The sequence below is a fragment of the Musca vetustissima genome, unplaced genomic scaffold (assembly GCF_032173495.1).
Source record: "Musca vetustissima isolate MV318-11 ecotype Yass unplaced genomic scaffold, APGP_CSIRO_Mvet_v1 utg26118, whole genome shotgun sequence".
Classification (NCBI taxonomy): Eukaryota; Metazoa; Arthropoda; class Insecta; order Diptera; family Muscidae; genus Musca; species Musca vetustissima.
This window is the reverse complement of record NW_026889684.1, coordinates 44,093-116,181: the sequence shown is the minus strand read 5'-3', so window position 1 is coordinate 116,181 and position 72,089 is coordinate 44,093. Positions and strand designations below refer to the sequence as shown.

The following is a 72,089-nucleotide window of genomic DNA, read 5'->3' as shown; positions in this document are numbered from 1 at the left end:
GTATTCGTCGGAGACGTCATTAAGTTTTTGATTATAACGATTTAAATCACGAAAGAGCTCGCAATATTTACGTTAGAGCTTTGAAATTTGACATATATTTTGCTAACACTCGGTCCACAATTGGGATAGTCTCCCATTATAAATACGGATACAGCTTTCCACCGTCTTATCTATAATTTCATAGTTTGGACTCCCATTGGTAGAAAATATTCCTTACAAAAATGATCAACAATCTGAGAGTCTGAGTCTGTGGTATAGTACCGTTCAATTTTATGTTTTTTTTTTTAATTGAACGTTGACGATTTGAAATTTTTTCCAATTTAAAAATGGTTTAACTCAGATTTTATTAGCATATGTCCGCTACTGAAAACTACATATTCCAGAAGAGCTAATCAACTAACACACCAATATCGACCATGTTACCGCCACTGGTGATCATTAAGCCAAGTCGCCCACTTATTAATATTAATGGTCTGTATTCACCTGTATAAGAAATATCGATAACATGCATCGATTATTGATAATTATCATATACTCCTTTTTATACATTGTTCTTCTTGTACTAAAAAATGAAGTTAGAAGTAAGGAGTTTAATGCGTAAGAAAATCATCTTTCTTTTGCAATAGTTGGTCAAACAGTTAACACACTGATTAAATTAGATGGTTTGAAACCAAAAAGTATGTATAAAATATAACTTTATATATTATAATCCCTAACGTTATGAATTTATTTAGGAATTAAAACATATGGTTGCGCCACACAGTGGAAATAAAGAAATACATGCATTTCAATAAAACTAACCCGTGTTGCTGATTCATTCAAATCATCTGGGCCATCTATCGTGAACAAATTTTTAATTCTTTTTGTTAACAAAAAAGGCACTACATTTTCAAGAGTGGACTCGGGATTGGAGAAACCGTCTGTTATCCCCTCAACCAATCGGATATAACCTCGACCTTGGTCACACGTAAGTATTATAATGGATTCTAACACACATCAGGTCGAACAACATAACCTCAATGTCACCAACGACGCCTTGCCACAAATATGTGATCTCTGCCACGAGAGTATCAACGATAGAGTCGTAAGTTGCAGTAGCTGTAAAATGCCGTACCATGAATCATGCAGTCGAGTTTCATATCCCGACGAAAAATTCACGTGTTCTGCATGTACTCAAAATGCTACCAAATATCGTCGGTCTGCAGGCAGCACACAGTCGTCGTGGGACTCAAAAGACACTATAAGCAGCAAACGTGCGCTTGAGTTAAAACGTTTACACGAAGAGAGAGAACTCGCTAAAAAACGCGATCAAGATTATCTGTCTAAGAAGTATCAAATCCTGCAGGAAATGATGGACAATGGAGAATCACCCTCGTCAGCGTTAAAAGGGCAGGTAACTCATGATGTAACGGCAACTCAAGAAAGACCTACAATGGACACTGAAGTCGAACAAATGAATAACCCAACCGCAAAAAGCCCTTCGTCATGTGCTCCAATAATGTCATATACAGCACCTCTTATGACAACAACACAATCTTCATTACTTCCAAACAATTTTTACGATACGAACACATTTAATGCTACTCGTTTTGTAGAACCGATTTTTAACCTTCATTCTACAAGTTACCAAAACCCGAATCATAGGTCGACCAGCAGTAGAACCCACCAACAATCGTTCATAAACTCTGCACCAACCGATAACTCTCAAACGGCGAACTTCACAGAGCAAATTTCAAGAACACAGCGAAAGCTCACAGCAGATCAGCTACACTCTCGTCAAACTGTACCTAAGGAGTTACCTCTTTTCTCGGGCTCTCCAGATGAATGGCCTCTCTTTAGTTCCACCTATGACTGGTCTACACAAGTCTGCGGATTGACCGATGCAGAGAACCTAATAAGATTGCAGCGAGCTCTTCGAGGCGAGGCATTGGAGTCTGTGAAGCGGATACTCATCCACCCCTCGTGTGTGCCACATGCAATTTCCATATTGAGGGTTTTATATGGCCAGCCAGAGAAAATATTATTTTCTCTAAAAAATAAAATCAAAGCACTTCCACCAGTTAACCCAAACAAAATGGACACAATCACAAACTTCGCAGTTCAAATAAAGGGTTTACAATCCACAATAGAAGCTTGCGGTTTGGTCGACGAGTTGAATAATTCATCTCTACTTCAGGAGTTAGTTGCTAAGCTTCCATCTTATTTTCAGATTAATTGGGGCTCCCATAAATTAACGTTGCAACAAAACGGAAAGAACGCGAATTTGCTTGAATTTTCAGCATGGATATTTGATATTGGATTATCAGCGAGTACCGTAAATATAGAGAGCTCAATTACTCCCTCCTCCTCTTCCTCCATTCGTAAACAAAAGAATTCATTTGTGCACACCCATGTGGAGACAAAACTAAAGAAATGTTTAATTTGTGAAGGAGATTGCGTCAACACAGTAAATTGTCAGAAATTCATAAATGCTGAGCGAAGAGAGAGGTGGGATATTGTAAAAAAACTACAGTTGTGTAAGCAGTGTTTAAAAAGACATTCTGGTGTTTGCTTCAACAAAAACAAATTTTGCAATTTTGATGGTTGTCAAATTAAACACCATTACCTACTGCATGGTGATAAAAGAAACAACAATAAACTACAGCACAACATTCAGAGTAAAGAGAACGACGAAAATGAAGAGATTAAGAGCGCCCACAATGTCAACTCGCATAACATAAACAAACCCAACATTCTCTTCAAAATTCTCCCAATAAAGATTTATGGAAACAACAACAAAAGCACCGAAACATATGCATTCTTAGACGATGGTTCATCGGTAAGTTTAATTGAAGAAGACATTTTAGAACAACTAGACCTAAAGGGAGAGTCAGATCAGCTGTGTATGACGTGGACTGCCAATCTAAAAAGAACAGAGAATAACTCACAACGATTAAGCATTAAAGTAAGTGGTGATAATAATAAACAACTGACATTGGACGTGCGCTCGGTGAAAGAACTAATGTTGCCAAAACAATCTATTAATTATGAATTGCTTTGCCGCGACTTTGCTTACTTAAGAGGCCTGCCCGTTATGAGTTATTTCGATGCGACACCGAAAATATTGATTGGTTTAAATAATGCAAGTGTAACAAATTCGCAAAGAATAAGAGAACGAGGTATTAAGGAGCCTATTGCCATGAAAACACCACTTGGATGGACAATTTTTGGACCATGTTGTAATGACAGTCTGATGGCCTATAATATGCATATCTGCGAATGTACAGAAAGGGATGACCAAATGCAACAATTAATAAAAATGTTTTATAATATAGAGAGTTTAGGCATCAGCTGTCACAACACGTTAGAAAGCAAAGAAGACGAACGTTCGATGGAGATTTTAAAGAATTTTACGAAACAGCGGGATGATGGGCACTATGAAACCGCCCTTTTATGGCGGTATGACAATATAAATATGCCAAACAACTATGAAATGGCGAAAAGAAGACTTATTTGTCTTGAAAATAAATTACAGAAAAATCGTGAGCTGTTTGAAACCTTTTCGGAAATTATAGCAAAATATGCTTGTAAAGGTTTCATCAGCAAGATCGACATATCAACTAAACATACCAATGTTTGGTATTTACCTATTTTCCCTGTGTTTAACAGAAACAAGCCTGCAAAATGCAGAATAGTCTGGGATGCGGCTGCCAAGTTCGAAGGCATTTCCTTGAATTCCATGCTAAATAAGGGTCCCGATTTGCTGTCATCATTACCAGCAATACTATTTAAATTCAGAGAAAAATCAGTTGCCATATGCGGAGATATAGAACAAATGTTCCACCAAATTTACATTCGCGAAGAAGACCGTCACGTGCAGCGATTTCTGTGGAGAAACTGTGAAGTGAATAGAGAACCAGATGTTTATATAATGAACGTCATGATATTTGGGGCTTCTTGTGCCCCATGCATCTCACAATATGTTAAGAATATCAATGCATTACAATTTGAGACTCAATTTCCACAAGCCGCTGCTGCCGTTAAAGACAATCACTATGTCGACGACTTCTTATATTCCACCGATTCTGTCGATAAAGCTGTAGAAATTGCGAAGCAAACTCAATACATTCAGAGCAAGGGAGGCTTTAATTTGCGTAACTGGTGCTCAAATAAAAGTGAAGTGGTTAACAAGCTGGATAATAAGGAGTTAAATTTGGAAAAACAATTAAATGTTGGAACGGATAACACAACGGAGAAGGTTCTTGGAGTTTTTTGGAAACCAGCCGATGATACAATTATTTTTAAAATCTCGCCTCATATTTGGAATAATGATTTAATACGAGAAGAAAAGCCAGTGACCAAGCGACTAGTTTTGAAGGTCCTTATGACAATATACGACCCACTAGGCCTCATCGGAAATTTTCTCATGTATTTAAAGATAATCCTTCAGGAAATTTGGAAAAGCGGGGTAGATTGGGATCAACCTATCCAAAATGAACAGTATGTCAAATGGAGAAAATGGCTTCAGTATCTGCCCGAATTGGAGCAAATAAGCATACCTAGATGTTATTTGCAAACATTTGCAGATTACGAAAATGCAGACCTGCAGTTACACACCTTCGTAGACGCTAGTGAGAACGGATATGCAGCAGTGGCTTACCTTAGAATATCACAGAGCAATAACACCATTTGCTCATTAATAGGGTCGAAGACGAGAGTAGCGCCACTACGAATGACTTCTATTCCACGTTTAGAATTGATGGCGGCTCTCATAGGCGCCAGATTTGCAAATAATATTATTAAACAACACTCCATTCCATTAAAAGAAAAACACTTCTGGTCAGATTCCAGAACAGTCCTCAGTTGGCTTACACATAACAGTAAGAAATACCATCAGTTCGTTGCTTTGCGGATAAGTGAAATATTAGAATCAACGGAAATAAATGAATGGCACTGGGTTCCTGGCAAGCAGAATGTTGCCGACGAAGCAACAAAGTGGGCTAGAAGACCAAATATTTCAAATGAAAGCCGATGGCTAAAAGGGCCACCATTTCTATTGGAACCTAAATGTAAGTGGCCAATTGATACTGCTACGCCAGAACCGTCAGAAGTAGAGGCACGCATTAGTTTCCACAACGATGAGGAAATATTAATTAGTGCCTGTCGTTTTTCGAAGTGGAATCGAATGTTACGATCCCTTGCGTACGTGGTGAAATTCAAGAACATTCTGAAGAAAAATTATAAGGTGAAAATGGAGCTAACATCACAGGAGTTATTTGAAGCAGAATGTCTATTGTTCAAAATTGCCCAGCAAGAATTTTATGCCAACGAAATACACGTGTTAAAATCTAATAAGAACTTAACAAAATCCAGTTCATTGTACAAACTCTCACCGATATTCGATGAAAATGGAATTTTACGTGTTGATGGCCGAATTGGCAACGCAAATATTCCACAATCCGGAAAAACCCCTATTATTCTTCCCAGAGGGAGCCGTATAACATTTTTGCTAATATCGCATATCCACTCAAAGCTACGCCATCAAAGTCAAGAGACTGTCGTAAATGAGTTGAGACAAATGTATTATATACCTCGAATGAGAGTTGTGGTAAAAGATGCAGTTAAACAATGCCAGGAGTGTAAGATTAAGAAATGTGTTCCAGTATGTCCCCAAATGGCGAAACTACCACCATCACGCTTATCAGCATTTTGTTCTCCATTTACTTACACCGGCGTCGATTACTTTGGCCCAGTAATGGTAACAGTAGGCAGACATACAGAGAAACGATACGGAGCTCTCTTTACTTGTTTAACATTAAGAGCAGTTCATATAGAGGTAGTTAACACTCTTAATACATCCTCGTGCATAATGGCTATTCGGAACTTTATTTCTCGGAGAGGAACGCCAAGAGAATTTTACAGTGACAATGGCACTAATTTTGTGAGTGCAGAGAGAGAATTTCGAGTGGCAGTTAACGAGATGGATAAAAATGAGTTTATTCGAAATTTTACCACTGCGACAACAATGTGGAAGTTTAATCCGCCCTCCTCTCCACACATGGGAGGTGCGTGGGAAAGGCTAGTAAGGTCCGTTAAAACAGTTCTCTATAATATAACCCCTAGTAGAGCACCAACTGAAGAATTGCTACGCAGTATGCTTGCCGAAGTCGAGAACATAATAAATTCGCGCCCTTTGGTTTATGTGCCAATTGATCACCAGAATGCCGAGGCGTTGACACCAAACCATCTTTTGCTAGGTTCTTCTAATGGTATGAAACCATTAGCATCATACAATGACAGTGGAGTGGCTCTCCGTAGTAATTGGTTATGTTCTCAGCAATATGCTGACGCATTTTGGCGGCGCTGGGTTAGAGAATATTTGCCCTGTTTAACATTGAGATCTAAATGGCACGAAAAGGCAAAACCGCTGAATATTGGTGACTTGGTTATTGTGGTTGACCCATCGAATCCGAGGAACGTATGGCCAAGGGGAAGAATTTTGGAGACATCTTTAGCAAAAGACGGTCAGGTGCGAAGCGCAAAAGTTCTTACATCTAGTGGTGTATTAGTGAGACCTGCTACAAGATTAGCTGTACTTGATGTGGCGGAGAAATAGAAGTATGTCTTCGAAGGCTTCTCGTCATACTGCGGGGGGGTGTTACCGCCACTGGTGATCATTAAGCCAAGTCGCCCACTTATTAATATTAATGGTCTGTATTCACCTGTATAAGAAATATCGATAACATGCATCGATTATTGATAATTATCATATACTCCTTTTTATACATTGTTCTTCTTGTACTAAAAAATGAAGTTAGAAGTAAGGAGTTTAATGCGTAAGAAAATCATCTTTCTTTTGCAATAGTTGGTCAAACAGTTAACACACTGATTAAATTAGATGGTTTGAAACCAAAAAGTATGTATAAAATATAACTTTATATATTATAATCCCTAACGTTATGAATTTATTTAGGAATTAAAACATATGGTTGCGCCACACAGTGGAAATAAAGAAATACATGCATTTCAATAAAACTAACCCGTGTTGCTGATTCATTCAAATCATCTGGGCCATCTATCGTGAACAGACCATTTTCCAAAACTACCGCCATATCTCAACAGTACACACCAATTCTTACCTCAACAGAAATCTAGCTCTATACTAAATTTGGTACCATTTATTACAATCTTTTAGTACCTTTTTCCGAAACTAAATTTGCCATATATGGCATAATTATTAAAATGATTAATGTTTACTACATGTTATATAGATTTTACCAAATTTAGTACCAATTAATATAAAATGTCCATATCAACCTACCTCAACAATCCAAAAGAAATCATATTTCCAAATATCTGGATTCCAGTTCCCCAAATCCAAATTATACCATCTAGTACACATACGTACGAAATTCCAAAGCTTCCTACATACCTAAATCCTACACCCCAACAGTCATTATTCTAAATTTAAGAATTCCAGCACTATCGGCTTACCTAAATCCGGTACCTAAATCCAGTACCGCTTAGTACACATAAGTACGAATTTCCAAAACTTTCTTCAAACCCCATATAAGCACCAACAGCGACACTCACTCCAAATTTTAGCATTCCAACTCTATCGGTTAGCCCACAATTCAAATTGTGTACCATTTAGTACACATAAGTAGGAATTTCCAAAACTACGTATATTATACAACCATAGAAGTCTTATTTCCCGATTTCAGGATTCCAGCACTATCGATTCACCTAAATGCAAATTGTACCAAATTTAGTACCATATTGTACTATTCGTGTACATGTGTACACACTTCCAAAGCCACATCCTTATATCGACCATACTTCCAAATCTTGATTCGCATTCCAAATTTCAAGTTTTTAGCCCTATCCGTTCTCATGCTATGAAATTGTACCTTTTGTACATTTTAGTACTGTTCGAATACTTATAGTTCGAGTTTCCCAAACATTTTAATATATCTATCCTACACTCCGTCGATCATCCTCATTCCAAATTTAAGAGTTCTAGTTCCACCGGTTGGCCAAATACAAATTGTACCATATTTAGTAATTTTTGGTACTTTTCGTGACGTTTTGGTACGAATTTCCAAAAACCTAGCCATATCTGACACTTTCGGACAAAGAGTGACCCACAACCCAAATTCCAAGATTTCGGTGGACTTTTCAAACATTTAACATCTAAGTCAAAATATTAACCCACTTTTTAATTAGATTTTGATCTAAATATTTTCTAAAACAAAAATTCTAAAAATTTAAATATAAATTTTCAAATAATGTAGAAATAAAAAAAAATCGATTTTTGGAATCTTAGAATATTAAAGCATTGAATTAAAAATAAAAAATATTATGTTTCCTCTTTTAGACCGCTTTACACTGGGCCGCCAAACATGGCAATGAAGATGTCATAAAACTTATAGCCGGTACATATAAGGCTGATGTCAATGCCAGAACGGTAAGTTATCAATATGAACAATCACAAAATTCCCAATAATATTTTTTCCTTTTCTTCAATTTATCTCAACTTTTTCGTATTTCGATTGGTTTTTTCGGCCGTGATAATATTTGCAACAATATCCACATAATAGAATGGGGTAAGTATCAATCCACTTTATTATTAATTTCACATAGACAGTAGACAACAGTCAATATATAACATTGTCATTTTGTTGTTATTGTAAAACGCTTTTAATATAACAATTGTCAAATTTACAAAATCACAATTTTATTCGCCTTTGGAAGTTTTCTATTTTCTTTCTCTCTCTCTCTCGTTATTGGTTGCCACCATATGTGGAGCTGAATAGAACGAACGAAACATATGGCGACGTAGTGTTTCTCGTGTATTCCTTGAATGGCATTTTATTATAAAGTACAAGAAAAATAAAAACAACAACAACAGTAGCAACAAGAACAACATCATTTGCAACAACTCTCTACATGTTAAAAATATTCTGTCGTTCAATCCTTTAGAGAAAATATAGAGTAACGAGGTTTGTATGGATATGCCGGAAAAATTTGTGGTGGGAAAATATTAGTAAATTTTAGATCTACGTTTTGATATAGCCCTCTGTATAGCGATACCGACCCATTTTCCGATGTAGCTGTAATTTTTCATTCCGGGTTCTTGAAAAATCACTTTGCTCAATACAGGTCCATGGGCGAAAATAAACCGAAAATTTTAAGGCTCTATGTCAAACGTCATACAAAGGTTCGGATATATTTTCGGCATTTTTAAGCCTTAGCCAACCGAAGTGTCTGTTATATATTTTGTTCCGGGTTTATGGAGGACGTAACCAATATTTACCATGTTTTGGAATTGCTCTCATATAAGGTCCTGTCTGATTTGCGATATTTGGAAGGTTTTAGACGGATTGTCCCGCCAAAGTATCTGTAATTTGGCCTTCGGAAGTCGCTGTAATATGCATTTGAGGGTGCGGACAAAAAATGGGGTTTCGCCTTATTGTCGCTATACTAAGGGTTTCCAACCGAATTCTCAACCGTAGTTTCTGTAATTTGGTCTTTCGAGTTCTTAGAGCGTAAAAATAACTTTTCTTGACATTTTCGATCTTGAGTTTGCGTTGGTTGGGGTCCTTGCTATTTTAGTCTTGCCATTTTCCTCCTGCATATTCTATTAATTGTTATCCTCCTGTGTTGATACCGAAGTTGGTTATTAGAATCTGAGGGGGCTTCGGATACCATAGATGGAGCAATTTGGTCTTTCGAGTTATTGCAAGGTAAAAATATGTTTGTTTGATATTTTCAATATAGATCAATTACATGCTACTTCTATTAGTAGCATAGGACTTCCATAAAATATCGACATTTTACTCGTTTATTCTTTTTGTCAGTTTCAAATCATTGGTTTTTTTCAACTAAGTATATGATTGGTCTGCTGTGGGCTGTCCTAGGTGATGGGCCTGCCATATATAGTTGCCCAGAAATAACGCCTCGTTGAGTTTTGTGCATTGGTAGGGATCCTTGCTAATATAGTGTTGGCATTTTCCTCCTGCACATCCTATTTTCTGTTATCCTCCCGTGTTTATGACTAGGTTGAGGGGGCTTCGGACACCATTGGGGCAATATGGTCTTTCAAGTTATTGTAAGGTAAAAATATTTTCAACATAGTTCAATCGATGCTTCAATTTCCTGCTACTACTCTTGGGAGCGTATGGCTTGCACAAATCATCATCATCATCTTATTCGTTTAGTCTTTGTGTCAATTTCAAATCATTGTTTTTTTTTCAACTAAGTATATAATTGGTCTGCCGTGAGCTGACCTAGATGATGATGCAACCATCTATCGTCGCCTAGAATCAACGCCTCTTTGAATTTTTGCATCCTTGATAATTTGGTGTTGCTGTTTTCCTTCTGCAATTCCTATTTTTGTTATCCTCCTGTGTTGGTGCGAGATTCGTTTTTAAAATCCTAAGGGACCTTCCGATACCATAGTTGAAGCAATGTGGTCTTTCGAGTTATTGTAAGGTAAAAATATATTTGATTGATATTTTCAATATAGCTCAATTTCTGCTATTCATCTTGGGAGCATAGTCATAGCCATCTTACCCGTTTAATTTTGTGTCAATTTCAAATGTGGTATCCTAGGTAATGGGGCTGTCATCTATCGTAGTCTAGAAGCAATGCGTTATTCAATTTTGTGCATTGGTTGGGGTCCTTGCTAATTTAGTGTTGCCATTTTCCTGCTGCAATTCCTATTTTTTGTTATTAGAATCTCAGGGGTCTTCGGATACAATAGACCATAATTATTGGTTGGTTTGTCTATTTGCTGCTACTCCTCTTGGGAGCATTAGTCTTTGTGTCAGATTCAAATCATTGTTTTTTTTCAATTAAGTATATATTGGTCTGCTGTGGTATGTCCTTTCCTAAGTGATTGTATTCTACTGTGCCGGATAGCGTTGACCATATTTGGAGCAATTTGGTATTTCGAGTTATTGTAAGATAAAAATATATTTGCTTGATATTTTTTCAATATAGGCCAATTTCCTGCCATTGGTTTAGTCTTTTTGTCAATTTCAAATCGTTTTTCCCCAACTAAGTATATGATTGGTATGCTGTTGGCTGTTCTAGTTGATAGGGCTGCCATCTATCGTTGTCTAGAAACATCGCCGCTTTGAGTTTGTGCAACGGTTAGGGTTAGGGTCTTTGCTAATTTTGTGTTGCCATTTTCCACCTGCAATTCCTATTTGTTATTATCATTCTACGTTGATATCCCCTGAGAATCTCAGAGGTTTTCGAAAGCATTTCCAAATGTTTAAAACCCACTTTGAAATAATTCTATCTTCATCCGCTGTGATTCAAACCCTTGACTCATTCGTTTTGTAGTTTGGCACATTATCCACTGCACTACTATATAATATACTTTTCTCAGTCCCGGTTATTACTTCCCTTATTTTTTCGGCATGTTCAAGTTCCCTGTCCATTATTTTATCCTGTGTGTCTGAAATTTGGTATTAAATTGTCTCAGAGTATATACAAACAATTATCAGACAATTTAGTCGTAGTAGTAGTCGTAGTATAAAGGTATAAATTTAAAGAATTTTTGAATTCTCTCTACATGGGAGGATATATAAAGTTCGGTCGAAGTTATCATAGCTTTTACTTATTTTACATATTTTTATTAATAAACGATTTTTTCGTTAACTTCCATGTCACTCAATTTTTCAAACCATCTCCCTTTATTTCTTGGTCTTGATCGGTAGTAAAATACAATTTCAAATTCAATAAAACCATAACGAATCACTTAAACAATTGTAAGCCAATACGTAGATGGAAGGGTTGGTGGATTAGCTGGGTGGAACGAATGCTGCTGCCATCATTTAAAGGGTTGGGCCGATGATGATGATGATGAAAATCAAAATGTTTTGCCATTTCAATTTCGTTGACAGACAGCGTGTGGAATTTTAAAATTTAAATTTTGTTGTTGGTTGTCGTATATGTTTGTTGCTGTTCTACCACTCACACATTCACATTTCTATTACTATATTGAAATTGGCAACACATTTGTTTTGTCGGCTGTGTTAGAACAACAAAATAAAATAAATGAAAATTAAAAGATTTGTCAATACTGTAGTAGTCAGAAAGCGAATTCGTTCTATGAATCAGTCACATCCATCTATCCCTCAGGAACAACTCAATGACAATTTAATTATTTTATTTTGTTATTTTTTCGTACAACATTTGAAGGTGTGCACATGATTGACACTTTTCTGGGCTAAAATTTGAAGCAATGTTAGGTATGGCTGTTGTTGTTTGATATTATATTTAAAGTTTGTTCTTGCAAAAAATACACAACTAATCCTTTATTTTCTTTTTTGATTATTTTTCTCCTAGGGTTATACGCCTCTACATATTGCCATGCAATTCGGAAGGGTTAATATATTTGCCTTGCTCTGCAACACCTACAGTAAGTAAACGATTATATTATTCAAATAAAATTATCTATAAGTACAGTGGAGCATATTCAAATAGGACATAGGAACCACACTTCTATGTGGTGCTAATATAAACCGTTCCGACTCCAAATCCAACATAAATATATTCGCGTAAAATATTGTTAATAAATGTTGGTTCCTGTTGTATTCAAGTTATTAATTTTGATTTATGATAAGAAAGAATTATTTCGTGCCCATCCCCGTTAGCGGGAGAGTGAGGGAGGTATACGTTATCAATCAACTGTCAATCAAATATTATTGTTATCAAAACAATTGAAGTATCCCATTAACAACAATCCAACGACATCTAATCGCTACCTAGTGTATTCGACTAAACTAAGGAATAATTGCCCAAATTTTTATTTGTTTTGAATGATAATGGGGGTTTATTAAATCAAATTCGTTGATAAAAATCTACAGCGGCACACCTTTGAACTGGTATCTCTCTTTATTTGAACAGTTGCTTATTGGTTGTAGAAAACTTGATTTCTAATTAACAATAGGTAGGAAAAAAACGAAAGTCTCGAGGTTCCACGCTATACCTGAACGTGGATCAATATTGTACCCCCCACTATTCAATATTAGGTATATTCAATCAGGTTGTTTATATGTGTGCAGTATCATGGTAAATTGCTACCAGGAGAAAACGAAACTACAAATTCTCACGATGAAAAATTGGACTGGGATCTTGCTATGGAAATCCCTAAAATACCAAAAAAATTGCGGTGCCTAGAAATTGTTGTACTATAACGAGAACACATATTGATAATTATTGGTAGAAAATTTTGAAACCTAGACAGAACTCAAAATAGTATCAAATCGGAACCAATTCGATTGAAAAACATACCCAATGTACCGAAAATCGATCAGTTCCGTAAATTACAAACTAAAAATTTAATCCGGTTGAAAAAACGTGCCCAAAATTGTTGAAATATCGAAAATCGGAGAATACCACCACATGGGTCCATATCTAAAAGTACAACGGTTATGGTATTATTTGATAGGAAGATTTTCCACATAATGAGAATCCAAAATATCAAATTACAGACAAGTCGGTTAAAGAAACGTTTCCCAAATCTTTAATATACAGAAAATAGGTGGATATCACGATATAAGAGCTATACTTAAAACTGGGTCAATATGCATAATTTTTGTTAGGAAGTTTATCCATCTAATGGCAACCCAAAATATCAAATTACATCCAATTCGGTTGAAACCCGTGTCGAAAGTCTCCAAAATAATGAAAGTCGCGGGGTTCCATTATATAGGGGCTATACCTAAAAGTGAATCAATATTCACCAAGTGATAACATAATATATCAAATTACAGACAAGTCGATTTAAAAACTTGTCCAAAATCTGTAATATCCCGAAAATAGGCGGGTACCGCGATATAGTGGTTAAACCTAAACGTAGATCGATATGCCTAATTTTTGTTAGGAAGTTTTTCCACCTAATGCGAAATCGAAAATATTAAGTGACATCCAATTCGGCTAAAAAACGTGTCGAAAATCCCCAAACTAACGAAAGTCATTGGCTATACCTAAAGGTGGATCTATTCTATTCATAATTTTTGCCAGGAAGATTTTTCACCTAATGAGAACACAATATATCGAATTACAGATAATTCGGTTGAAAAACATTCCCAAAATCTTTGAAATATCGAAAATCGAGATATACCGCTTTATGGGTATATATTTAAAATTACACCGATATTGCTAAGCGTTGGTAGGGAGATTTTCCACCTAATCCAAATAATCCAAATCCAAAATATCAAATTACAGCCAATTCGGTTGTAAAAAACGTGTCAAAAATCCGCAACATGTCGAAAAATTCTAAACATACCCGAAATCGGGGGCTAACGTTATTTGGGGCTATATAAGTGAACCGATATTATTAATTTTTTGTATGAAGGTTTCTATTCCGACGATAACCAAATATAGCAAATTACAGACAATTCGGTTTGAAAATATGCCATAAATTCTCAACTTACCGAAAGAAGCTGGTACAGCACCATGGGGTATATACCTAAAAATTGATCAGGTCATATATATTATATGTTGATCAACCAACCAGGTTTGCAAACGAAATCGGTGACCATTTGATTCGAGGTGTTTTTCCACGAATAACTTCCGAACGATTTGGTTCATCTTGAAAGACCGACATTGTCAATTGCTTTTATGTTTCGGACTCATGCGCATAACGAAATTTGGCATAACGTACTAAATTAAGCCAAGAGTGATGTCTGCCAAGTTTCGAGAAAATCGGTCCAGATTTAGATATAGCTCCCATATATATTTTCGTCCGATTTCATGTAAATGGTGCCCCAAAGTCCATATATATCTTTCGATTTGCACGAAATTTGGCATAATGTACTGAATTAAGCCTAGAGTGGTGTCTGCAGAGTTTCGAGAAATTCGGTCCAGATTTAGATATAGCTCCCATATCTAGTTTCGTCCGATTTCATGTAAATGGTGCCCCAAAGTCCCTATATATCTTTCGATTTGCACGAAATTTGGCATAACGTACTGGATTGAGCCTAGAATTATGTCTGCTCAGTTTCGATAAAATCGGTCCAGATTGAGATATAGCTCTCATATATAGTTTCGTCCGATTTCATGTAAATGGTGCCCCAAAGTCCATATATATATATATATATTTCGATTTGCACGAAATTTGGCATAACGTACTGAATTAAGCCTAGAGTGGTGTCTGCCAAGTTTCGAGAAAATCGGTCCAGATTTAGATATAGGTCCCATATATAGTTTCGTCCGATTTTATGTAAATGGTGCCCCAAAGTCCCTATATATCTTTCGATTTGCACGAAAGTTGGCATAACGTACTGAATTAAGCCTAGAGTGATGTCTGCCAAGTTTCGAGAAAATCGGTCCAGATTTAAATATAGCTCCCATATATAGTTTCGTCCGATTTCATGTAAATGGTGCACCAAAGACCCTTTATACGAAATTTGGCATAACGTACTGAATTGAGTCTAGAATGATGTCTGCCAGGTTTCGTGAAAATAGGTCCAGATTTAGATATAGTTCCCATATATAGTTTCGTTCGATTTCATGTAAATGGTGCACCACATATACCTTGCGATTTGCACGAAATTTGGCATAACATACTGAAATGATCCTAGAATTATGTCTGCCCAGTTTCGAGAAAATCGGCCCAGATTAAGATATAGCTCCCATATATAGTTTCGTCCGATTTCATGTAAATGGTGCACCAAAGTCCCTTTATGTCTTTCGATTTACACGAAATTTGGCATAACGTACTAAATTGAGTCTGGAGTGATGTCTGCCAAGTTTCGAGAAAATCGGTCCAGATTTAGATATAGCTCCCATATATAGTTTCGTTCGATTTCATGTAAATGGTGCACCACATATACCTTGCGATTTGCACAAAATTTGGCATAACATACTGAATTGAGCCTAGAATGATGTCTGCCCAGTTTCGAGAAAATCGGTCCAGATTTAGATATAGCTCCCATATATAGTTTCGTCCGATTTCATGTAAATGGTGCACCAAATTCCCTTTATGTCTTTCGATTTACACGAAATTTGGCATAACGTACTAAATTGAGCTTAGAGTGATGTCTGCCTTGTTTCGTGAAAATCGGTCCAGATTTAGATATAGCTCCCTTTTATTATAGATTGATTTTAAGTAATTGACGCACCAAGGAACCAATAGTCTGATAGGAACAAAAAGTTCTGAAATTAGTATAACCTAACTTGTGACAAGTTTGTTTGAAATCGCTTAATATTTGGATAGAGCTTCCATATATATTTTCGACCGATTTCAAGTAAATTGGGCATCAAACTCCTCAAGTTAGTCAGATTGACATAAAATTTAGCACAACGTACAAAATTGAGCATTGAATTACGTAGTTGCGTTTTCTAGAAGTACAGACATAGCCCAACGGATGACCTATTTATATTTGTTTGAAGTCGATTTACATACTTTATGGATAGATCTTGGTAGATTCACATTTAGATAAATATCACATATTTTATTTCATCCAATTTCATGTTAATAGTCCTGTTTAATATACCCATAGTGGTGAAGGGTATCATATAGTCGGCCCCGTCCGACTTTACTACTTTCCTTACTGGTTTTTTTAATGTCTTTCACCAATCGATACGAATCATTTTTGAGAAATATGCTAAATGTTGGGGGATCCAACAAAAAAACCTTTTTTACTGTCTGGTCCTCATGCAATATCGAGTGTGGGCTGGCGGATGTAAGGTCTGAGGTGGCCTGTATCTCACGAGGTGGCCTGTATCTCGCTTCCAACATCAATGTTCTGTGGCAAATACCTCGTTTTTGGACGACCTTCGTCTTTGACCGAGTGTCGACTACAATAATTTTTCCTTAGTGTTTCATTTCATCAATGCCCTGTGGGTCTACCCTTTTTTTGGACCTTTAACAATTACAATTATTCTTATAGAACAAATATCTAATAATATATTAAATGATTTCTTTTATTCTGCAGAAGCGAATCGTGATCTATTGGACTGGGCTGGCAATAAGGCTTTGGATTATAGCAAACAGCAGACCACCGTCTCGGCTTCCACCTATAGCAGTGAGTATTGTTCAAAGTTTCTACTCACCGAACTAAACAACAACTATCACTTCGAACTGCCATCTAATATGAAACAAACTGGAGGTGGTACAGTGGGTAGTGCTTTGTCGCGTGGTAAAAAACGCTCGCAGCTAACGTATGCCACAATTAGTGGCGGTAGTAATCCCATATCGCGTACACAATCCCTACTGACCACATCGACACGGCGCCGTGAAAAGAAACAGGCCATACAATCGATGAAATTCAGTAACAATAATAATAATAACGATGATGCCACACTTGTGCCATGTCAGATATTGTCATCGCCTCAAAGTTCACCGGAATCGACGCCACGTAGTATGTCACCGAATGATAATCGCGGTGTGGGTATTGTGGCACGCCGTAAAGAGAGTTTTTTGCGTAAAACACTACGTGCTGCGACCGCCTCCAGTCGCAACAATCAACATCACAACAACAACAACAATCCTGAAAATATTACTAACCAAATTCTTAAGGAATAGAGAGAACCCTCAAAATGGAAAGGCCTAACTGACAAATTCCAAAATGTGCTTAACAAAAACTGCTAAATAATACCAATACCAATATTGGTATCCTACCTACCCCCCTTCCCCCTTTTAAATGTTTGTAGTTTACAAATGGATAATTGGTTTTATTCTCTCTCTCTGTTTTACTAATTTCTTTATACTATAAATATTTTTTATTTGAATTTTTAAACTGTTTTTAAATAACATTATTATTAATTTTTTTATTATTTATTTAATATTATATTTTATTCTTTGTTGCCTTTAACTAATTATGGATGCATGTTTTTTACCAAAAACAAATTATTACTATATTTTTTCTCTTTATCTTTTATTTTTCACTAATTTTGTGTTTATATATATTATTTTCTTTGTTATTAAATGAATATATTTAATGAATTAATTGCAAATTGAAAATGTTTTCCTAACACTTTTATTTTACATCGAATATTGTGTGTCGGTATCCTGATGATAATATATTGGTATCCTAGAAAGCCATGTTATTATAGGAGATTTAAAGTGTATACGAAGTCCGATCAAAATCTGGCATTTTCACCTTTTTTTATTATTCGATTCATTTGGATCAGAACTTATTCAATCATACCTCGTTTATATTATTCCAAGGCTTTTACAAGGTCGTCGCAGAGAATCTATTAGTATCAGCCCGAAACAGAACAGTAATCGGCGGTTGGATTCTAAAAGTCGAAACAAAACCAAAGACAATAGTTCCTGGAAGAAAACTGGTCATGTGTCGACTATTACGCTTGTCAATTCTTAGTGGTATAAGACTAAAAGAGGCGTGGATTTTTTTAAAAATATGTTTCAAAGACCATAAAAGGATTTCTTAAAAAATTATTTTCAAAGTCCATAAGAAGCGTCGATTTTTTTAAAAATAACGGTCAAAGACAATAAGAGGAGTCGATTTTTTCAAGCTATACATGTTTTCGTCAACATATCTGCTTCAATGGCTACATGGGGCGGGGTTTTATTATAAACTACATGAAGCGTGTGTTTATTATAAACATTTTTGCAAGGACTACATGATTTTTTTTTAAATGTTTTTTTAAGTACTATAATTAGCGTTCATTAAAAAAAAATAAAGATTCTAAGAACTGTGGATTTTTAAAAACATTTTTCGGGATTTCCATATTCCTGGATATTTGTATACCCTTATGGCTAATGAGGGTATATACACTTCGATACAGTAAAAATGTGCCTCATGGAAATATTGGTTTTAGACCACATGTTTCTTCGGACCAAATCCGTTTCAAGCAATTGGAGTCGATGTCCGTCTGTCCACCCGTCTTTCATGTCCTGACGGCTGGTGCGCACGATAACTTTCGAAATGAGTAACTGATTTCATCCAAATTTTGCACATCTTAATTATTTTTCCAAACTTAGTTCAAATTCCAAGATGGGGAATATCGGTCATCTCCTTCTGGTAATCATGCGAACGGGCTATCCGATTTGAAGCAAACATTGTACAACCTAGATCAAGTCCAAATATGAGGCCCATTGATCCACTATATCTGGTACCTCGCCCATAAATTGTCAAATTTTTTTTAATATCTATAAATCCAATATCAGGCGAATGGAATGTCCGATTTAAACCAATTATTGCACAGCCTGTTTGATTGATCCATTCCTTCTGGTACCTCTCCCTTAAATGATAAACATTTTCAATATTTATAAATCCAATATCAGGCGAATGGACTATCCGATTTGAACAAAACTTGGTGCAGCCTATTAACTTTACCCAGTCTAGATGAAGCCCGAATATGAGACTCATTGGTTCACTCCTTCTGGTACCTCCCCCACAAAGGGTCGAAAATTTTCAGTATTTATAAATCAAATATTATGGTGTTTTTACACGATATGTATTTTACATATGTGCTGTCACTTATTTTATCCATATGTAATTCCTTATGTGTGTCAAAATTAGCAGTGTACACAAAACATTTATTTTTGTGTTCAAATCGGCATATGTATTTTACATATGACATAACCTATAAACAAAAAAACACTTTTATTTTTTCTTAAATCAACATCATTATTTTATTAAACACCTACAAACGAAATAATAATTTGTAATTGTTGCCTTTTCATCTTTTTCTTTGAATTGCAATTGAAATATTTTCTTCCAACAATGTGTTTCATTCAAACAGCTGATTTCCTTATGTTTCACATACGAAAATAGAGCGCGTCCTATTCGGAAAAAAATACATATGTAATTGCATATCGTTTTGACACATTGAAATTTCCGTATGTTTCACATGACGAGTTCGATTTCCATATGTAAAAAAGTGACAGCACATATGTAAAATACATATCGTGTAGAAACACCATTAGGCAATTAAAATGTCCGATTTGAACTAAGCTTTGCACAACCTATTATCTTTACGAAGCCTAGGTCAAGCTTAATGATGGTACCTATTGGTCCAATTCTGCTGGTACCTCCCGCCAAGGGGTCAAAATTCAATATTTATAGCGAATGAAATGTCCGCTTAATATCAAACTTTGCACAACCTATTATCTTGACCAATCCTAGATCAAGTCTGAAGGTGGGAGAACCGTCTGCCCTCTCCTCTGATACCTCCCCCAAAATGGCTCAATATTATATAAACTTGTAAATTTTATTTGAATAACCGATTTGATCAACATTAGAAGGCAAATATCTTTGATAAAAACATATACCTATATGAAACGAATAATAAAATCCGCGTGTAACTCCGAAAATCTTTTCCGCAAACTATAGGGTGAGGGTATATATCTGTCGGCAATACCGACTGACACTTTTTTGCTTGTTTTAAAATTTTTTTAATAGTTTATAAAAGGTGCGGATTTTTTAAAAACAGTTTTTTTCGCAGACTATAGCATGCGAGTAGCTTTTAAATATTTTTTTCCGGTCTATAAATGGTGTGGATTCTTTAAAAATCTTTTTTCAAAAACTTCAACAGCCGTGAATTTTTTAAAAATATTTTTTTCAAAAAGTACAATATGCGTGAATTTTAGAACTACATAATCTAACTTAGTTTGTGGTCAAATATAGGCGATTTTCCAAAAAAAAAATTCAAAGTACCGCCATTTTGTTAATTGTTGTGCGAAGTCAATAATCCTAGTTCATACGAGATCCAGACATGTACTCTTTCTAACACTGTTACAATTTTCGGATTCCGATGTTCCAGTGAGGAGTTATCATGCCCGCCATCAAAAATAAGGACTTTTCTTTGATCACTAAAAATAACAACAAACATTTTTGTAAATTATTTTTCTTCCTTTTGCAATCTTCAAATATATATGTGCAGAGTTACAAATCTTAACAAGCATTAAAATCTTAAAAATACAAAATCGAGAAAGGGGGTTCCCTTAATAGATTTTTTTTTTCAAATTCAGTATTCGTAATTACTAACTAATCTTCATTATATCGAAGCCACCAGTGAAGTTTTTGCTTTGATATACAAAACTAAATCCGATGATCAAATTCAAAATTGTCAAATGTCAATTGCACCTTTCTTGTTCATTGGACGGCTCAATAAAATCGAAATTGTATATAATTAAAAAAAAACACACATAAGCATGTAAGACATACATATATTTATTTCAAATAATATTTTGGTGTCTAACAACGCTGATAACATACACACAGTGCATATCGCAATGATAATATACATACATAAAAAATACAAACCAAAAAAACAAACATTCAACATTGGAACGAGGAGCCATCATTTATACCACCAACAAAATGGAGTGACTAAAACAGAATAATTAATTCCACAACATATGTCAAATGAATTCAATAAAATTGTTTACAAAATAAAAACGTTTTATTTTTAATGCACTACTTCCTTTGACGAAAACATCACCTGTATCACCAATTTCCCCGTCCTACCTATTTGCACATTATTGGATTGGATGAATAAATGTGGCACACACCCAACAGAGATACAAGCAATGCGCCAACAATTGGTCAACAATGGATATGGTACATGGAGGCAAGTGGATGCTAATAAGCATAATGGAGCGCGCTGTTCCATTGAAAGTTTGCCGGCCCAAGCAATTTCAGTTGATTATTAACTACAGCTAATATTTTTGTTTTTGCATTATTTGCATTTCGAATTTCATTTAAAAATTTTCAAATATTTTTTTCATTTGTTATTTTTTTTCAATTGCATTATGCTTTTATTTTAATGTCTAGCAACATTTTTATTAAAAAAATAATTGCGTTTATTATATAGAAATAATTTACTTTTCATGCATGGGTATTTCCATGTTTGAAAAATGTATTTTTGGAATATTGAAAACTTCCTTAACAAAATATAATATTTAGTTAGTTATCAAGTTTTATTTAAAATATACTGTATTAAACTATACGTAAAATATATCATATTAAACCTTTTCAAAATGTATATAAAACGATATACACACTATCAGTTTTGAATGATAGTTTTGCTCAAATTATAATTCTTTTATAGTATTAATAATGTGATCCAGCTGTTTTTCTAACGTTTAATATCAAAAAATTAGACGAATCGAAGTGACATACATTTTAAGAATTCAATTTTATTTGTTTTTTGTTTTGTCACACTTTCAAACAAGACACTATTAATAAGGTCACCCAGAAAGCGAAAAACAGATGCTTGGTCTCAATTTAAATGTCAAAAATGTACACGTTGTTTACGTTTTCATAATGGAAAACAATTCACAATAATCTATTTTGACAGCAAACATAAGAAGCAGCTGATATGCAGCTGGTCTTTCTGAATGAACTTGTTAATAGGCCATGATTATAAGATAATGCAGTTAGATCAGCTGTTTCTCAAGTTTCCAGTCAAAATATATTATTGTGTGTTGAATTCCTAGTAAGCAGCCGCATATAACCATTTTAAACACTACCCTACAGTTCGTCTTCGACGGCTCACCAGAAAGAGGCATTTAAAGAGTTAATCACGCCTACGATGACGCTGTGTTTGTGTTCGCTTAACTTATCACGTGTTTTATAGAACTAAACGAAACATATAAGAAAATCTCGTTCATATGGTGTATGGTCCTATACCTTATATTCTAATAGAAAGTGGACTAGCTGGAGGAGGAAAAATTTACAAATAACTTTTATTTTCCTTTTTATCTTTCATTTGTCAACCATTGAATATAAAAACAAACAACATGTGAAAACAGTTGCAAATTTTATTTCATTGTGGGAGAGATGTATTTTTTCATACAAAACCGTTTGTTTACATTAGAATTCGAAATACTTTCAAATAATTGTCTATTAAATTCATTTTTGTTACTAAATTTTAAACCAACACATTTTAAATGACCACTAGAATTATGAAACCAATAAATTATGTATATACGTAAACAAATATCAGCTGACTTTATAACTTTATATAATTTTAATACTAGTCTAAACAGCTTGTATTTAGTTACTCGATTTGCAAATCGAATAGATTTAGAAGACATAGTCTTATTAATAGGTCTTATTTGACAGCGTAACCCGTTATCTATTAATAAGGTCACCCAGCAAGCAAAAGTCAGCTGTTTTTTTCACAAGTCTAATGTCAAACAAATATCAGCTGACTGATAAATTTATATAATTTTACTACTATTCTAAACAGCTTTGATTTAGATACTCGATTTGCAAAACGAGTAGATTTAGAAGGGATAGTCTAAACGCGCCTTTTTCAGTTACTCAATTTGCACATCTAGTAAATTTACAAGGCATAGTCTAAACGCGCCTTTATTAATAGGTTTTATTTGACAGCGTAACACATGATCTATTAATAAGGTCACCCAGCAAGCAAAAGTCAGCTGTTTTTTCTCAAGTCTAATGTCAAAAAATTGGACGTTGTTTAGTTTTTCATAATGGAAATCAATTCACAATAAGGGATTTTGACAGCAAAGTTTAGAGGCGACAGGTGATATCCAACTGGTCTTCCTAGATGACCTTATTAATAGTTATTGATGTAATCCTCCATCAGACTTCTATAAATATATTCATTGCAGTTGCACAGGTCACAAGTCAGCCAATCACAATAGTTATCATTCAAAATAGATAGTGTGTACTGAATTTTGCGGATATTATTTTTTATTTCGTTGTTTTATTTACATACTGCAAAAAGTAAAAAAATTATATGGAAATACCCATTTCATTCTTACTTAGCATCATAATAAAATAAACAATATTTTAAAAAAAATGTAAATTGGCTTTGTTTAAACCCCTATGCGTGTTGTTTGAATGCTTCATATTTGGGGTAATAAAATGCACAATTCAATTTGTTTATTCTAGTTTTTGTAATGCAAAATAATATACATACATTTTTTATCAATACAGGGTAAGTTTTTTTTTTCGCTTCGATATTTTTTCACACATTTTTTATAATCTTAACTCATTTTTGGACAACGCATGTATATTTTTTATTAATACATGGCTTCATTTTCTTACAACGGTCATTTTTTTCTGCTGATGCTTTTAATAATTTTTGTTAATTTTGGTATTTCCATGTAGTAATTTAATAAAAAAAAATAATTTTTATTTCCAATGTTTTACAGAAATCAAGGCAAAGAGAAAACCCTCGGGTGAGTAGTTTAAAATAAGTAATCAAATATTTTGAAATGTGGGTAACATCAAAGTAGTATTTCAATTCCACAATAGGTTCGTTCGTTTTCTTGGCCAGTAACATTTACTCGGTAAGAATTTGCAGAGTAAATACGAATTTTTCGATCTGGAGTAAAAGTAAAAATTTTTTTATCGACACAGCTGATTGAAACAACAAATAAGTTGGCGCTAACATAAAAGCACCATTTTATTACAAAAATGGATAAAAATCGGAAAATTGATGTTGTTTATAAATATTTGCGTTTTCTTCATCCATTTTAATTTTTAACTATACAAAAATCAAACTAAAATTCACAAAACAATCAATTTGCTTGAGAATAATTTTATTGTTTGTTTACCAAACAACTGATTAAAAAACAGCTGATTTACAAATCAGCTGATGGTACAAGACAATTCTTACTGAGTAAATTTACCTTATAAGAATTAGCAAATACTCAGTAATACAACTGTAAGATCTTCTCTCAATAATTAACTCTCTTTTATTGGACTTTGTAATACTTTTTACAAATTATTGAGTAAACGAATGAACCTAATATTCAAATATTGACCTCGATAACAATTTTCCCTTTGTGATATTGAAATGTAAAAATTAGTATATTCTTTGCAGTACGATAACAGACCAATTCTATTCTCTTAAGGGAACCCTCATCATTCTCAAATTCAATTTTTCAGAAAAAAATGAAAAAATCAGCTAAGATAATTGGTGAAATTTTATTTATTTATTTTTTTTTTTAATCCAAAGTTTTCTCCATCTAATTTGAGATGGGCAATTCAGAAAATTATATGACGGCTATATAATTAAGATTTAAATTTTTGAATAGTTGAATAGTTGAAGTTACAATCCCATACTAATCATTTTTTTTTATCAGAGAAGAAGTTGGTTCCCTCAATTTTATACCAAATATACCTATTTTAATACAATATTTTTAATGTATATTTTAATTTTATCATTCTAGCCGAAAAAGATTCGGGATTCCTACGGATTGGCTCTTTGAATGTCCGAGTGAAGAAAACGACCGAAGCGTTCAGCAACTTCTTGGGTGTGGGCAATGGCAATGGGAGCTCAATGCCGCCGCCAACTCATCAATATCATCATCATCCACACGCAGCCTCAACAGCAAGTCTCCCTCACCAGCGGCCCCATCGTCACCATCACTATCCACATCATCTTCATCACGGTGGTACGATGCGGAATCAGCATCATCTGCATCCGATGATGATGAAAAAATCATCAACAATGATGCCAAAGAAGAACACGCCATCGTCAATGCATCACCCGGCACCGGGATCGAGGGCGAGTGCACCAATTAATAGCAAACAATTCGATATGCTACATAAAACGTGGGGTTCTGCAGACAATATAAACGGTAATGCTGCAACACATGATGATGATGATGACGACGATGAAGATGAATCCCTAATGCCACCACCAGGTCTAGATAGTGTTAAGAAACGCCAAAGGAATGTAAAACGTTCATCAATAGCCTCCAATACAACAGATTCACCCAGAGATTCCATATCTTCGACATCAAGCTCAAATTTTAATACTGGCTACAGCAGTATGCCAACCACACCCAATCAGTTACGTTCACCGTTGGGTTTGGGTGCTGTCGCTCACAATCTCAATGTTGATTCTGACTCAGATTCAGCATGTGGTTTTGATTCGAATTGGTCTATAAGTGGTCGCAGTTCCCTAAGCAGTGGCAATCTTAAATCAACGAAATATTAAAAAATAGATATATTTAACATCACTACTATTATTACATACATATGTCGTTATGTATTTGTGAAATGAAAATCTCTATATTTTTTTTATTAATGTCTGTGAATGTCATTAACACTGGCGAACAATTTTAGACGAACAAATAATATGCATTAGATATAAATAACTAAACTCGAAATATTTTATTCGAACTTTTTTAATCACATATTTTTCTAATAGATAACTACATAACAATAAATACAAATATGTGTACACAACTTTATTTTTGTTATATGTAAAATACACGAGAACCACGACATTCGCCGTAAATGGGGCCAAAGAACGTAACTTGCAAATTGAATCAATTTTTTCTAAATTTCTGTAAAAATGTTAAACCAGTCTCTAAAATCGAATTTTCCAAAAAAATTATACAAGATCTATTCAAAAAAAAATAGTGATAGCATAATTTTGTTATGCGACCATTTGCCACTAGGATACGCACTTAGCTTTACGAATAGTTCTGTAATGGCATAAAATAGCTAACAATGTCCTGATGATTTCATTTGCATCCTTTGTAAAACTGAATATAAACGAAGGAAATATTAAACGATAAGGATTCGAGGAAGAAAATTAAAATAGTGCCTTGGGAGAGATAATGGCGGTCTAAAGGAAGAAATTGCATTAATTCTGAAGATCTAAATAATTTAAAGAAGAAAACAGTTTCCTGTTATTAGAATCTGTAATCGAAATAAGTTGTTATGGAGGTATTAAATAAAAACAAACAACAATTGTTAATGTGTGAACTACCCTAAGAGTAATCAGCTGTTTCCAAACTTTTCAACTTTTCAGTACTCTGAGGACTTTTTTTTCCATAGAAAAAATCCTCAGTACTCTGATGACTCCTCTTTCTATAGAAAAAAATTATCGTAAGTACTCTGAGGACTCTTTTTTTAGGAGCTAACCTTAGTGATTTAGTTCTGTCAGACCTATTTATTGGTAAATAATAAAATACTGATGGAACTGGACGGGAAAGGTAACAAAGTTGTTGCTTATGCGGACGACGTGGTGATATTGATTTCCGGAAAATTTCCGTCAACAATCTCGGACGTTATGCAAAGAGCCTTACTGACGCTGTCCCGTTGGGCCAGGGCGAACGGCCTTGGTGTAAATTCAACAAAGACGGAACTGGTAATGTTCACTAGGAAGCGTAAGCTCAGCGTTTTAGCTCGACCAACACTGGATGGAGTTCAACTTCATATATCTCCGAAGCAAAGTACCTTGGCACAATCCTGGACCGTAATTACGATGGAATAGGAACGCTGAGGAACGGGCGAAGAGAAGGCTGATTGCACTCTATGCATGCAAAACAAAACAAACCATCGACTATACACTGGTTGTATAAAACTGTGGTAAGGCCCATCCTATCCTATGGCTCCCTTGTGTGGTGGAACTGTCTGCGCCACAAGTCGACATCCAGTAAATTAGATAAGGAATAAAGAGCCACCTCGATTTTAGTTACAGGAGCCAGGAGGAGTACGCCACAAGCAGCTCTGAACGCAATGCTGAATTTTAAGCCTCTGGGCCTCAGCATTAAGTGTCAGGCCGAACGTAGCACCCTAAAACTCCTTGTACATTAGAACTTTTTACCGGGTTAACCTACTTTATGAGGATTTATTTGACATATATGCAAAGGAAATGACAATTGAAACCCACTGGGTTAACGAAATCCGGTTAAATGTAAACGTACTATAAAAGGCTGCATGAACAAAACCTCTGGCGAAGTTGTACCTTTGGGCATGATCGTATCTTATACGAGCCAGGTATGACATTGGACCAACGCGTAAAACTAAGCGACTATATATCACCAGTCCTGAAATTTGACAATATAGATGCCGTTATTCCTAGTAGAGACGACTGGAACCGAAGTAACTCTCCTCTGGACGATCTGGCCTTCTATAGAGACGGATCCAAGATGGAAGAAGGTACAGAGACAGGCGTCTACTGTGAAAGGCTAGGCCTTGAGTTAACCTACAAGCTGGATTGCAACTGTAGTGTTTTCCAAGCTGAAATTAACGAAATTGATAAAAAAAAGTCTGGATGCAGATGTCGTTGATAGTCAAGCGGCTCATAAAGCCATCAAATCTTGTTATATCAAATCTGAGGCCGTCCTCAAGTGTAGAACAGCTTTGGATGAACTTACTTACAGCTATCGGCTGTGTTGGGTACCAGGACACCGTGACATATTGGGTAATGAAAGAGCAGACGAACTAGCTAGACGAGGACTTCAATCCACAGATCTAGCAATTTATGACTCAATCAAACCACCCATATGTTATCTTTACCGGAACTATGAGGCGTTCTTCGACGAAAGAGCCTACGAACTTTGCACAACGAACCTAGGTAGGTGCAACGTGTCAAGATCCATTTGGCCGACTCTGTCTACCAAAAGGACGCACTCACTTTTGAACCTGAGCAAAACTGAAATAAGAGTAATGGCAGAAATCCTTACTGGTCATTGCAATATCAGGGCCTTTACTAGTAAATGGGATCTTGATGCAATTGCAATTATAGTAGATCTCCCAAATATTTAGAAGCTCGCCTAATTATTTAGAAGACCTGTATGAGGTCTCCCAAATATTCAAAGGCCCTGCGTAAGGTTTCGTAACTATTTAGAAAATCATAGAAGATTTTCAAAATTTTTTAGAATACCTATAGGAGGTCTCTTCATTTAGACCTGTAGGAGCTTTCCTACTTATTAAGAATACCTGTAGAAGGTTTCCTAACTATTTAGAGGGTCTATGCGAGGTATTCTAATTATTATAGTAGGCCTCCTATATTTTTAGAAGACCTATATGAGGTCTCGTAATTTTTTGAAGTCATGTGAAAGGTTTTCGGATTGTTTAGAATATCTATAGCATATCTCAATTATGCGGAAGGCCTTTAGAACATCTTCAAATTGCTTAGAAGACCTATACAAAGGGTCTATATTGTTTTGAAGTCTTATAGAAGGGTTTCTAATTATTTAGAGAACTTATGGGAAGCCTCCCAATTATTTATAAGACCTGTAGATGACCTTTAATTCTGAAGGTGTTTTATGGGTACTCTTCTAATTATTAAGAGAGCCGATAGGAGATTTTCTAATGACCCAGAATACCAATATGCGATGTCCCAATTATTATAAATCCTGTAGGAGATCTTCAAGAAGATCCATAAGAGCTCTCTCACTTATTTTTTTAGATGATCTATAGGGAGTCTCAAAATTATTTAGATGTTCTACACCAGGTTTCGTAACGGTTTAGAAGTCCCCAAATAGTTTTTCCAATTATAAAAAATACACATAGGGTCATAAGGAGATCTTCTAATTATCAGGAATACCTATAAAAAATTTGATAATTATTTAAGAGGGTGGTCCTAAAAATAATTTGCTAAAAATCCATGCTTTTGGGAGTTAAAATTGGCGCTTATGGCCTCAAAAAAGTTAAAAAACCAAACATATGATATCCCTAAAAATAGTCCTTAAATAATTCGCTTTTCTCTCTCAAAAAATATAAAAATCCAATATAGGCAATCTGCGCCCTCTTAATTATTTAAAATTCCTTTGGGAGGTCTTCAAATTATCAAAAAGAGCCATATGAGTTCTCTCAATTATTTAGGAGACCTGTAGGAGGTATACCAATTATTAACAGGACCTATTAGAGGCTTCGTAATTTTTTCGAAGTCTACTTGTTTAGAATACCTTTGGGAGATCTCTCAAATATTAAGATTTCTTGTCTTATAATTATCAAGAAACGCCATTGGAAATCTGCTACTTATTTAGGAGGATGGTTCTGAGAAAAATCTTTCAAAAATTCAGACCTCTGGACCACACGACACGTTGTAGCTCTTCAACTGCCCAGCTAAGCCGACTCATCTATCGCCGAATTCTCTTTGGACGCAACCCGTTCAAGTTGCAACTTTCCTGAATTCGAAGGTAGAGGAAGCAGAACCAGTCAATGAATGACACACATCATGTATTCTGTTGCTACAACAACAACAACACAGGATTTCTTTTAAATCATTTTTCAAAGGCCTATACAAGGATGGATGGATTATTTACAAATATTTTTTCTCAAGGATATAATCAAAGACAGAAGATGATTTTTTAATGACATAAATAAGTCATGGATTTTTAAAGATTATTTTTTCAAGAACAACTACAAGGTGTAGATTTTTTAAAATTATATTTTCAAGGACCACATTGGACCTGGAACAAACCGATTTACAACCCGATACAACTGAATCGATGAAGATAAGTTAGATAAATTGTGAGATGTTGTTTATTAACAATATTTATAAACATTTTTTGTTGAAAACTGTTATTGAATAATTTTTATTTTGTCTTTATAATGAAATTTAAATTTAATTTAAACAAATCCGTCATAGATAGTGGATGGCACTACCATTCCCAATACAACGGTACATAGGCATTTGAGGGGGAGAAACTTATGGGATGACCTAATATTTTTGTCTGTTTGTCGAGTCTTTATGCATTTTGACAAAATAGTTTATGAAGAAATATCCAGGGGCATGTTAAGAATAAAAACGCTAATACCCGAAAATGTTTGTTTAAAATGTAAATAAAATCAGAGATCCGCACATAAAATATATAGGGGAGACTGGGGCACCTTCGGCATCGGGGCACCTTCGGCAATCGCGTTTTCGATATGAAGCTCTCACCGTACATCACTAGTTTCGATACATAGGTATCGAATATCGAAATAAATAACTGACACAAAGTTTGAAATTTCTAGCTAATAAGCTTATTTAGATACATAGGTTTTTGTATTTTTATAGATGTTTCTGTAATATTTCAATTCCATTTCGTAAGTATTTCGTGTATAAAACTTTTTAAATTTTTAAGACAATATTATTAAAAAGTGGTTAACTACGATGTGTATTATTATAGAAATATTTAAAAATATAATGTTTTTACAAAACTGATCGAAAAAAATTAAAAAAACTATAAAAAGTACATTCGGGGTACATTCGGCATTTTAAAGTGGGGCACATTCGGCCATATACAGATTGTGCAATATTATTTCCTTAACATGTTTTTGTCTTTAAAACTAATCCTTTAATATGGTTCGAAATTGCATATATAAGATCAAAACGTGAAAATGCGGTAGAAACCCCCTATTTCTGATGGTGTGTGCGACCTTGAGATGTAAGCGTCCGCCGCTATAAAATAAAGTCCTATAATTCAAAAATTTTGTGGCGTATTAAAACCAAATAGAGCCTTTAGAGGATCAGAATTTCAACCAGACTGATAGCGATGACAATTGCCCGGCTATGACTATGGTGCCGAATGTGCCCCATCAAATGCCGAAGCTACCCCGGGTTGGGGCACATTCGGCGAATTTGACTTTTTTTACAAAACTGTAAAATTTTTTAACTAATACTATTTATTTATATATTTTTGGTACTGTTTTTTATAATTAAGTGTCAGAGGACAATAATCAGCCATAAAGTTGTTATATATGTTGAATAAGTACTGAGATATAGAGCTCTAAAAAAAAGTGCCGAAGGTGCCCCAGTCTCCCCTATTTTTATTTTGCTATAAAGAGATTAAAACGTTTAATATTGTTCGCTCTGTTGTTATGATATCGTAACAACTCTGAATTTCCCAGGGGCATCAACAAAAAATTTAGCTTAACAAGGAAGGCGGACATAATAATTTCAAAAATGAAAAAAATCAAGAATATGTTTTTTCTGTTTCAGTCATTCCTCAAGTGAGAGAATAATTTTTATTACATTCTGAAGGCCTGGCTAGTAAGTAAGTAGTAGCTTTTCCCAAAAATTCCACTCAAAAAATACAATATATGATACCGTAACGTACCGTAAAATTTTATCGAACAAAGACATAGAAACCGTAAAGACTTGACAAAATGCATTTCGACAAAATAGTTTATGAAGAAATATCCAGGGGGAATCAGGCATAACAGAGGCATGTTAACAATAAAAACGCAAATACGCGATAATGTGTGTATAAAATGTAAATAAAATTAGAGATCTGTACTCAAAAAATATATGTTTATTTTATAAGCTTGCGATATAGCGTTTAAAACGATTAATATTGTTTGCTATGTTGTTATGATATCGTAACAACAGAGGAAAAGCCATCTATTGGAAATTGTGGACGTATCGATTGTCCTATCTTTATACTTTTTTATTTATGTCTTTGTATCGAAACTGTTGGATAAGGTTGGTGTCTTGACTATAATTACGGATAATAAAAATTTTCGCGGAAAATTTTTTTATCCGTGAACAAAAAACATTGTTTTTTTGTTTTTCCATCCAATTTTCGCGGAAATCAATCAACAAAATCAAAAAAAAAATCAAAAATCATTAATTTTGGAAAAAAATTTTGATGAAAATTAATAGTACAAAAAGTCGCTCATCAACATCTGTTGACATTAGACTACTCGCGCTGGTCGCTTATTACCTCTCTGTGTATACGGAAACAGCAACAACAAACAAATATATCAAATCAACACACAAACAAAATAGACTTTTCTCTTTTGTTTTTTTTTTTGTTTTTATTATTATTAACAAAATTAATTAAACTATCTAAAAAGCATAAAGATGGGGGGAGTTGGTGAAACTCCTCCACCGCCTGCTCCACCTCCTCCATTGGGAGAACAAAATAAAAGAAGAGCTCGCAGTATTGTAAATGAAACAAAAACTTTCAAAAACTGTAATGGAACTCCGGTTAGAAATCAAATCACCAACACAAACTCAGAACCGCCATCAATCACTCAATCAGAAAATGAACATATTTATAATTCTTTAAATGAAGGAACCATTTTATATCCTCAATATCATCCTGGCCCTTTCTTGGTATTGGTGTCATCAGAAATACCAATCAATACAAGAAGGAAAAATTGTGAATTACAACTTTATGCCAGATTTCAAGAAATTAACATCACTGATTATGCCTGTAAAAATATTGGTTACAACACCTTCCGGCTAACTTTTAATAATGCAAATTCAGCAAACATTTTTGCGACAAACCCTGATTTGAACAAAATTGGCCTCAAAGCTTTCATTCCAGAAAGATTTGTGCAACGTTTTTATATTATTAGGAATGTACCCAAAAGTATTTCTGCGATCACAATTAAGCAGCAAATTGAAGCAAACAATGATATGGATGTAGTGTCTGTCTATCGCTTTACAAGGAGAAATGAAGAAAACAAAACTGAATATACGGAAACAATCAAAATCGGCATTATATACGATGGTATACCCACTGAAATACTTATGTGTGGTACTAAAATTTCCCCTGAGCTATATGTTCGTCGTTCTCGTCTGTGTCTAAACTGCGTGCGCCTAGGTCACATAGGTGACCGTTGCAGGTCAACAAAAAGGTGCTTAACGTGCGGAAAACTAATAATATGTCCCATTCAATGCAAAACACCAAAATGTCATGATTGTAGATCAACAACATCATGCAAAGATGTATGCGGTCCACCGCGATGTGTTCTTTGTAATGGTACTGATCACTGTGCAACTGACCAGAAACTTTGCCCAAAATGGAAAACCGAAGAAAACATAAATAGTATAATGGCTCTCACCAATCTCTCAAGAAGTGAAGTCATTCGTAAATATCCAGAATCACAGAATTACTACCAAATTCTCTCTGAAGATCAATATAACAATGAATTTCCTTTAATCAATAAAAACAAAGCACCAAAAAGAACAGTTCATGATGAAATAAATAGAAGAGTTACTAAAACAAAATATAGTAAAATTGCGTCTCCTCGAATTTACGCACATCATGCCGTTGCCAGTCCTCTCCAATTAGCTCCGTCTAAACCCATCTTCGAACAAGCAAACTTCTCCAAAGTATCTGAAATAGAAAAAATGCTTTCAAATTTTGCTAATGAAATGTCGAAAGTACTTACCTCACTTAACAGCACCGAAGGTCTAAATATCCTAAGAAAATTTCAGCAATCATTACTGCCATCAGTAACAGAAAGCCCATGTCTGGAAACCAACAGTATAGACCCGAATAACACGCAACCTAAAAAGTAAAAATAAAAATAAAACAATATCATTTCAAACATGAATTTATTACAATATAATGTACAAAGTTTGCCAAAAAACAAAAACTGCCTTGAATTCTATCTTAGGAAACTAAAAATAGAAATATGTTTCCTGAGTGAAATTTTTAACATTGACGAAAGTCAAAACCTTACCTCTATTAATAACTATAAAATCGAATCAAAAAAAGAAGTGATAACTATGGTGGCGTAGCCATTCTTTTTAAAAACAATATAAAATACAAAAAAATTCCATTCGAAACTTCTCTCGATATTATCATTTGTCAAACGACCAATTTTATCAAATAATCTAACTCTGGTGTCTACTTACTTTCCTCATTCGGTCAAATGCGCGGCAATAAGAACTGAGCTCACTAAACTAATATCATTTTTGGACAACCAACCAAATACTTTTATATGTGGTGATTTTAATGCCCGACATTCAGCGTATGGTGACACATTTGTTTCACAGCGTGGAAAAATTATCAAAGAAATCTTTGACCCCTCAAACTTCCGGTGTCTAAATGACGGCAGCTATACCTTCAAGAAAAGCATAAATGATTTGGGCGGATCGGTTCTGGATCTTTCCTTTACAAATTCAACCTTACCCATTCATTGGAAGAATCTAAAAACCATGATAGGAGGAAGCCATCATTTCCCTATTATTTTAAACTTGAACAACATTGTATGCAAAGGGCAAACTTTTGTTGCAAAAAAACAACTGCTTAAAAATCTTGGCAGAGTAAAAACAAATAATAATCTAGATGATATACAATCGGCAATAAAGGCGGAAATCAAAAAATCCACATACACAATAAAGGATAATGCAAGTCCAAAAACCTGGTGGGATCCTTATGTTGAAAAACAATACAGACTACAACTCGCGGCACAAAAAATCTTCGATTTAAATAACAACGATTCTAATGCTAAAATTTTAATTCAAAGAATTAAAAATTTCAAAAATGCAGTTAAATTTGCCAAAAAACACTCATTTAAAAGCAAAGTACAAAACCTAAATAAAGAACCAAGTTCCAAATCACTTTTTCAATTTGTACGAGGGTGTAAAAAGAGCTTATCCTCAACCAGCAATAATAAATGGTCTCAAAACAACAACAAACAGTTTCTATCTTATCTCAGAGATCAAGTCTCTGATAATACACCAACTAATTTTACTTTTTCATCTCGAGGCACTCGCTCCAATCTGACAATGGATTCGTTTTTATCAGTTTTAAACAACAAAAAAAGACCCTCAGCTGCAGGTCTCGATGGCATCACCTACGAAATGATAAATCATCTACCGGATTCTGCGAAGACAAATCTTTTTAATGCAATAAACTCTGTATGGCAAAAATGCGAAATTAATGAAGATTGGAGAAAAATCAAAATTGTACCTATACCAAAAAAAGGCAAAGACCTGGAAATTTTTACAAACTTCAGACCAATAGCTCTCATATCGGTACCCTTTAAAATCACAAATCTAATGGTTAAAGAACTTCTACAAAAATTTATTGATGAAAATAACATCTTACCTCACAATACCTATGCATACAGGAAACATCTGTCGTCCTCAATGTGCATTAATAGTCTACTGTACACGATAAACTATCACAAAAGTAAAGGAGAGAAAGTCATTGTTCTCTCATTAGACGTAGAAAAAGCATATGACTGTGTCAGAATCGAAATCCTCAAACAAATTCTGTGCGAGATAAACTGTCCGGACGAAATCACTGATTGGATAATCAACTTCCTGAGCCGAAGAATCTTAGTTATGGGAAAAGAGTCAATAGAAATCTACAATGGACTACCTCAAGGCAGTTGTTTAAGCCCTCTTCTTTTCAATATTTATACTCTTGGCCTACATGGAATTTGTAATAACAGTACATATTTGTTCCAATTTGCGGATGACTTTATTCTCCTATCAGCACAAAAAGACTTTCTGCCAACAAAAACCTTCAACTAAAAGCCATGGAATTCCATCAGTTGATGTCACGACTGAATTTAAGGTACAACACAGACAAAACGGTTACCATGTATCTAGCCAAAGGTCCAAAAAAAAATACCAGTCATTTCCTTACAAGGTACAACAATTAAATCTGTAAACAGTATCAAATTCTTAGGAAGACACATTAAAAATAGTCTTTCTCTTAAAGAACACTATGATGAAGTCATATCATCCTGCAACACGACAATGAATGCTCTGAAAATGGTCAATAGTGGGAAACAGGGTTTACTGCCTAACATTGCAATAAACTTATGCAAATCGCTTCTTTTTTCCAAAACAGAATATTGTATTTCATCAATGGCACATATGCCAAAATATATAAATAAAAAACTCACATCTTTTCAAAACCAAATGTTAAGAAGGAGTCTTGGCCTCACACCATCAACACCGGTTCACATAATTTATGCTCTAGCTTTAATGCTGCCACCAGAACAACGCTCCCAATATCTTGCTGCCAAAGAGTTAGTCAAAATCAAATGTCACAACGTACAATTTTACAACAGCATTACAAGCAATCCCACTAAAAAGAACAGTTTGGGTTTAATCTATCTAAAATTCAAACACATTTTTGATAGAATCGTGGTCAATGAGACTCAAAGTCCCACAGAAAAGATCAATTTTTCTATGAACTTGTTCAATGCGCCAAAAAATTCACAACCCAATGAATATTTCAGAGGTATTCTCCAAGAAAAAATCCACAATTTACAACTCTCAGGTTACTCCATTTGGGCTACAGATGCCTCTGTTTCCAGTTGTGTCACAGGATGTGCGGTATGTAACATAACAAACAACCAAAACTTTCTCTTCAAAATTGAGGAGAAAACATCTTCACTTATGGGTGAACTACATGCCATAAACAAGGCAATAGATATTATGATAGAGGACGGTGTTAATAAAGCTGCTATTCTAACGGATAGTAAGAATGCGTGCCTAATACTAAAAAACAACAACACTCAGAACTATTTGGCAAACAACATACTTCAAAAAATAAACAACTCAAATATAATGCTACTCACAATCATTTGGACTCCTTCACATATAGGGATTCCGGCTAATGAACGTGCTGACTGCTTCGCAAAACATGCTGTTGATGCAGGGGCAATAATCATTACGGAACTGGCCATAAAAGACGGTTACTCATCAATTTACCAGCACCTATGGAATGAATGGAAAGAAAATTATCACAACATCTCAGCTACAAAAGGCACATACTTCTCTCAATTTTTCCCTGTACCACCTACTCGTCACTGGTTTGCTGGGTCAAACATGCAAGCTGCAGAAATAAAATTAATCAACAGATTATTCACTGGGCACACGTATGGCAAAACTTACATGCAGCTCATAAACACGGTGAACACGAACTTGTGTGACGCATGCAATACTCCCGACACTGAGCAGCACCAAATCTTCATCTGTAAAAAATTCAACGCAGCAAGGAAAAATTACAAAATATTCACAAAATTTTCGGACTTACCTGCATTACTCCGATGTTTCTCCACAGAAAATTTTCACGAACTATGTAAATTCATTCACAAGTGCCAAATACAGCTGTAAGCACTTAAATACCACGCGAATGAGGTATCAAAGCAAAGAAGACGATTTATCGGTCTGTGTAATCGATAACAAGTAACCACACAATTATTTGATATTGGTACATGCATACTTGAGGTATCGTACCAACATACGTTTGACGGCGTAACAAAACATTGATACCAAAAAAAAAAAAAAAAAAAATTAATAGTATAACAGTTTTATAACAGTTAACGGTGCCGCCATCTATTGATTGTTATTCACAATTGTAATGCATTTTCCAGAAAAATTTCAATTTTCCTATATAGATGGTGTTGAAGTCGACTGGAAAAAAATGCACACATTTAGCTATGGCAGTATTGATTTAATTTTTCTAATTATTGAGCGCCATCTACATTTGGAAATTATTGTCCTAATTTAAAAGGGTTACAACATAGACTAATATAATACAAAGACCTGAAACAAAGACATAAAAGTATAAAGATAGGACATTTTATAGTCACGAATAAAATATAGATGTCGGTGTGGTATAACATTATGTTATGTCACGATATGGTGACATAACATAATGTTAACTTTTGGGTGAAATGATTTTTATATTCTCTGAAATGCACTGGAATTTTGACAAAAAGGCAATTTCAAAGAGACTGTCATAGCAAAGTGGAGCAGTATTTTGTTTGAAAAAAAAAAAACACACACAAACAACAAATTATTTATTATGTAAATCATACTCATTTACAATTTTGTTTATTTCAAATTGTCATGTTCGACGTTGTTAAAGCCGAAGATAACAACGAATCGGATAAAGAAGGAAGGCATAACAGTGCAATTCTTTGAGATACATTGTGACACACTCTTCCACCACGCTAAGACGGAATATGTGGAAATTTAGAAAACCGTATCCGAATCAATTGAGCTTTCAAAGGAACTCGATGCTGCGGTTGGACTTTCTTTGGTTGTTACTAGGAACTATTATTAATTAAAATTAGCCGTGGAAAATATCTTTACAGTGCACATGTCTTCCGCTGAGACTGTCAATGAGAGAGCTTTCAAAATCTGCATTTTTTCTAGTCGACTTCAACACCATCTATATAGAAAAATTGAAATTTTTCTGGAAAATGCATTTTATCTTTGTCTTTATTATTTCAGGTCTTTGTATAATATGAGTGAAATACTCAACTCCTTTATTTTCGAATTTTCGATAACTGGTAGATGGCGTTAGAAGCAGTCGAAAAGGAGTGAAACCCTCCATAGAGGAATACTCGTATGAGTTAATAAATTCGACTATAAGATATTTCTTTCAAGTATTAAGAATCTCTGGCGTTTTTAATTCGTGTACGTAAAACCCCACACACAACATGACATTACACTATTATCGATATTAACAAAATAGCAATCACAATAAAGAACTATCGATAATAACATCGGTTTAATGTCAGTTCTAGAACACGTGCAGACTTTTGTTTTTATTTTGATTCAACTCGACTCGGAATCGACCGGTATATTTGTAAAAAGAAACATTTTAAAGTTCATCTAAGAAAACATCAAATATGGGCAAAAAGGATAAAAATAAGAAAAAGGGTAAAGGAGCTGAAAAGACTGCCATGAAGACGGATAAGAAGTTGGCAGCTAAGCAAAAGAAAATGCTTGAAAAGTTGGGCGAGGTAATTTTTGCTATACACTGTTGTTGCTGTAGTTCTTAAAATCTTACCTTTTTTAGGCGGATATTGCCGAGTTAGTAGCCAAGTTGGAAGCAGAAGAAGCCAGACTGAAAACTGTTACTGAAGAAGTTTGCGCCACACCACCTAGCCCCAGATCAAGCTTCTCATTAGTGGCACATCCAGAAAAAGAAGAGCTCATACTGTTCGGTGGTGAATTTTTCAATGGCCAAAGGGTGTGTGTATACAATGACCTGTTTTTCTACAATATTAGCAAAAACGAGTGGAAGCTTGTAAAATCCCCTGGAGGACCAGCTCCTAGAAGCGGCCATCAAATGGTCACTGTTGCCACAGATGGAGGACAAATATGGGTATGATATATCTTAAATCCAGAATTATAATTAGATCCAGAATAATACATTACTTCTCGTTTTTCAGCTTTTTGGCGGTGAACATGCTAGTCCTTCGCAAATGCAATTCTATCACTACAAAGACTTGTGGATGATGGGTCTTAAGACGCGAAAATGGGAAAAAATCAATGCACCAAATGGACCAAGTGCTCGCAGTGGCCACCGTATGGTTGTTGCCAAAAAGAAACTTTTTGTATTTGGCGGCTTCCATGACAATAACCAGTCATATCGTTATTTTAATGACATTCATATATTCTCATTAGAATCTTATACTTGGATGCAAGTAGAAATTGGGGGTGCAGTAGTTCCCCCACCAAGATCGGCTTGCTGCATGGCTGCAACACCTGAGGGAAAAATTGTTGTTTGGGGAGGCTACTCCAAATCGCAAATGAAGAAAGATGTTGACCGTGGTATAACGCATACGGATATGTATATATTAACACCAGACAGTAAGTTCTTGTCACATTTTACAATAAAAACTATACATCTATTTATTAATTTTTTATTATCAATAGAGAATGCACCCGACTCGAACAAATTCAAGTGGGTTAGCAATAAATGTGGTGGCTACAAACCCTTGCCACGTAGCAGTGTCGGCTGTTGCACAGCCCCCAATGGAAAAGCTTATTGCTTTGGTGGTGTCATGGACATAGATGAGGACGAAGAAGATGTAAAAGGACAATTTGGCGATGAATTGCTGGCACTCGACCTAACAGCAATGTCATGGCGTCTGATTGAAATTATTAAGAAAACTAAACCAGAAAAGAAGGAAACGAAACAGGGGGTATCTGACATTGAAATGAAGGAGGAAGAGGGAACAAAACCACAAACCACGGTTACTAGTGATGGCATTTTTACAATTACCGTGGCAGGTCCCACAACATCACAACCAACCGCCGCTCTTCCAAAAGTACCCAGTCTTTTCCCCAACAGAAGACCGAAAAATGTACCTTCGCCTAGAATGAATCCTGGTCTATGTGTTTGCAAAGGTACTTTGTACATATACGGTGGCTTATACGAAGAGGATAACAAGCAGTATACTTTCAATGACTTCTATGCTTTGGACTTGCACAAATTGGATGAATGGAAGGCAATTATTCCAAATGATATGAATGCTCATGACTGGATAGACAGTGATAGCAGTGACTCGGACGAAAGCGATGATGATGATGAAGACGACGATGATGACGAAGATGAGGATGATTCAGAAATGGACACCGATTAGAATTGCAAAGCTTTTAATAAATATTTTTATTTACAAAAATTTTGAATAACACATTTATTATAGAGAAATGTAACATTAAATGTAATTAAACACAGTTCTGGTTGAACATTTTAATAAGGAAAACCTCCATTTACAAAAACATACATTAAATGCAATTTGTTTCTTTTGGAATGTGTTGGTATTTTAGTTTAACCCGAATATTTCTTGCAATATGCGTTTGGTATCATCGGGACTCTGCACCTTGTGTGAAATGGTACGAGGATCGATAAAAATTTCGTAATCATTGCCACCGGGATCGGTTTTATCGCCAAAGAAATGAATTTCCTTAAATTTATAATTGGCCTCAATGTAGCGCAAGGAATATGTTTTGTCCCAGCCTTTAGGGAAAACATCGAAGCTGATTTGCCCACCAATGCTGTATGTTAAATCCACATCAGCAAACTCTTTTTTCAGCACCTCAATCATTTTGCTGCGCACATGGTGTTCCTTATCATATTCGGCAAATATATTACGTTCTTCCCTCGAACATTGCCTTCCAATGGGACAAATATTCATCATTCCATTGCGAAATTCCAAGAATGTACCTCTTTTAAATGGCAACTTCAATTCCGATAAATAACGTAATACAAAATTTATGAAGCCCTGAAGAGTATCTTCGCCCAAATGTTTGATTATATTTTGTTTGCCAACTTCCTGACCCTTGTCGATCTGGACCAAACCATTCTCGGGAAAGACAAAATCAAACTTTTCCAGAATTTTGCGTCCGTTCAGTTGTTCAAACATTTTTTCAAGATCCGAGCCGCCCACGATACCGATGGTAGCTCGTGGTTTGATTTCATTGTATAGGAACTCTTCAAAATCAGGTGTTACAGTTGACCGTGGAATGGTTAAGGTTCCGTCTACATCAAAAAGCAGCAAAATTTCATCCTTTTTTAATGTTGTCATATTGGTTAACACCTGTTGTTTTGTATTTCTCCCAACTGTATTGCTCCCTTTGTTATTCACCGGCACAAAATAAATGGAATACCACGTACCAATCGCATTAATAGGGGCTAATGGCCCAATACCATGACCAGCTGATTATAACATAGCTGTCAAACACACATACGTTATTGTGAATTCACAATTTGATAAAGTAAACAACTTGGCTAATGCTACATTTACATCGAACGTGTATTATAATAAAGCTTCATTTGTGTGATATTAAAATGAACGACATAAGAATTTTTGCAGGGTTAACCTACATTAGCAGGATTTATTTGACAAATACGCAATGGAATTGACAATTAAAACCGACTGGGTTAACTAAATCCGGTACAATGTAAATGTACTGATAGAACCATTCACTAATAAAAATAAAATAAACTTAAGAACTCTAGCTATTTCCACATCTTCTCATAAATTTATAAAATTGAAATGTTATGTACTAAGCATTTGCTTTAAAAAGAAATGTAAAATAAATTAAAAATTCTAAAATAAGTTTTCGCCACAACAATAATAACAACAGCGCTTGATAATAAATGCAGGGGGGTTACTCTGTATTGCGATGCGTAAGAAAAATTGTATCGCATCGCATAATTGGTACTCTCTAATTCGTTTTCGTATCTCCTTTCGCATCTACTTTACGCAAATGTGGCATCACCGAACTCTGTAATACGAAAACGCATGTCAAACTCGTTCGTTAAACGCAAATATCTTGCGTTAACAAAATAGCAAACGCAAAGGATGCGAAACATGTAAGTAAGCACAATTAAAGGTTTTATTTATATCTAAATTAATTATTTTAGGGATAATACAAAAAATATTTGCAGACCGAGCAGCGTTAGTTGATTTTATGGAGCATAACATCGATTTGGCAAAGGGACAGTTGCAGAGTTCAAACACTAAATAACGGGCAAACAATTTGTGGACAAAACTGGCTGATGACCTCAATTCAAATGGCCCTCCTGTAAGAGATGTCGCTGGTTGGATAAAAGTAATGTATATTTTTATATAAAATTGATAACCACTTTGTTCAAGCAATTTCAAAGCAGTGGCCACTTTTATTGGAGTTGGAATTGCGACGAGCGTTTAATAAATACATAAACGCATCTTTATTGAGACGAAAATTGTGTATATAAATCTATAAAAATTAAATATTTGAAAACGTTTGTCACATAATTCGTACTTCTATTTTCATACCCGTGGTCACTTAGGGAGAGTATATTTGTTTTAAAATTCTTTTTTTAATTCGTTCATCATTTTTGTTTTTTTAAAAAACACTCGTACCACACAAAAATATGTTTTTATTTACAATTTTTGACGTTTCCTTTTGTCATTCTTCGTTATTGTTTACTTTGTAATGACAGTGTTGCCCAATTTTCGTTTTAGTTTGCGAATGCGTTTGCGTGAGCGATACAGAGTACCAAATTGAACTCTTAACGCATTTAGCTATCGCATCGCACTTGCATTCGCAACGCAATACAGAGTAACCCTCCAGATGTTGTATTTTTGTTGGGATGTCCAGATATTTGGGCCATACTCTAAGTCTTGTGGTTAATTATACACATATTTGACTCCAGTTTTTTTCAAACTCTTTTAATCAGAAGTTGGCATTGCTTCCATTTTGAATTGTGTTCTCTTAAAATTACATGAAAGTTTTACGTGTTTCGAGTTAAAAGCAACAAAACTGGTAAGAAGAGTAGATTATTTTAGGTACTGGAACGGAACAAACATCATAATCGAAAAATTGTTATTGTAGTAAAAAGTTATACAATCTAGCAGTATAAATGCATGGAATATATACTTTATTTTTCGTCTATAATCTAAATTAAATGTTGATAGAACAAAACCACATTGATAATAATCTCAAAAATTTCATTTGTTTCCATTAATTGATTTAAAACAACTGTTCCTCCTAAAATACTATATAAAATGACCACATTCGGCAATTTACACATAACATATACATATATAATAAAAAAAATCACATCTGTAGTATAAAATGAGATTAACAATATTGGTCATTTGATAAAATATCCGTTTTAGGCAGGCAAACATCTTAAGTAGGTATGTGATTCTTATAAATGCATGAGCTTTTAGAAGTGAGCTTTAACAGAACTGTTTGGGTGCACCAACTCTGGCCCAACACCACCAGCCATCTTATGTACCAAAATGCCGACATCATAGGCCAAACTTTCACAATCCTAAGTTTTTTAAAATAGAAGACATTTAATAAACAAATTAAGTCAAATGTTACATCGTTAACTTACCTCTTTCGTTGCTGCTTCAGCATAGACACGAACAACGTCTTCAGTGCCTGATGGCCGCACAAATGAACGACCACGTTTATAGTTAGCTACTGCTTCATTTATTGCTTCCTGTAAGCCAACAGGAGTTACGCAAACTCTCTCAGCATCGGTTGTCGTTATGACATTGCGATCTTGCACTTTAATTTTTAATTGCAAATTGGGCAAATCATCGTAACAACCTAGCCAATCCTTGACATCCCAACCTTTATGATTTAGAATAGTTTCCACCAGTAGCATATCTGATATGGCATCGCCAACTGTCTCATTTATGACGTCGATAATCAGTAAGAATTGATTTGCCTCAGCATTTCCTTCGTCCGCCGCCTTTTTTATTAAAGTTTTGGCATTGTCACTGAATATAACTGTGCCGTGACCATTGGCTTCAAAGTAAACACCAATATCAAATTCCAGAGCTTTGTGATGTAAATGTTTAACACCAGTTGGAACACACGCAACTGGTACTTTTAATTTGTTAACAATATAATCAGTGGAAGCACCATTTGCATAGGCTGTTTGTACCAGACCCAAGTTTAGTTCCAATCCACATTTCTTGACCATGTCCATAAGATAATCGGCGATTAAGGTAGCAATGCGATCGCCATCCAATAAATGGAAGACACCATTCTCATCGGTGAAGAAGTATACTATACGATCCGCATCACCATCCACACTGACACACCGTGTGTTAGGTTCAGCCTTCGGCATACATATGGGGACTTTTTGTTGTACCTTAACATGATCAGCACCACAATCCTGGTTAATTCTTCCATCGCCTTTGTTGAAGACATCAACTTGTAGGGTGTTGTTCATCCTTTTTATGAACTGTAACATTTTACGTGCCCCGACACCATTGGCACCATCAAACAATACCAGGTTTTTGTAATTGCCGTTTTCTAATTTATCACCGCGTAGTGCATTGAAAGCTGTAATGAGCTTGGTATAGTAGCCCTCCTCAGTTGGCTGTCCATAGGCACCTTTGGTATTGGCAGCCACCACATAGTAATGCATCATTGGCGTTGTTACAATTCCAAATTCTTTAACGTTTCCCTTCAAAGCAATAACACCATCAGCAACGGCCTTTAATAGGCGTGGGCTATGATAACGATTATCCATTCCTACATAAACATTCGATGAGGAACTAACATCAATGCTATTCTCTTTGATAATTTTTCCAACTTGTTCTTCAAGTTCTTGGTCGGTGACATTGGCTAACTCTGTGGCAATAGATTCCCAACTGGGATCTAACATTTCTCCTTTGGGGTCAATAAGTTTAACACCATTATCGGGTTCAGGATTATGTGAAGCAGTAATCATAACACCAATGACAGCGCCGCCAAGTACGCGAGATCTTAGGGTTGCCAAAACTCCCATACGAAACATTACGCTGTCCAGATTTTCAGCTCTGTAGTAAGAAAAAAAGATAAGTGATCGATTGGCTTATTTTAAAATATTTTAGAAAAGTCAATCAAAATTAAACAGAATATACATTGATATAGATAGCAATCAGTCCTTTTCTGGACATAAATTCACCGTGAAGTTTTTGTCTCTTCTCTATAAAGTTATTCGGCAAATTTTCAACTTTTAATTTATTTTTATGTTTTTATAAAGTTAAAATAACATTTTTTTTAAATTAATAAATAAAATATTGAAAAATATTTCAAAATTAAATTACAAATGGGCAACACATATTACAACTTAAATTACAATATGGCAACACGAATATTTTTTCAACCACCATTTTCGAAAATCCGAATCCGCTTCTCGCTTTTTTTTGCTTCTCCCTATTCATTCAGAATAAGGCGAGAATGTGAAAGCGAAACATTTTTCACAAGCGAAATCTCTCCCTAACGAATATCCAGAATAAGGCTGAATAGTGTCGCAGCCGTATTACCCTGGATCAGGGATGGAAAATGAAAAATGTGAAAAGGTATAAAAAGAGTACTTTTTGTAATAAAAGAGTACTTTTTTTTCAAGAAAATAAAAAAAAAATATTCAGTTTCATAAAGATCGATTTTCAAGATATCACCACTTAGTCTATCTTTCTGATGGTAATAATATGAGAATTCTTGCTTCTTTCGATTGCATTTGAATATGTATGCTATTGACTTCCTCTTCCTCGAAAGTCAATATACCCCAAACTAACACGAATTTCAGTTCCAAAGTGCTCTTGAAATTATTGAAGTAATCACGACGACTATGAATGTCATCAATTTGCCTACCTCAGGAGATAGCACAGAGTACGCCAAATTCAGATTGGAACTGATAAATTAATTTAATGTTTGTAATTATAATCATAACTGAACAGTTATCAGTCGTGAACCCATTCATTTTTTTAAGAAAAAATTTGCAATCACATCAGTATCTTTATCTGCAATACTTTAGCCGGTCAAATCCATCACAAATTCTAATCCAAAAAAATATATATATCATGGTTTAATGGAGGATTAGTACCCTCCTACATTGGCAAACTAGTTGTTCATTTTTTTCGTTTTGATATCGTGTTTGCCTTGTATGCGAGTGTAGTATTGAGGTGGCAAAAAAACTAAACCTAAAACGTAAAAGTGTTGTTATAAACACATTCCAGTTGTGCCCATTTCTTATAGATGTAGTGTTGTTGTTGTTGCAACGAAAAACCAGACCACTTGGCATTTAGCTCTTGAATCGACAATGCACATGTTACACCTTTTACGATTTCTTTGTTAACACAGCAACCTTTCAACCGAAAAATAGGTCGAATAGGAAGTGCTTAAAGATTTTATTTTTTCTTTTTAATATGGAAATTAAATTTTGTTTCTATTAATAGAAATTGATTATCAGCCGGTTTTCCTATGTATTGTGAAGATGTCTATAGGGGGTGCAGCAGCATAATATTTACATATATGTTACTCACTTTCCACGGAATCCAGCTGTTCCATACTGTATGCGATCGTTCGATTTCTTTTGATACATTTCCCGAGCAAAAGCATATACTGTTCGCAAATTAATCGACATTGTGATTCAGTTTCTTTTTTTAACTGAAAATTATGTTACAAGTTTTTTCTAAATATTTCGAAATGGTAAAGTATTTTGGAACCCTGATGACCGACGTCGACCGACCCCACTTAATCCAAACAAAAGCACCAAGTGACTAGAGTTGACAAACTATCGATGACACCGTCGAACGTATCGATACCTCTCTTGTGTCAATATCGATTTATATTTCATCTTATCGATTATATCAGCAGTTTTTGATGTCATGTTTACATGAGACCAAGGTTTCTCAAGTTGGCTACCAAAATACATTATTGTGAATTGACTACCATTGGTCATATCACTTTTAACATTACACTTGGGTGACCTTATTAGTAGATCTTGATTCCAAGCAAATCAGATTTTTTCAATGTTGCTGTCCATGGTCTATTAGCAGCTGGACACCCAGGAAGACCCGCTGCAAATCAAGTTCTTGAGAAATAACAACTGTTCTCCGATTCCTGCCTGTGTGACCTTATTAATAGATGTTGTTTCTGTCAAAATCCATTATTGTGAATATTTATATGCAGTTGAATTCGGACATGCCCTATAAATAAGGTCACCAAGGGAGACCAGCTGATTATCGATACCTCTCAAGTTTGCTGTCAAAATGCATTATTGTGAATTGACTTCCATTATGAAAACGTAAACAAAGTCGAAATTTTTGACATTAGACTTGAGAAAAAACAGCTGTTTTCCGATTTCTATTGCTATCTTGGTGACCTTTTTATAGGCCATGAATTCGGATAAGCGAACGCCGGTTTATCGAAAAAATCGGTTAATTGAAGCTAATAATTGGTCTGTTCCCGTACTGCAAGAATCTACTCAATTTTACTATTTTCTTCGATATTATAAAGGAAAAATGTGTTATCGGAGTAAAAAATAGTAGATTTTTGCAATACGGGAACATACCAAAAAAGGAAGTTCTTACTCAATTAATTTTTTGATTTATTCATTTCACGATTTTTCAGATCAAACGCAACACAAGCGTAACACAAGTTTTGCTTATCCGAGGTCCTTAATTGAAAATCCTGCATAAGAGCAAAAAAATTACCGAAATTACGCGGTTTCTCTTAAGCGAATTCGACTTATATGACACAAGGTCTATTAATAAGGTCATTCAGGGAGACCAACTGGATATAAGCTGTCTCTCAAGTTTGATGCCAAGATCCATTATTGTGAATTTATTTCCATTCTGAAAATGTAAACAGTCAAAACATTACATTAATTATACTTATTTATAGTTGTACTTAAATATATTAATATACAACATTTTTATTAGGGTACCCACATTCAATATAAAGTAAACACAAATCAATGAAATAGTTTTATTTAATTTTTTATTTGTATAAAATATGGACGGAATTTGTTACTTTTATAAATGATTTTTGTAAAGGCACTTGTCTATAAAATACAGCTTTATAGCTTTATATATATCTAGCTATATATATGTATGTTAAATTATAGTTGTAAAAATATGTTGTGCTATATAAATCAATGATGTTTGTACCTATAAAAACAATTCGAGTTTTTCTTTCTTTCTTAATAGTAAATTGTTTGGAATGTTTGGTTTCTCAATAAAAAAATGATATGTTTGTTTGTTTTTAAACAGAGATTCTTAGCAAAGAGAACAATGATGCCGTTGAGAACAGCAACATTGAGAATGATGTTGAAATTTTCATGGATCCAGCATGACAGTCGGTAATACGTCTAGCACGCATAAAATCGCTACCCAAGTAAATGTCATAACGTCTCTGGTTGGGAGGAATAACTTTCAATTGCCGTGTGGCATCTTGGAAGATAAGATCGTAGTAATTTAATGGCGATGAGAACATGCTGAAACTGAACGCATCAACATTCTTACGTCCATACAATTGTTGGGCATATGTTAAGAGATTTATATAGGCATTAATTTCTGTTTCGTTATAATTGACTCCACCCCGTGTAACAATTGCATTTGCTTTTACCTTTCCAAGGTTGCACTTTTTATAGTCTTGTAGTTCAGCTCGTTTGCCATCGGTACAGAGTAGTTCAAAATCGTCATTTAGAGCATTACGTGCCCACCATTCTTTCCGCTTTCCTCCGGTGTTTTCCATAACTGTGGTGTGTTTCATAAATGCAACATGACCACCGCCCTCCACTAGACACCGGAATGCCCCCGTATGACCATAGTAGTCCTCAGATGCATCACGACGGCAATAACGATAACTTGTTCCATGACAGAGATCACACATACTGTCATAAGGCACCCCAGTATTATATTCATTGCTAATGGCACCTGGAATACACGACTTTGTGAAATACTCAGCTGCAGCTCTTATTGAGTCGCAACCATATGGTCTTATCCAGCCATTTGAAATCATATGTGCCAAAGGATATGTCCAGCCAGCTGCTGTATTTATACCAGTGTGGCAGGTATATTTTCCCTTCAGATAGGTCAATTCAGTATCGCGATCTTCTTCTTTGGCTACCGCCACAACATAATATTCCGGTTCACCAAGATTATAAACTTCCGACATAAAGGGAATTAAGTCATATGTTAAGCCAGCGGTATATACGTCTCCTGCATCGAAAACTGCAATATCAGCTTTACCCGATTGTATCCACTGCATACAATTTATATGGGAATGCATTTTCTTACAAATTAACTCTGGCTTTAAAATTTGTGCTTTAAGGGCGATCTGAAAGAGTGAAGGTCTAAGTAATTGCATTAATATGTACAAGAATTCTATTTACCCTCATTTTTATACATTTCTCCAGTTCAGGGTCAGATGTTACACATAATGTCATTGAAGGTACGGGACATTCACGTAAGCCATAAATGTAATCAATCGAATTCTGCAGATATTTGCTGAATGACTGATCGTCCTCATTGATTACTGCCAGGGATTTGGCAACATCCTAACAATATAAAATATTAGTTCATCTGGCTCTTTACAAAAAAAAAAAATTAAACCTTACTTGGAATAATAAATTTGTTTTTCCATAGCGTTTCGATTCGAAAATGTTAAACTTTTCATATTGCACAGAAGTATTGAGATTATCGGTACGTTCGGTAGTAAAACTGCTATCCAAACGATCGTTGCGAGCATTAGAAAAACGATTGCGATTATATTGATCATACGACTGGGAATTATAATTGTCATAGGGATTATTGCGTTCATTATTGTAATTGTTGTCGTAATTAAATCCCCTATTTCGATTCGAATTGCCCTGTTGTTGTGGGTCGTCTTTTAGACCATCCGAATAGAGCTCAACAATTTTTCTCAAAAATTTCTGATATTTTTTTCGTTCTAAAAATGTTCTTGCCGATGACGTGACCACCGCATCTGATGGTATAAGTCCCCAGTTGCATTGGCGAAATTCTGAAACCGGAACACGCCTTCCATCGCGACACAATAGTTCAAAACGTTCGGGAGATATGCTTTCTGTAATGAATAAAGTATGTCATTATTATTAAATAACAGGAAAAAGTACATGTATTAATAATAAATAAAATAAATTATAATAGAAGTTCTTAATTTTTGAACCACTTGTACATATAACTAAATATAACAACTCTTTGTTTACGATATGTACCGTATTGAGTGAAACAAACTCATATCTGAATTTTTCTGTAGTTAAAAAAAATGTCTTTTATTTTTCAAAGAGAATAAGTTAATTCTTCGATTTTTTAGCAGAATTTAAGAAAAGTAGAAATTTCTACAAACTAATTTTATCATCATTTCATGTCAGTCGAAATATAAATTGACTGAAATCATCAAAACTTTTTTTGTAGACACAAAATAAAAAAAAATTGTTCAATACTTACTAAACTCAGGACTCTCAAGCATTTCAAAAACAGTTGAATCACGTAGAAACGCCACATCACCTGCTTCGAGAAGGCAACGGAATGCACCATCATAACCATAGTAAGGATCCGCAGCTGAACAGCGTCCCACCGGAATTTTGCCAGTACATAAAGTGCATAGCCTTAAAAAAATGTTATATATTAAAGCGATATTTTAATCCCATTTATTTTTCCAACTTACTTATCTGAATTATCACCAATAGGATTATATTTGTCAATTAATGAGTAGACAGCACATGAATTGTTAAAATAATTAGCAGCAGTTTTGACTTGATTGTTGCAATCAACGACCTCCATTCCACCCTCACGTTGTAGCTATTTTTTTTTTATTTTTTGGAAAATAATAATTAATTAATTTTAATTAATTACAATAGCTAAATGTTTTAATGATTAATTTTACCGTGTATATAGGAACTATCCATCCAGCCAAACTGCCTACCCAAGGAAAGCAAGCCTTTTTCTGACGCAAATCTCTCAAGCTTGTTACATCTTGTAAAGTACCAGCTTTTACAACAGCCACGGAGTGATAATTTGTAAAACCACCTTCGAATTTTTCTTGCATAAGTGGAATAAGGGAATTGTAACGACCAGCGGTAAAAACATCTCCAGCATCTAGCGATGTTATGTGGGCATTTTCGTGATCGATGTGATGTATACATTCATCAGCACTGTATGCCTTAAAACATGTCAGATTCAACAGAGCATCATCGAACAGGGCACGATCTCGTTCAATTGCTTGAGTTAAATTCTGACACTTGTATTGTTCTTCCTGGCTTTTGGTACACCAAATGACATGGTCCACTTTTTGTTCAACAAAGTTATATTGGGCTAAAAATAAAAAAACACAATAAATATTAAAGTGTTGTTTAGCCTAGTTTTTGCGTCGACTAATCTGTCGGATTTTGTTCTGTCCACCAACGCCCTAACATGAAATTTCACTTATAAAACGTACCATTTATGTGACCAATTGCCAAAAGCAATGCAATAAATAATAATATATTACACATGTTGCACGTATTTTCGATTAAACAAATAAGAACATTTTTTTAAAAAACAAACAGAACAAAAATAATTAAATATTAAAAGGCACGCCCAAATACACTGACGAATAAATACAACAACACGCTGAAAACAATAATAAATTAATGCTACACGACAAGTGTAAAATGTTGCCAGATCGAAAAAATCTATCAATGTCATTGTTTTTTTCCTTCGGTTTATTCGTTCCTGATGTCATTGCTTTTATTTGCGATACGTTATGGTAATGTAAATGTAATAATGCTACGTTCCAATGGTACTTTCTTACGAAATAAAAAATACACCTCTAACTCGTGGCTGTTAGGTCAAGATAATTATACAAGAGAAAATATACCTCACCAGAATAAATAAAAACAAATGCAACTATTTGCAAAAATGCAATCCGTTTTGTACGAATTTCTATATATTTTTTTTGAGTCGCTCTTGGTCATTTGGGCTAGATTCTCGTATACGAAAATAAATCGAAATTGAGTTCAAGTTTCATATGTAAGCACAGAACATGTTACAAGTATGCAAGGTAACTGGAATACTCAGCTGGAAAATTTTGTACACATTATATGTACAAATAATAGTATTATTGTATTTTTTATTTCAAATACAATAATACTATTAGAGCTTTACAATATATAGGGAACCAGAGAAAATACAACACAATTTTGTGAAATATTTGAAATTTATTTTTGATATATTCCCAAATCTACAGACGATGGAAAAATATAGTATCAGCGTTTAGTTTTTTTCTGAAGCGTTTTTTCAACCATGAATTGGCATGAGAATTCGTTAACATTTATACATTATCAAATCAAAGAAATCGCAACAGAAGTTCGTTTCCCTCTGGTTCACAATTTACTTCAATTACCTAATGGGAAAATGTGAAGCAGCAAATCCCTTTGCAATGAAAAAATCCTATTTTTAACGCTATTTTTAGTGTTTTTGTATGAGTTACCTCTACATATGGGAATGACTTAATTGGAGTAATTATCTGAAGCTATAAAATTATAAATTTGCAAGATTTTCTTTCATGTTTTTCAAATTTATTCTGAAAATTCAAAAAAAAAATACATTTTGAAAATAAATAAAATTTATTGATATTTTGTATTTTTGTTTACATTTTCGACATACAGTGGTGGCCACGTAATTAAAACATTTTCTACGGCAAACGTTGTTTGATCAGCCATCGATTTCATACCAAATTTTTAAAATTCAGAACACTTAGATATACTGCACTTAAGAGATTTGGTATGAAAATAGAAAATTATAGCATGCAATTTTTCCTAAATAACGGTTTTTGTGAAAAAACATCGCCTTTGAAGTGGCCACATAAATAAAACATTGTGTGATTTTTTACTTTACTGCAGTTTTTTTTTGAAAATTATTTTTAAAAACTAATTAAATTTGTTAAATTAATTAAACTAATCGCCGATAAAATCATTTACTGATAAAAAATCTGTAAAATCTATCAATATTGGCAACAATTTGTACAGTAGACCTAACATTCGGAAAATCACACATAATATAGAAAATAAAGGTCCGAATGAAACAGAAATTGCTAGAATTAGTAGAAAACAATAAATACTTCTTAAAAAAATAAATATTTGAAATAAAAATTTAAAAAAATTGGAATAAACCTAAAGGAGCGATTCGATTTCAATAGACTTTATTAAAGAAGGCCGGAATATGTTTGCAGTATGTGAGGAATTTTCGATTAATATTGACATTTATTATAGCAAATCGACTGTTTGAGTAGTACATAATATATTTGATCAAAAAATAGACCAGTCACAACAGAATGGACAGAGATAAACGTCTATGTTGACCAGGAAAACTTTTCAAAACACAGCTGCATTTCTGATGCTCAACCCAAGATTTTAAATATTGGTCAAACAGTAATTTTTTTCTTTCTTTGAGGATAAAATAGATTAAATGGACACTTTACTTTTCAAAAAATATTATTTTGGAAAAATATTGCCACGCCCAACAGATTTTAAGGGCCCAGAGTTGAATATCAAACATGTTGATGTGTTTTAAAAACTTTTAATGGTCAACGTAGGCGTTTATCTCTGCTTATTCTGTTGGGACTGGTCTATTTTTTGATAAAATATATTCTGTTCTACTAGAGCAATCGATATGATATAATATATGCCAATATTAATCGACATTTGCTCACATACTGCAAACATATTGCGGCCTTCTTCAATAAAGGCTATCGAAATCGAATCGCTCCTTCAGGTTTATTCCAAATTTTTTAAGTTTTTATTTCAAATATTTATTTATTTTAAGAAGTATTTATTGTTTTCTACTAATTCTAGTAATTTCTGGTTCATTCGGAACTTTATTTTCTATATTAAGTGTGATTTTCCGAATGTTAGGTGTACTGTACAAATTGTTGCCAATTTTGATAGATCTTACAGATTTTTGTAAAATTTTTTATCAGTAAATGATTTAATCGGTGATTAGTTTAATTAATTTAACAAATTTAATTAGTTTTTAAAAATAATTTTCAAAAAAACTGCAGTAAAGTAAAAAATCACACAATGTTTTATTTATGTGGCCACTTCAAAGGCGATGTTTTTTCACAAAAACCGTTATTTAGGAAAAATTGCATGCTATAATTTTCTATTTTCATACCAAATTTCTTAAGTGCAGTATATCTAAGTGTTCTGAATTTAAAAAAAATAAAAATACTTCAAACGAATCGATGGCTGATTAAAAAAATATTTGCCGTAGAAAATGTTTTAATTACGTGACCACCACTGTATATGACACTAGTGTTACATACAATAACAATTTTGTTGTTGATTTTGTTGAATTGTATTTATTTATTTTCGGCCAAAATCTTATACAATATGCTATGTAGTTTTACAGTTACCTTGTATAATTGTACCATGGCACAAAAGAAAAAAAAAACTTTACACTGCTAGAGAACAAGACTGCCACATAAGAAATTGATTGCGGATCGGAAAAATTTTAAACCAGGAATTTATGAGTGATGTTCAAAGGTTCCTCTCTCCTACGCCAAATAAATTATTTGATACATCTCAAAATAAACGGTTATATAAAAATAAAATTAAATGATGCATTATTTAAACTCATTCTATGTAAACGCTTTCTCAATTTATCGTGTATCGCATTGTCCTATAACATGGTACAATTATAAAAGGTAACAGCAAATCCCAGCTGATTTGATTCCAACGTAATACTAGTGTCAATATGAATTTGACAAATTATGTTTTTAAAAATCACCCAACAGGAAAATTGGGAACGCATACAATTTGAAATTGTTCTTTATTAGTCCGAATTTATATTAGGCGAGTTTACTTGCGGCAAGTCTTTGACTGTAGGAGAGAGGGGCAAGGGGAATAGAAATGGAAAAAATTGCTCGTACCGACAATTTTCTGGCAACTCGTTTTGTGTATTTCGTATTTGTTGACATTTTATATTTATTTAAATGTGAAAAAACTATTGACATCAAATGAAAAAAGAAATATTTTCGAAACCGAATTGCCTTGTATAGACGCATGGGGCAAGTTCAAAAGGGAACGATAATAATTGCCGCAAGTAAACTCGCCTAATATAAATCAGGACTTAATGTGCTTCCGTATTCAATTTACTCAATCTGCCTGCTGGGAAAGTTTGAGGAAGCAAATCTTTCTTGAAGGAATAACTCGCTATTCCCAGCATTTTCATACGCGTTACACATATATATGGCAATGGCTCAATTAAAGGAAAGATGTGGAAGCGATAGAAATGTAAATTTGATAGATTTTCATTCATGTTTTTCAATTTTTATTTTGAGGATTCGAAAATATTTCATTTTCAAAATAAAAATAATTTGATGATAATTTGTTTGTTTGTTTACATTTTTCTGTCAAATGAGTTGACACTAGTAGAACTTACAACAACAAATTTCCATGTGGTTGTTGTATCGTTTTTTGTACAACAACACTTGCTGTTACCTATAAAAGCAACCGATACGACACGGTTACGTTTGCTTCACGTACAATTTACATCAAACTAATTTCATAAATGTCAGTCGTCGTCATCAGTCATCGCGCACACACAACACAACACAGTAACTAAATTTGTGCGATTTCTTTCTGATGCAATAAAACAAGAAATAGTGGAATAAACCCTTATTAATAACATTAAATACGATAAAATAATACATTCTACAATCATGGAAGGTGAAGATGTAAGTAGACAATCAATTTTTTCGATTTTCTTGCGGAATGTGGATATACAAATTGACATGGCTTTTTTTGAGGTTATGTCTTTGTTAGAATGTGGTGCCCCTTTTCTAATTATTTACTTTTTTTGGTGTGCATTTTCAGTTTGATCCCACTTTGATGAAGAAAAAGAAGAAGAAGAAGACTTTCGATTTGGACGCCGCGTTAGGTCTGGACGATGGTTCCAAGAAGGAGGAAACAAAAGAAGTAGTTAATGAAGATGCCACAGCTGCAAATGATATTGATGACGATCTGGATTTGGAAAGTTTCGGCAAGAAGAAGAAAAAGAAGAAGAAGGCTATTAATTTAGATGAATTGGAAGGTGCTCTACCCAAAGTAGAGGGCGAGGAGACGCCAGGCGAAGAAAAAACTGGCGAATCTATGGATGCAGAAGAGGGTGCAGAGACTGATGCCCCAGCTGCTGACTATACATATGATGAACTCTTGAAACGCATTTTCAGCATAATATTGGATAAAAATCCTGAAATGGCTGCCGGCCGTAAGCCCAAGTTTGTGATGAGACCACCACAAGTGTTGCGCGTGGGCACAAAGAAAACCTCATTCGCAAATTTCCTCGATATCGCCAGAACGTTGCATCGTTTGCCAAAACATTTGCTGGATTTCCTTTTGGCTGAATTGGGTACTAGTGGTTCCCTTGACGGTAATCAACAGCTGATTATCAAGGGACGTTTCCAACCTAAACAGATTGAAAATGTGCTACGTCGATACATTAAAGAATATGTCACCTGCCACACATGTCGCTCTCCTGAAACAATTCTACAAAAAGATACACGTATTTTCTTCCTGCAGTGTGAATCATGCGGTTCTCGTTGTTCGGTGGCTAGTATTAAATCTGGTTTCCAGGCTGTTACTGGCAAGCGTGCTGCTATCAGAGCAAAGACTACGTAAATAGAACGAAAGGATTTATATATCGTGTACTCTCCATATACTAAATAAACAATGCAAAGAATCGAACCAGATTATCGAAAGGACACTAATATGAGATACACATTAGACGCGACCGGTTCGTTTTTTTGAAGTTCATTTTATATTTTTAGAACAAACGGAAAATAAAAACAAAACGATTTGTAAAAACATACATAATGTAAATATCATTTCAAGGGGGGATTTTCATTACTCTGTATATGTTAGCGGCATTTTCCAATTGTATATTTCGTATGCCAATCAAGTAGTTCATCCTTGAATGCGATTTCCAGTATACGGTCTTTCTGGTTGTCTTGCAATATATTAAAAGTTTCTATTGAAATCTTGCTGCAATAATACGACGGTCTGCCGATTAACAGAACTTTTGTCCCGGCTGCTATATCGTGATTAAAAAGCATGTTTTTCGTTGCCACCAATATATTCCGCAGTTTTTCAGAAATTACATCCTCAGAGAAGTTCATGACGTCGTTGACATTCCTTTGTAATTTCGTCACCTGATTCAGGCTTTTATCTTTTCTGAAAATAGTTATTTCTATATATTCAGTGCCATCATCAAGCATGTATGTGTATTTATTATCCTTTTCTCTGATTTTTGCAATAATTGTACCGTATACCAAACAGTTCCTAAAGCAAAGACTTCCTCCTAGTATAGTTATAAAATCATTTTCTTTCCAACATTGTCCGTCAAATGTTAAGATATGCTTTATCGTGCATGGTATATAATTATGGACTTTGTTTTTGGAATTCCTGGCAGCAGTTTTTTCTTTTGGTTTTGGTTCAATATTATTTTCATTAAATACTTTCTTTATGAAATGACTTTCTAGCACTTCATCAAAATCCATTTAAATTCTGGGGAAATACCGCGTGCAGCTATAATACAGATGATTCAATATGAAACAGTGAAACCTCGCAATATATGTACCAACCAGCCTTCAAGAAAATAAACGTACAATCTCCAGAACCTGTGAGAATAAGTTTTTTTTTTTATTTTTAATATTTGGAGATATTTTGTTAAGGAAACTCACACAGCAATAGAAACAAAAGATGCCAATTTAAGTCGAGCGTAGTGTTGAATAATTTCTCTCCATTTGAAAATCAAGGCGTATGTAGATGTCAGGCCTTGTAGTGCAATAAGCGACACATAAACAGCTGGCTTTGTTGACATATAACTAACCAAATCAGTTATATCAATAAATTTATACTTTTGGATTCTAAAAGTGATAAAAAAAATTCAATTTTTGTAATACAACACAAATAATTTAATAGAAAATTGCATTGGTTTTTATATATTCATTGAGATTTTCCTTTTCCTCTAGGCGAACGCTTTTCATTTAGGTCGCCGAAATTCTAAGGTGGCAACTCTGTTTTAAGGCTTTGTTTACGTACTTCGAAATATTGTGAAATTGCATTTCTTTGGGTGAGACATAATATTCGCATACAATATTTCACTAGAAACATTCAAGTACCAGGAGTTCAGACAAGCAAATTATGTCCGGTGGATCGCTCATTACATTAAAGGAAGAAGATGCTGGGGCTAGTGGATCGGGCTCCAACAATGCTGTTCAACACCAAACAAACCCGCAGCAAAATGCTAGTTCTAACACAATCGAAAGACAGAATAGTGGCAATTCAAGCAGTGGCGCAGGTTCAGCGCCTGCCGAGGGGAGCCGTCAAAATAGTTTACAACGCATCCAACAACGTAAACAAAAAGTTTTCAACTTGCCCGTGGCTCAAAAACTAGCCAAACTATCTATGTACTCAGCTTGTCAGGCCGAAGGTTGTCGTTGTACTGGATGGAAGACACCACAAGAAAATCGCCATCGCGATGTGGAATCCTCGTACTGTCCGGAATTCAGTGAAGAATGTCGCAATACAAGTTGCCGCCATTCTTTACAAAGCCATATTTCTCATCTAGATGGGATCTCGGCGGCTGAGATGAACAACTTTTTGGGAGCAATCATTGATATGGAAAACTTATTTATGTCTATGCAACGGGTAGATGACGAGGATACGAAGAAGGTATATTTGTACCTATTCCGATTGTTGCGGCAATGTGTAATTACGCGGCAACAGGCGGTAATACGAGGTCCCTTGGGAGATCCACCATTTGAATCGCCCTGCATTGCAAAAGCTGTTTACTCGTTTGTCTTCTACAAATACAACCATTTGAGTCCAAATGAATTGCAGACTATGACCGAAGTGGCTAAGACATTTTTGAATTTTCTTAATCACTACAATTTTGAACCACCTTCCATGCGGAGGGCTGATTTGAAGAATGACGACGCTTCGACTTATAAGATCAACTATACACGATGGTTGGTTTTCTGTCACGTACCCGCCTTTTGTAATTCTCTACGTCATTTTGAGACGTCACTGGTATTTGGTAGAACTCTGCTGAGGACAGTATTTCAATATATGGCTCAACAGCTTAAAAAGAAATGCATCTCGGAACGAGATCGTTTTCCCGCCGACAAAAGATCAATCATAACACAGATGCCCAAATTTTTGGAAGCTCTAAAAGCAGAACTTCTTAAAGATGACTCTCCAATATGGGATCAGTCGTATAGGCCACCAACAGCTTTCCTTTTACAACAACGTAAAAGACAACAGGATTCGACAACTGCAACGACCGGAATATCGAGTAGTAGTGCTACGAAGAAAGTCGGAACTGGGGAACCTGCCCACAAACGAGTAAAAAAAGAAATTTCTGAACGTTCCAGTGGGTAAGTGGTGTTTACATTTGTTTATTGTTGCTGTTATTAGTACATATTAAAATCGTTATTGTCTCAAAAGAAATCGAATCTCAGACTGTTTTTTTATTTAATTATTTCAAATAAATTGTAGTTATTTTCTATGTTTGCATTTTAATGACTTAAGTAACATTATGAAATATGGTGCAGTATTGAATCAGCATTGAAAATATTTCTTAATAAAATATAATTTCGCTTAAAAGTATGCTACATAATTATTGATCGTTTAATGTACAGCATATTTTTAGACATCTTTCATAATTTGGTGTAATTCAAAAATGAAAGTATAGCTGGTAATGGTGATTTATTTCTTTGAAATAATTTCATCATTCCAGCAATGCGATTCTCGAAACAATGGGAATGACTCCTAATACTAAATTTAATTGCGTGTGTGTGCAAATATAGCGGGGGAAGTACATTTAATTTTATTAAATTTCTAAGAACAAACTTAAGTTACCCAAATTCTAAATATTGTACATATTGGAAGATGACCTTCCCTTTTAATTACCTATACTGGCTTCTGACAATTCCTTAAGGGACCCCCCCCCCCCCCCCCCCCCCCCCCCCCCCCCCCCCCCCCCCCCCCCCATTCTCGATTTTAATTTTTCAAGATTTTCAATGGGCTGGTAAATAAATACCAATGCTTGTTAAGGTTTGTAACTTTGCACATATATAATTGAATATTTAAAAGAGAAGAAAAATAATTTACAAAAAATTTTTGTTATTGTTTTGTTGTTGTTTTTTGTAATTAAAGAAAAGTCCTTATTTTTGATGGCGGGCATGATAACTCCTCACTGGAACATCAAAAATTCCAACGGTGTTAGAAAGAGTGAACTAGGATTATTGACTTCGCTCTAAAATTAACAAAATGGTGGACCTTTGAAAAAATATTTTTGGAAAATCGCCGATTTTTGAACAAAAACCAAGTTAAAAAATAATTTCACCGATTGGCTTTATCCTAGTTCATACGAGAGCTATACACTCCCAGAGAAACGTTGCAAAATTTGGAACCTTATTAGTATGTGCCCGCCATTCGCAAAAAAATGTTTAAGAAAAACGCGTTTAAAGTTTGAAAGACCTTCAGCCGTCACTTGATGCTTAAATCGGCTATATCTAAGAGTTAACTTTTTTGTAGAGACATTCTTTAATCAAAAATTATATCTTAAATTTATTATATGATTTGTAAATCGTTAATGTGGTTTTAATTAGTTAATTTTTTCTTCAAAATCTTAAATTTAATTTTAAGACTTAAATATTTTTTAAAAAGTAATTATTTTTGAATAAAATTTGGTGTTATATGAAGGAAGGAGAAAGGGTGTAGAACAAGATGCAACAAAAAATAATATCATTTATAGAAATTCACTGAGACTATTGTTTACCAACAGTGGTATTGCAATTTTTGGCTTTTCTTTAAAAAGGGGTGGCGCCAAATGGGTTTCATTAATATATATATATATATATATATATATCTGTTAAGGAATACATTAAATTAAATATGTTCTCGTTCAATAGATTTTCAGTGCATACTTCAAAAGAACTCATGACAATAATTTCATGATATCGAAATTAAAAATGCTTATTTTTTCTATTTCTATAGTGATGTTTGTTATGAAGATCTTCCCGATGAAGTAGTCATTCGGGCAATGAAAGCCGTCTCCGAATCGAAAGCCATCAACAAAACTGAAATATTATTTCCCGTTAATGTTTCACGCGATGAAAATGTAAAAGCCGAGGAACAAAAACGCGCTATAGAATTTCATGTTGTGGGTAATTCGCTAACGAAACCCGTGGATAAACAAACAATACTTTGGCTATTGGGCCTACAAAGTGTTTTTGCCCATCAATTGCCTGAAATGCCCCGAGAATACATATCACAATTGGTATTCGATACCAAACATAAAACATTGGCTCTAATTAAAGAAAATATGCCAATTGGAGGTATCTGTTTTAGACCATTTCCGACCCAGGGATTTACGGAAATCGTTTTTTGTGCCGTCACTATGTCAGAACAAGTAAAAGGATATGGTACCCACTTGATGAATCATTTGAAGGATTACAGCATTCAAAAGGGTATATTACATTTGCTGACCTATGCTGATTGTGATGCCATTGGATATTTCAAGAAGCAGGGATTTTCTAAAGATATAAAATTAGCCCGACCCGTGTATGCGGGGTACATAAAGGAGTATGACGGAGCAACATTAATGCACTGTGAGTTACATCCCAGTATTGTCAACACACAGTTTATATCGGGTAAATATTCATATTTATATTAAATTGTATTCAGTTCACTAGATCGACTTTTGTTTTTTCAGTAATTCGACGACAAAGTGAAATATTAAAAGAGCTGATTGCCCAACGTCATAATGATGTCCAGAAAGTTAGACCTGGTTTGACGTGTTTCAAAGAAGGTTTACCATCAATACCAGTAGAATCTATACCTGGATTAAGAGAAATCGGTTGGAAACCCCAAATGCGTGCCCATAGGACAGGTAGGCCACTTGAAGAGTCGTCGGATCCGGAGAAATTAGCTGCATCCTTTGCCGCTGTCCTACAATCAGTGCGACATCATGCATCCGCATGGCCATTCCTAAAACCTGTTACTGTTGCCGAGGTTCCCGACTATTATGATCACATTAAATATCCCATGGATCTAAAGACAATGGGAGAACGTTTAAAAAAGGGCTATTATGTAACAAGACGACTATTTATGGCCGATATGGCACGAATTTTTTCCAATTGTCGTTTCTATAATTCACCAGAAACCGAATATTACCGCTGTGCCAATAACTTGGAACGTTATTACCAGACTAAAATGCGCGAATTAGGTTTATGGGATAAATGATGTCGCGCCATGTTGTCAACAAATTTAGAGCCACCCAATGACAAACCCGCAGACGATGACGGAGACGGTAGAGCCTATGACATTTCTGATGACAATGACGAAGACAAAAAAACTCCAAAGGATGAACGCAATATAACAAATATTGTATCCAGCACTAGTATTACCAACAATAGCAACAGCGTTTCCTCTCAAAATACCCTATTTAATACTTCATTCGAAAATACATTTTTAAGTGGCAATTTGGGCGTATTCTCTTCCCTTCCCGAAGACATATTTACCAATTGAAATTGAAAATATACATTTTATTTAATGAAATAACATTATATTAATGTGGCGCTTCTTAATAAGGTCATCTATTGTAATTATATTTATTTTTTCTTCTTTCAGCTATTGCTATTAATTATTCTTTCTATTTCAGAGTGGATATTAAAATAATATATCAAAAATAATCAATCATTCAATAAAGACATTTTATTAATAATTAACAAAGAACTGTTCAAATTAAGTAAACAAAATAATGGTTATCAGGATGTAAGAACTGTGGTGACAAATTACGGCTCTACCCTATGGACGTTTATCTCAGAACAAACAATTTTTTTATAATTTAATTTGAAAGAACAGGGCCATTATGAGAAAAAATTGTAATGAACCGGTATTTCTACTTTTTAATAATCGTTTCCACCACAGAGGAGTCCAAAAAGTGTAACGGTTCAACTCAATATAACCTATTTTGTATTTTTGTAGAACGCGTTTAATGATGAATCATAATTTAATTATGGTATTTCCCTTGTACTTATATTAAATATAAAATGATTTCCGTACGATGAAAACTCCCTCTTAAACCCATCCGGCCGACCCAGTCAATTTTATATGTAAATAATACACAAATTTCAAATGTTTGCAAATAATTGGTTTTTATTATTATTTTCTAAAGGATAAGAGGCTTTTTAAAATATACATTTAAATGGATAAACCTTTGAATATTCCCGCCATACCTTTGTTTGTTGGAATTTCATCTAAAACACATGTTATCGCCTAATATTAATTTTGAGATTTCTCTGCAATGCACAACTTAATTTTATTATGACAACAAACATTGTTTTGTGGCATTTAGTGCTTAACCAACTTTTAAACTTTTCGGTTTCGATTCTATACTTCTAATCAAATTTGTTTTAATTATAAGGACATTTATATAATTTAATTTCATTAATATATCAGTGGGATAATTTGTTGAGTTAATTTGGTTTAGTTTCATTCACTTTCCTTGTAGTTTTTATTTTTTTTTTAATTTTATTTTTGTTGGTGTATTTTGTGGTGATATTTTGGTTAACTTTTTTGGGATTGTTTTCATTGTTTGTTCATTTTATTCAATTTTAAATTTACCATTTACATCTAAATTGAATAGTTTAGTTATTTTCATTAATACAACACATACACATACATTCAAACAACAGTTTTGTTTCTTTTACACAAAATGAGGTCTGTGTTCTTCTAGAGTGTATTCATGTTTGGTGTAATGGGTTCCATGATGATTGTCCTGTAATGTAGTTTCCGTTTAACACCCGCCTCAACGGTTGTGTGTTTTTGCATCTCTTATATATTTTATTTTCAATATTTGTTACCGTAAAATGCTTAAAACGCATCAGCATACCTATTTGTTGGTTGGTTTGTATTTTAACATTAAATCTACATACATACATATATGTATGTTTATGTATAAGTGTTTATGGGTGGAATATGCAAATTTTAATGTATTATAAATATTACAAATAATTATTAAGTAGTTATTATTTATTTTGAGTGATTCATAGAAATTGTGTAACAAAATTTGCGAAATAGCTAATTATTTACGATCTTTAGGGACAGGAATGAAATTAGTCCATATTCGTGTCCATAAAACATTATCAAACTGAAATTTTAATATTGCATTAATTTTCTTCTAAAAAATAATCAATAAAAGCCAAAGTCCATAACCTGACGTTTACAATCGACATTTTTGAGAAGGCCATCGGAAAGATCAATTTATTTGTACTGATCCGTTTATATTGTGGAAAAGTAAATTCCAGTAACATTTACTCAGTAAGATCAAGGTTTATTCATAACGTTAACCGGCAATGCCAACTGAAGCCTTCATTGACTGTCAAAATTTATAGTTTGAAGAACAAACCAAAAAATATTTTTTGTAACAAAATGTACGTGCAAAATACTAGGGTTCGTTCGTTTACTTTCCCAGTAATATTTACTCAGTAAGAATTTGCAGAGAGTAAGCACAAATTTTTCGTTCTCAAGAGAGAAAATTTAAAAAAAGTAAACGAACAACATCCAGTAATAGGATTGTATCGACACAGCTGATTAAAACAATAAACAATTTGTCGCAAACAAAAAAGCAGCATTTTTATTAGAAAAAATGGAAAACAAGTGGAAATTTGATGTTTGTTTGTTTTATCATCCATTTCAATCTTTAATGATAACATAAAATTCACAAAACAATCAATTTGCTTGAGAACAATTTTGTTGTTTACGAAATATAACTGATTAAATATCAGCTGATGATAGAAGCAAATTCTTATTGAATATTTTTTTCTTGTAAGAATTTGCAAATACTCTGTAGCACAACTGTCAAATCTGCTCTATCAAACCACGTTCTTTTTTTAATAAAATATTGGGTAAACGAACAACATTTTGTAATAATTTGTAGAAATTATTAAGCTTTAATTACCCATTAACATTTACTCCGTAAGAAATTGCAGAGAGTAAAACAGTGATGCTCATAATATTTGCATTTGTATGTTACTGTCCCGCCTATGCTAAACAAACGACAAATCTAAATTTAGAGAGAATACGTGTGATTTCTTGTCACGAAAACGTAAAGGGCTGAGCAACACTGGAGTAAAATACGAGAAAAAATTGCAAAAAGTAAATGAACAACATTCAGTAAAAAGATTGTATCGGCACAGCTGATTAAAACAACAAACAATTTGGCCCAAACAAAAAAGCATCATTTCTATTAGAAAATTGATATCCATTTTAATGTTTAATGATACAAAATCAATATAAAATTTACAAAACAATCAATTTTCTTAAGAACAATTTTGTTGTGTGTTTACAAAACATAACAAAACAGCTGATTAAATGTCAGCTGATGGTACAAGAAAATTCTTACTGAGTAAATTTTTTTCCTTGTAAGAATTTGTAAAAACTCAGTAACACAACTGTCAAATCTGCTCTCTCAATTTACTCTCTTTTACTGGACTTTTAAGTAAACGAACAGCATTTCGTAATAATTTGTACAAAATATTTAGTAAACAAACGAACATTTTTCTCAGTATTATTGCAAAAGAGAATAAAAACGGCCTACTCTCTGAAATAGAACTTACTGTGTAAACGTTACTGGAAAAGTAACCAGACAGAGTTAATACAAGAAAAAAAATATCCCCATAATTAGGGTAAAAATACCTATCTCTGGAAAATGTTCAGAAAATTCTGATTTAATTCTAGATTTAAGCCCAAATTACAAAATTACAGGTACTTTTTTTGAAGAACGTGCCCGAAATACCGAAGTAGAAATGACGTTATACGGAGGCCGATTTGACTCAAAATTTCTTTCAGTTGTGGGTAATTAGAGTGGGAAGGTTTTTATAAAAGAAGATTTTGAGAAAAATCCGCGAAAAATTTGCAAAAATTATTTTAAAGAAACGGCTGGACCGACTTGACTTGAAGTTTCTGTTAGTAGTCTGTAATTGAAGTGGAAAGGTTTTAATGAAAGGACATTAAGAGAAAAATCCTCGAAAATGTTGCAAAATATATAAATATTTAATAATTAGAAATCGATAAGAGAGAATAAGATTAATCGCTATAATTATTTGCTCACGTTTTCCATAAAATCAAGATCTATTTAGTTTGAAAATAAAAGTTATGTTATGTAAAGCAATTTGCATGGTATGTATGGGTTGTGAAATTTTTCTCAAATAAAACACAGTAAGACATGGTAAAGTAAAGATCAAGCGGTTCCATTATGTGGAGCCTATACCAAAAACTATACCGGCAATCATGAGGGAAGTTGTTTACCTTTCTTACTATGGGGAATACCGAAATAAAGGCAATTTAATGGATATTTTGATATTTCCAAGTACTTTAGGATAAGGATGCTTAAAAGCGCACAATAATGGAATCTGGGCCACTGACCGAAACATTATCGTGTCTTTAACAGGAAACCACACTAACAATATTTTTGAGAAAATTGTCCATACATAGACATATGTTTTTATGTTTTAGTAAAAACGAAAACGTCTTTCAAAGTATTCAATACAGTTCAATGATGTTAGTAATTCGCTATATACGATTACAAATACGTCAACAAAATACGAAGGTATTATTGAACATTTTCTTATATTCGGGAAGAATACATTTAAATTCGAATCCTACATGGAGGCAATTCCGCATTACATACAGTTTGTGTCTAACTTATATGCGCCTTTATGGTTCCTCAAATGTATTTTTAAAAATGTGAATAATGTTTGCATGGTATATTGTGATATAACGTTGGAACAATTACAAAACATGATATTCTATTAAAACAAAGCATTTGGTGAAATAAGTTCCACCAATTAAAAAAAGCATTTGGTGAAATAAGTTCCGCCAATTATAAAATGTTATGTGCTTGGGTCTGTATTTGGGTGCCAGTTAATACTTTTTATTGACATATAAGTAGTGGCAAATGTTTTTTACCAACCTTATATTGATGCAATATTGATAAGGCAAAACAACGTTTACGGGGTCAGCTAGTGTATACTAAATGGAATTCCAAAATACTAAATTACAATCAATTCAATACAAAAATCGTGGACCGATATGTACTATTTTCAATACCATCACCTATACTTTAAATATTGCGAGCTTCATCGTCATTTTAACAGACGTACGAATGGCCAAATAGACATAGAATTTTATTCTGAAGAATCTGAAGAAGTATCTTAAGGAAATAAAAAAATGCATCTGTTGTGGCATTTTTGAAAGCAAAAAAAAAAAATATAGGAAATGTAATGTTTGTTTGTCATTCTATTTAAATTAATAAAAAATCATTATTTCGAGTATAGTACCAACTATAATAAGTTGTTTGTCTATATTAGAATTGAAATATGGGTATTGTATTGTTGCTATTAACGAGAAATGTTGCTACACAAATTCTATGTTATTTTATTTATGTACGATGAATTAGATCCGGTGGAAGCGTTTTATGCGTAATTAGTTAAATTTTAATTCATTTTTAATATTTTTGTTTTTAATTTTATTATTCATCATTATTTTTAGTCACACAAATCTATATAATTTTCTTCAATAAATTCTGCGATTACATATGTATATAGCTGCTACACATAGATTACATGATAAATTGTACATATTTTATGTAATATTATTTTATTATTATGTTTAACATATGTACATACATATGCATGTCATTTCTTTCAATGCTTTGTGTTTTTATATTAGTAACTAACAAATGTTAAGTTATATATTTTTGTTTTTTTTTATTATTTTTATTTATATTTTTTTACTTAATGCGATTACATTAAATGTCGTATCCTTAAATATTATTTCATTGGTATATATATTTTTATAATAAATCATTTATAGTTTTATGTTAACTCTAATTTTCACATCACAAGTTGAAATTGTATGAAGCATTTGTTTTTGTTTTGTAGTGTTTTGTTATAACTAAATCCATTTTTATTATTTTTTTGTAATAAGCGTATAAATTGAGAATAAAATATGGTTTTATTTTTTTTAATAAACTTGTATAAAAATTGATTTATTAAAATATAAATCCACCAACATTTCAGAGAAAAATCTCACCAAACATGCATATTGGCTTATAAAGATGTTAAGTTATTGGTACCATGTTTTTTTTAACTTTGTGTGTGATATACATTTAATACAGAAAAAAATATTAACAACAAAATACAAATAAAACAAGTAACAATTGTGTTTAATTATGCTGGGACTAACTTTTTATGGCCTCCACCAAATTTGTAAACCATAACATTAAAAAGTTAAAATGAAGTGGAATTTTTAATGGCGAGCATTTTCAATTTATTTTTATTCTTATTCCACTTTTTTGTTTATTCGTTAAAATGCTATGTCAAAACATGGAAATATATTGCTTGAAATGTTATATGAATGCTACGACCGAGAATCGAAATGATAAGACCATTTTGACCATTTATGAAAATAAGAGTTTCATTCCACATTTTCCAGTAGCGGTGCATATTTGGCAGGTGTTTTATAGACAAATGTGTATTATTTTTATTTTCGAACCAATCACTATGGATTCAATGGCAGGTTTTTGAGGCAACAAATCACTAAACCTTTCAAATTTCGTTTGTATGTTAAGGACACCCATCAAAGCACAACAGCAACATTTGAGAGGAATCTGTTAACATATAGATATACCTTTCGTATATAAATTTCATGCAATTTTATACCGAAGCCGAAAGAAGGACACATTTTGTATCCGATCGTTTCAAAACTTTATAGAGTTATTTTCGAAAAATTTGGTCCTGATCGTGGTTGTCACGTAATTAAAAAATATTAACTTTAGTAAGCATTTGTTGATCAGCCCTCGACTCGTTTGAAGTATTTTTAATTCAGAACACTTAATTATAGTGTGAAAATAGAAAATTATTACATGCAATTTTTCTATAAATAACGGTTTTTATGAAAAAACATCGACATTGAAGTGTATGTGGCCACATAATTAAAACATTGTGTGATTTTTTTACTTTACTGCATTTTTTTTTTTTTGAAAATATTAAAAAAAAAACTCCTTAAATTGGTTAAATTAAGTAAACTAATCACCAATAAAATCATTTACAGATACAAATTTAAAAAAAAAATCGGTGAAATCTATCAAAATTGCCAACAATTTGTACAGTACACCTAACATTCGGAAAATAAACTTTATTATAGAAAATAAAGGTCCAAATGTACAAGAAATTGCTAGAATTTTAGTTGAAAACAATCAATAATTCCTAAAATAAATAAATATTTGAAATAAAATCTCAAAAAATGGGAATTAACCTAAAGGAACGATTCGATTTCGAAAGCCTTTATTGAAGAAGGCCAGAATATTTTTGCAGTATGTCAGGAAATATCGATTAATATTGACATTTATTATATCAAATCGATTGTTCGAGTTGTACAGAATATATTTTATCATAAATATATCAGTCACAACAGAATGAACAGAGATAAACGCCTATGTTGACCAGTAAACGTTTCTGAGACGATGCCAGGTTAAAATGTTTTTATTTTTGAGTAGCCCATAGTGTTATGAATCTAATACCGTAACTATTTCATTCAAATGTTATGACTGTCATTGAACTTATCATGCAATATTTAACATATTAATAAATCAAAATATTATATAAAATTTGCAATATTTTTCGCGTGTTCAAAGTTTTTCTGTCTAAAGCTCTTAAATAAATGATGCTGTGATCCAGAATCATACATAAAACTGGCCAAAGAGTATCAATATAACATAATTTATACTTACCTTACAGTGAACTTACTATACAGTGAACTGTCGATAATGTGAACTTCAAAAACAGTGATCTTTCGATAATGTGATTTAAATATGCCGGGTTGGTTCATATTTTCGAATTTGTTCATATTTTCGACTCGAACAGCTTATTTACCACTAATTGCCTGATTTTTTTCAAATCTTTGAGTATTCACATTATCGAGAGTTCACTATATAATCATCTTTTGCTTTAAAAAAGCGGTGATGCTCATATTACTTGCACGGGTATTTGTTTGTAACATACTCTCCCGCCTACGCAAAACAACGGTGGATCTAAATTGAGAGGGAATGCGTATGGTTTGTTTTCACGAAGACGTAAAGAGTTGAGCTACACTGCAATAAAACAAGGTAAACTATTTTTCTCTTTTCATATTCTTTCTATCATAAAAAAACAGTGTTGTCGTTCGAAAAAATTTGTCGGACCAAAATATATGTAAAAAGGGACAAAAATCAAATCAAGTTATTCATGGTTTGTGGATTTGATTCTACAGTAATTAGTTTTCCTGGTGGATTGAATTCCTTGCAGATATTCATGATCGGGCTGAATATGAAATAATATGGTGGTACGTGAAAATGAGAATTTTCTCACTGGTAGTCGACAAACAGTCATTCAGAGGGAAGGAGATTCGGATGAAAACACCATTAGTTAATTGAATGCAATAAATGTAAAAATAAATTGAATTTCGAAACTGTGTTTTGTGGTTGCGGAAAGTGAGTAAAAGAAAAACGTTTCAAATAAATATTCAATGGAAAAGTACATATACAATAAACAAAAACGGCGATTTTTTTCTAAATTACTTCCACAAAGACCGAAAAAAAAACATTCCATTCAATTTATTTATGTACGAATTATTAAATTTTCGGTGGATATTATAGGTCTTCTTCTTCCTATTATTAAAATTACACTTTGTTTTTTAATAAGTACAATAAATCAAAGATAATTTGTGTTGAAAGTATTGTTGTTTATTTCAATAATATACAAAATTAAACATTTTCTAACGAAAAACTAACTAAAGAACACACAGTAGTAAATTATGAATATAAATAAACAAAATAGAAATAAAAGAAAATTGAAATTTTGATAAAAATGTTAATTTATTTGTGTTTACAAATTATATTAAGCTGTTTTTTAATAGTAACCCATTGTGAGAATACAAAAATTGTTACAACTTGGTTATGTAAAGAAATTAAATCAAGAAAAAAAATTGTTACAATTTTTTGTGTTTTTTCTTTGTTTATAAAATAAATAAGCATTTCCCTATTAAACATGTACATACATACATATACAAACACACGATAATTACATTATATCGTTGATGTTTATATACAAAAATATATTTTTAATTAATAAATATATGATATAATTTTTGTTTATCATCATCATTATATATATATATTTAATACAAATAAAATTTCAAATATTTTTTGTTTTTTTTTTCAATTTTTTTATAACGTATTTAATTTGTTTTTGTGTTTTCCTTTAACGGTTTTATGAACCCATTGGGTTTAGTTAAAAACTGCTCTGCTAAATCGTACATTCTTTTCCTATGGTAATGCTCTTGTTTTCTATATTGGCTTTAATTACGAAACATTGCAAGTTTGGGGGCATTTTTTCAGAATAAAAACAATATCCACAACCAATTTCATGTAATTATTCTGTCTATATAAAAACTTCAACTTTCTGGCCGAACACTCATTCATCTTCCCTAAACATACAATTTTACACTTGAAATAATGAAATTAAGTACGAATTTTGTTAGACATTGTAACGGGTGTATGTTGTTT

General features: G+C 33.7%; 8 protein-coding genes across 8 annotated transcripts; 5 read left to right on the top strand and 3 right to left on the bottom strand.

The window, feature by feature from the left end:
* Positions 1-979: 979 nt before the first annotated feature.
* Positions 980-11,123, top strand: LOC133337338 (uncharacterized). The gene is made up of 3 exons (XM_061545571.1): positions 980-6,457; positions 8,357-8,446; positions 11,046-11,123. The coding sequence occupies exons 1-3, from the start codon at positions 980-982 to the stop codon at positions 11,121-11,123; spliced, it is 5,646 nt and encodes a 1,881-aa protein (XP_061401555.1).
* Positions 11,124-12,331: 1,208 nt separating this feature from the next.
* Positions 12,332-25,896, top strand: LOC133337343 (V-type proton ATPase subunit C-like). The gene is made up of 4 exons (XM_061545575.1): positions 12,332-12,412; positions 16,938-17,027; positions 24,101-24,127; positions 25,124-25,896. Exons 1-4 carry the CDS (start codon positions 12,364-12,366, stop codon positions 25,894-25,896), a joined length of 939 nt encoding a protein of 312 aa, XP_061401559.1. The 5' UTR covers positions 12,332-12,363.
* A 13,133-nt stretch (positions 25,897-39,029) lies between these two features.
* On the top strand, positions 39,030-40,772 carry LOC133337341 (kelch domain-containing protein 4). Its single transcript, XM_061545574.1, has 4 exons — positions 39,030-39,143; positions 39,200-39,508; positions 39,576-39,996; positions 40,063-40,772. Exons 1-4 carry the CDS (start codon positions 39,030-39,032, stop codon positions 40,770-40,772), a joined length of 1,554 nt encoding a protein of 517 aa, XP_061401558.1.
* A 183-nt stretch (positions 40,773-40,955) lies between these two features.
* LOC133337337 (phosphomannomutase) lies at positions 40,956-41,717 on the bottom strand. The gene has a single exon (XM_061545570.1). It carries the CDS (start codon positions 41,715-41,717, stop codon positions 40,956-40,958), a length of 762 nt encoding a protein of 253 aa, XP_061401554.1.
* Positions 41,718-43,836: 2,119 nt separating this feature from the next.
* LOC133337344 (phosphoacetylglucosamine mutase) lies at positions 43,837-47,060 on the bottom strand. Its single transcript, XM_061545576.1, has 3 exons — positions 46,953-47,060; positions 44,024-45,464; positions 43,837-43,957 (listed from the first exon to the last, which is right to left on the bottom strand). Exons 1-3 carry the CDS (start codon positions 47,051-47,053, stop codon positions 43,850-43,852), a joined length of 1,650 nt encoding a protein of 549 aa, XP_061401560.1. The 5' UTR covers positions 47,054-47,060; the 3' UTR covers positions 43,837-43,849.
* Positions 47,061-48,675: 1,615 nt separating this feature from the next.
* Positions 48,676-51,928, bottom strand: LOC133337336 (transferrin 2). The gene is made up of 7 exons (XM_061545569.1): positions 51,874-51,928; positions 51,322-51,749; positions 51,103-51,236; positions 50,883-51,043; positions 50,033-50,499; positions 49,808-49,972; positions 48,676-49,752 (listed from the first exon to the last, which is right to left on the bottom strand). The coding sequence occupies exons 1-7, from the start codon at positions 51,926-51,928 to the stop codon at positions 48,676-48,678; spliced, it is 2,487 nt and encodes an 828-aa protein (XP_061401553.1).
* A 4,348-nt stretch (positions 51,929-56,276) lies between these two features.
* On the top strand, positions 56,277-57,095 carry LOC133337340 (eukaryotic translation initiation factor 2 subunit 2). The gene has a single exon (XM_061545573.1). It carries the CDS (start codon positions 56,306-56,308, stop codon positions 57,092-57,094), a length of 789 nt encoding a protein of 262 aa, XP_061401557.1. The 5' UTR covers positions 56,277-56,305; the 3' UTR covers position 57,095.
* Positions 57,096-58,618: 1,523 nt separating this feature from the next.
* Positions 58,619-62,895, top strand: LOC133337335 (histone acetyltransferase KAT2A). Its single transcript, XM_061545568.1, has 3 exons — positions 58,619-59,853; positions 61,478-62,133; positions 62,196-62,895. The coding sequence occupies exons 1-3, from the start codon at positions 58,619-58,621 to the stop codon at positions 62,723-62,725; spliced, it is 2,421 nt and encodes an 806-aa protein (XP_061401552.1). The 3' UTR covers positions 62,726-62,895.
* The last annotated feature ends 9,194 nt before the right edge of the window (positions 62,896-72,089 follow it).

Bases quoted from the DNA above. Each gene is read 5' to 3' on its own strand.
- LOC133337338 (XM_061545571.1), top strand. From the start codon at position 980: ATGGATTCTAACACACATCAGGTCGAACAACATAACCTCAATGTCACC. The intron at 6,458-8,356 runs GTATGGCCAAGG...TTCCTCTTTTAG, and splicing joins ACCCATCGAATCCGAGGAAC to ACCGCTTTACACTGGGCCGC. The intron at 8,447-11,045 runs GTAAGTTATCAA...TCCCCAACTAAG, and splicing joins CTGATGTCAATGCCAGAACG to TATATGATTGGTATGCTGTT.
- LOC133337343 (XM_061545575.1), top strand. From the start codon at position 12,364: ATGCAATTCGGAAGGGTTAATATATTTGCCTTGCTCTGCAACACCTAC. The intron at 17,028-24,100 runs GTGAGTATTGTT...AATGTTTTACAG, and splicing joins CTCGGCTTCCACCTATAGCA to AAATCAAGGCAAAGAGAAAA. The intron at 24,128-25,123 runs GTGAGTAGTTTA...TTATCATTCTAG, and splicing joins GGCAAAGAGAAAACCCTCGG to CCGAAAAAGATTCGGGATTC.
- LOC133337341 (XM_061545574.1), top strand. From the start codon at position 39,030: ATGGGCAAAAAGGATAAAAATAAGAAAAAGGGTAAAGGAGCTGAAAAG. The intron at 39,144-39,199 runs GTAATTTTTGCT...TACCTTTTTTAG, and splicing joins TGCTTGAAAAGTTGGGCGAG to GCGGATATTGCCGAGTTAGT. The intron at 39,997-40,062 runs GTAAGTTCTTGT...TATTATCAATAG, and splicing joins GTATATATTAACACCAGACA to AGAATGCACCCGACTCGAAC.
- LOC133337337 (XM_061545570.1), bottom strand. From the start codon at position 41,717: ATGACAACATTAAAAAAGGATGAAATTTTGCTGCTTTTTGATGTAGAC.
- LOC133337344 (XM_061545576.1), bottom strand. From the start codon at position 47,053: ATGTCGATTAATTTGCGAACAGTATATGCTTTTGCTCGGGAAATGTAT. The intron at 45,465-46,952 runs GTGAGTAACATA...TTCTTACTACAG, and splicing joins ACAGCTGGATTCCGTGGAAA to AGCTGAAAATCTGGACAGCG. The intron at 43,958-44,023 runs GTAAGTTAACGA...TAAAAAACTTAG, and splicing joins CTGAAGCAGCAACGAAAGAG to GATTGTGAAAGTTTGGCCTA.
- LOC133337336 (XM_061545569.1), bottom strand. From the start codon at position 51,928: ATGTGTAATATATTATTATTTATTGCATTGCTTTTGGCAATTGGTCAC. The intron at 50,500-50,882 runs GTAAGTATTGAA...TATTCATTACAG, and splicing joins GCTTGAGAGTCCTGAGTTTA to AAAGCATATCTCCCGAACGT. The intron at 49,973-50,032 runs GTAAGGTTTAAT...TTATATTGTTAG, and splicing joins AAACAAATTTATTATTCCAA to GATGTTGCCAAATCCCTGGC.
- LOC133337340 (XM_061545573.1), top strand. From the start codon at position 56,306: ATGAAGAAAAAGAAGAAGAAGAAGACTTTCGATTTGGACGCCGCGTTA.
- LOC133337335 (XM_061545568.1), top strand. From the start codon at position 58,619: ATGTCCGGTGGATCGCTCATTACATTAAAGGAAGAAGATGCTGGGGCT. The intron at 59,854-61,477 runs GTAAGTGGTGTT...CTATTTCTATAG, and splicing joins ATTTCTGAACGTTCCAGTGG to TGATGTTTGTTATGAAGATC. The intron at 62,134-62,195 runs GTAAATATTCAT...TTGTTTTTTCAG, and splicing joins CAACACACAGTTTATATCGG to TAATTCGACGACAAAGTGAA.